Consider the following 72,089-nt stretch of genomic DNA (forward strand, 5'->3'; position numbering starts at 1 on the left):
TTTCTATCTCTACCTACATTTAATTGCATAGGAAACAGAGCCACAAAAAAAGAAAATCGTGTCAGACCACTCAGGATTATGGTGGGCATATCCCAGCAAGGGAGCATTCAAGAACCTGCTCCATATCAGAGACTGAAATTTGAAAATGGGTCTCTGACCTTACAGACACGTCTCCTGAAGTCTCCTGCTTAGCCATTTTTGTGGAAGTCTGGAACAATTTACCACAGGATTAGCACTGGTTGTTGCCTGATTTGAGAGAGCAGCATTATTTATTTTTTTTTTTAATTTTTTTTTGTTAATGCAATACTGCAATATCAAGTAGAAAATCAAAAGTATATTATTAAGTAAAGATGTTTAAAAGCAACAGAAAGATGGTCTAGCTTTTGTTTCTTCTTTCTGTTTTTAATTAAAAGCCTAGCTCTTATAATTTAGCAGATTTGCTAAATATATGCTTATATGTAGTAGAATCTTTCTCACCGGCCTTCTTACTTGGTGTTGTAGTTCTTCCTTAACCTAATTAAACACACTTGGGGGTCCTGTCTGTTATTTCTATTAGGAAAACAAATTGATGATGAAGTAAAATATCTTTCATTCAGTCCTTTGTTTATTTACAGTGACTGTTGGAATTCTGTCTCCTCAAACCCAGAAAGGCTCAAACATCAGAAGATACTCTTCTCATCAAAACTGACAGCATTTTAGCCAAAGTTTATGTTACAATTCTTCCCTTCTAGGATTTTCTTGGTACCATATTCTCAGTGCTCACTCAGCATGTACCTGATGCCCCCTTATTGATTTATTTATTGTTTTATTGTTATTTTATTGTTATTTTTATTGCTATTTTTATTGTTATTTTTATTGTTATTTTTATTGTTATTTTTATTTTTTTTTTAATGTTTCTGGTGCAGCTATTCAGGAAACAGTTATTCAATCAGTCTGCATATACCCTGTCTGCATGTGCCTTTGGGCAGGGAGTATGGTTAGTTTTCATTTCAGGAGGTGTAAATGGTGCCTGACTATTACAACAATTTTAAATTACAGGTGGTAGCTATACCCTCAATGTTAAGAGGTTTAAACCAATCCAGAATAATGCAAATGGAGCAAATGGTCTCCCCCAAGTGGATTAAGACATCAGATTCAGGCAATCATATTTATTATGTGCATATACACAAAATTAGTGGATAGGTTAAAATCTCATTTACCAAAGTCACAACACTTTAATGTGGTCACAAACCATAGTGCCATAAACTAAACATAAAGGTCATAATCACAGAATGTAAAACAGAATGTAAATGGTTTATTCAGTGACTAATAAATTATCTGATCCAAAAAAAATATATAAAATAATAATATATCAGTTTCAATGAGACCCTTTTTTAAAAAAAAAAAAAAAAAATTAGTACTTATTTAATTCATTCTAAAACCTGCATTATGATATAATGATAAGATCCTCAATCTGACAAGGAACAAATATGATCACGTACTTTCTAAAAAGTGTTATGAATACTCAGAATGAAAGACAGAAGATGATGTTTGAGGTATATTCTATAACAGGTTCAGCAGATGGCCAGTGTTGATGTACAGGGGCAGCTACTGCACTTCCCAGCAATTGATGGGAACCCCATAAATATCCTCAATCCCTTATATATATATTTAATTCAGTTTCTTGGATGTGATAATATGTAACCACAATCAGATACAAACATAAACTTTTTCTGCTGCTTTCTAATTAAATAACACTTGTACTGGTACAAAGAATAAATAACGTAATAGGGTACATATTCTTTAATAAATGTTGGTAGTGAAATCGTGCCCCAATGGTATAGAGGCCTCCAGAGGCCTCTTGGCCTCCAGAGGTCTAAGTAACTACAACAAAGAAGACAAATAAGATGTTAAATATTAAAAAAAAAAAAAAAATCAGATTTGTTTTGTAGACTTTATCAAGTTCTTTTAATTTTTGGTTTCCATTATCTTTCAAACTTTTTTTGGATGAACAGACTGTAATAACTCTCATTCTTCTGTACCAAAAATGACAGATGTTCACAGAATCATAGAATATCTTGAATTGGATGGGACTCACAAAGATTATCAAGTCCAACTCCTAGGTCTACAAAGAACCATCCTAAAATCAATATTTCTGAGACTGTTGTCCAAACACTTCTTGAACTCCATCAGGCTCGCTGCTGTGACTATGGTCCTAGGGAGCCTGTCCCAGTGCCTGACCATCCTCTGGGTGAAGAACCTTTTCCCAACACCCAGCATGACCCTCCCCTGTCCCAGATCCATGATGTTCCCTCAGGTCCTGTCGTTGCCCCTGGGAGGCAGAGCTCAGTGCCTGCCCCTCTGCTCCCCTCATGAGGAAGCCACAGGTTACCAGGAGGCCTCCCCTCAGTCTCCTCTGCTCTGAGATGAACAAACCAAGGGACCTCAGCTGCTCCTCATACGTCTTGCCCCTAGACGTAATTTTCATTGCCTTCCTTTGGACACTCTCTGATAGTTTTATGTTCTCCTTAAAGTGCATCAACCAAAACTGCACACAGTGCTTGAGCTGAGGCCTCACCAGCAGAGTGGGACAATCCCTTCCCTTGACCAGCCAGCAATATTAAGGACTCCTGGTGCATAAACCCTTAAAAACCTTTGTGTATTCAGCTGTGTGGTGGCATTTTACCTCGGGCAGCTTTGCTAGGAAAAAGTTCAGCTCCTGATACTCTGGTGGAGATGTGCACCTCAACATTAAAAAAAACAATCATAAAGAGCAAACAATACGAAATATAATGATATTGTATATCATTTAAATTTATATATATATATATAGCATCTTGCAACACAGGTTACATTCAAACTTTTAAGGGAAATTAAAACTGAGAAAGAAAGAGTACAGTACGAAGCAGTGTGTTACTTGCACAGCATTGTTTCTCTTGGGCCCATGAATTTTGGAAGCATTTATAGAGAGTCTGAAGCCAGCTGGATTCTGATGAATTTTAACCTCAGCCTCTCAATTGCTGAAAATGAAAATACAGAAAACTTTTGCAAGCTGGTACAGCAGCCCTGTGAAGATTAGAAGGGGATCAATCCCACTGTTAGCAAAATGCAACAGGTTATACTACACAAATGAAACATTGTCCCTAGTAACTTGAAAAAAAAAAAATATATATATATATATAAAAAAATCAGGATATAAGACTTTCATAAATACAGTGCAAAAATGCACCTCTGATGCCTAGTCTTGCTGGGAACAGAAATGAGTGGTTACAAGCTTTTGAGTTCTACTTCATAAAGAGAAGCCTCATGCAGCTGGTCTGAGTCCACAGCAGAATTTGTGGCCCGAAACCTCTTGCCACAGTCACACGATCCGGAGCTCGTGCGAGCATCCAGCTTTTCCTCCATGCTTTGCTTCAGCAGGAGCGAGGAGGCTCAGCATCCTCTCGCCAGCCGCCGACGGATGGAGGCGGCAGGGGCCGGGGAGGGAGGGGGCCCTCCCGACCTTTTCTGGGCGACAGCTTTGGCGGGACGGAGGCCAGTTCCTGGCGAGAGGCAGAGCTCCCGGCCGCCCAGGTGAGGCCGGCTGCGGGTGCGGGAGCCGGGGCCGGGCGCGGAGCCCGGGGCGCAGAGCGCGGCCCGCCCCGCGGGGTGCCGGGGAGGGGTGACCGCCGCGCGTCACCGCCGCCCGCGATAAATGCCCGGCGGGCCGGGAGCCGGGAGGAAGCGGCGCGGAGCTCCTGGGGGAGGCCGGCGGAGAGGGAGCAGAGGCGTGAGAGCGCTCGGCGGTACCGAGCAGTCCCCAGCCGTGCCCAGAGCGGTCTCCCCAGCTGGCCCCCCGGCCCCTACGTGGGCCCGGCGAGGAGGTGGGCGGCGGAGCGAGGAGGCGGCCGCCGCCGGAGGGGTAAGGGCGGTGGTGGCGGGGGGCGTCCGGGGGCTCCCGCAGCGCCTACCATGGGGGCGCGGGGCCGGGGCGGCGGCAGGGAAGGAGAGCCCCGCGCTGCCCCCTCGTCTCTTTTTTGTTTTCTGCCCAGCGGAATTCTCGCTTTTAAAAATCCTTTTATTATTATTATTATTATTTTATTATTATTTTTTTTCACCCTGCGTGAGGAAGGCACCGTGGCTTTCCGACCCGAATCGCGCGGTCACGTAACAGGCGGCGCTGGCATATTGCGTTCTTGGTTGTAGTGCTGCTTTTTTTTTTTTTTTTCTTTTCAAAATGTTGTCCGCGCTTTTTCTTTGTTCGGTGAATAGAATAACCCCAGCGCCCCCCACATTTCCTTGGCAGAGTTGAATGACTCCAGTTATATTGGGTACTGCAAAATCATAAAATGAAAGCCGTAATCACAGTCATATTTTGAAATGCACCAAGAGGGGATATTTTATATCAACTTAATTGTGTTTTCATTTCGCATTTTGGCATGGAATGCAAGCCTTTTAGCATTTTTGTTTATAAATTCCAATACTGCATGGCTGCTTATCTACTGTCTAATCTTCATTGAAGTCTGGCTTCTTTTAAGTAGATAGGAAAAGCATGCTTTTTTTGTATGCAGACATTGAAATGTGCATGCCAGTGTGGTATACAAAAGCTCTTGAACAAACTGAAGTCCATATACGTGAAGATAAGTTATCTAAGCAAACAGCAGTGTGTACTGATGACTGTAAATGACATGTGGAGTTCTGGTTTCTTCCTTTAAAACAACAGTGGCAAGCTCTGTACAAGCTACAGTTTGACTTTTGTTGCTTAATAAATTCATACAGGCCAGTGCTTCAACCTCCAAATTCCATTACTCTCTCTTCTGCATTTGCAGCCAACAGACCTGGAAGAAAGACTTTGTCTTGGAGCTAACTCCTGAGCATTCTGAGATCATTCATCATGAAGTATGTAGTACAGGAATGGCTCAGAGTAACTACCTTACTATTCATAGCTCAAGCAATTTCTGCAATGGTTCTTCCCAATGCCACGCTCTTAGAGGAACTTTTGGAAAAGTACATGGATGAAGATGGTGAGTGGTGGATCGCCAAGCAGAGAGGGAAAAGGGCTATCACAGACAGTGATATGCAAAGTATCTTGGATCTTCATAATAAATTACGGGGTCAGGTGTATCCACCAGCTTCCAATATGGAATATATGGTAAGAAAAAAATGATAGTGACATGCAGAAAGAAATGTTCATAGAATAGTTACTGTCATTTTATAAAGCAACAAACTTTCAGTCTTAGCTTGCTTCATTGCTCCTATAAAGTGCTTGATCCTTTTTTTGTCTTTTTGTTTATTGTACAGGGGTGCACTGTAAGAAAAATGGCTGTTTGTGGATCCTGTCATATTCTACTGATATCAGTGGGTTTAAACTATCCTAGCTCTCCTGAATTTAACTATCAATTCTTCAGCATAAGGGACTAATTTCTAAAATTGCTTTATTCAAAATAATTGATGATGAGGTTGCCATCTGAGAAAAGTACTGAACTATGAAGCTTCTAAATAACATGGATTCTCTCCCATGCTTCTAGGTTGGATGGAATTTCTGAGCAAAAAGAGGCTCCTGTAAACAATAAAATCCTCTATTTGAGTTGGCATGTGGTACTAGACTGGAGTCCCATATGTTCCTATATTTAGTAGATTAATAATGTAATACAGAATTTCTATTTTTTTTTCCATGTTTTGTTTTGTTACTTGTAGACTTAAATCTCCCACGTTTTTGAACTTTGATTTTATGCTATGGTTTAAGACTAACTATATCTCCTTGCTAATTAGATCAAAACAGGTCATTAGAGCTTTTAAGAAGTCCAAAGTTGTGACAAGAATAGGTGTCTTTTCTTGTTTCTGCAGGAAAAACTCAAATCTTCGTGTGTCCACAGCATGTATTTGTTTCTCTCTCCATGCATAAGAAAAATAGCATGACTATAGGCAAGGTTTTTAACACCAAGGTTTCCTAGAACTTGTAATTATAAGATCATGACAGGGGATCATATTAACACACTTCAAGATTTAAATGTCTTTCCCAGCTTGAAGCAATGTCTCTCTCAACTTGGAGATGTGAGAATGTATATGTCCTGGAGAAAACATGCTTGCTTAAATCATCAATAAAGGTAGTTTAACTGGATTTTACCTATATGAATATTATTATATTAGGCTAGAAGTTAGTACATATTATCTCCAAACAAAGGAAGGATAATATCTTAAAATCTGTTAACACTTTCAGTTACAATTGACTACACATCCTTAAACTTTATTTTTTTGTTGCGACTTTCAGACCTTTCTATAATGTGGGTTATATTTTTGTTCCCAAAAACACAGGTTGATTTGTTTCTGATTAACTTACAAAAAAGCTCTTCAGCCTCTTTGTAAAATGAGAATAGAAGACTGTTCTGTTTTCCCATGTTAAAATATTTCCTGAGATTATAAAAAAGGGTAGTTTTAATTTATTTTTATTTTTTAGTTAATCATCTTTTCCCATTCCTAATGCCATTGTATATTTGACTGTGATATATATGTCTTAAAAAGAAGAATGTGGATGTGCTCATTGGAGTTAGATTTTATTTATTTATTAGTGGCTGTATTCTTGAAAGATTCCTTCTGCACTGCACAAAGTTTGTCCTAAATTTTGTGTTAGGGCTGTATCTGGAGCAAGCTTTTTCTTTCCATGCTCCCCAATGACTCCTGACCCAGAGTAAAAGGAAAGAGAAAATATTACCTGACTTTAATGTAGAGATATTCTTGTGGAGAAAGGGTGGAGGAATGGGGAAGCAGCAGAAGAACAGGGCAGCCACTTTCGAGAATTGGAGTCAATTGTAGCACAATTTCTGAGACAATCTGTGATTATGATAGGCAGGACTTTGGGATTTGTGAAGACAAAAGGTCTGTGACTGGCTGGCCAAAGGGATGGAGATGTGTTCAGGGGCTAAGAACACACTGCTCAAGCTATGAGAAGAACCTGGAAGCAGGCTGAGAGTCTCCTCAAAATGTTGAGGAGTCAGTAGTATGGATAGTTTGATGAACTGTTGTAGCTGGGGAAGAACTGGGACTCTTGGGACAGTGAAAAATTGGGAGTAGTAGTTTGTGGAGGGATTTTTAGAGCACAGAAATTTGGTAAGAGACCAAATTTGGTAAAGATTAAGGCTGGGAGGGAGTGGGAATGGGGGTTATTCCTGGAGGAAGCCAGCATTGTGAGCCATGAGGATGGCTGAAGACACTCAAGCTCTGCTGCTTGAACAGAATGGTTGTTTGCACATCTACTTTATGATACAGTTTGTGATTGCATGGTCGTCTACCTTCTTTTCTAAATTAGATGTAATAAAGGAATCAGGGCTGTTTTATTGTTTAATAACTCAAAATTTCAAGTACAAAATTATAAACGGTGTGAAGTCAAAGACTAAATAACAAAGAAGCAGCAATAAGTGATAGTTCACTGAGGAAGCTTGATCTGTTTTTGTGCATTCAATTAAAAATTACCTGGAAGAGCTCATATCTGGTCGTTATCATAGTACATATATTCAAGAAATAAGCTACAAAGTCCATTTGGTCATTTCAGAACTTCTGATTCTGGCATTGAAGCTGTACAATTATTAGTGCTATTTTTGTCCATAACTGAATGTAGATAAATGCATGTCGTGACATTTAATAGAAACTTTATTTTTTATAGACATATGCTAATGTATGTACAAAGGCCACCCTTCTAGATAGAAATAAACACTCTTACATGTGATTTTACAAGGTTCTATGCCCTCTAAGTCAGTTTCATGGATGACAGAAAGACCAAACAAGCAAGTGTTAATGGAATTAAAACTATTGAGCTGCATTTTTTTTTTTTTAATAAAGGATGGACATTATTTGGTATCTTTATTTTTTATTATATTAAAAAAAAAAAAAAGGTTTAAGTATACTTGTACGACTTTATATTTTTTTTTTCAGTTTTATTAGGATACGTCAGATCTTATCAAATCAACTTCCAGTGTCCCAGAATAAGGAAAAAAAAATCCCTCTAAATCCCTATGTTTATTAAGCTAGATAAGTACAGTTGAAACACTTTCATCTACTTTTGGGGTGCTTTATAGTATAGAAATCCTGGCCAAAAAAAATAATCCTAGTATGGGCACAGCCCCATCATTATAAGCAGCCTTTTGTACTCATACAGCCTCTCCTTGTAAACAGAGCTAGCACTGCTTGTAGAAATTTTAGCAGTTTTATGAATCCAAGGAGGTGATCAAGGATCAAGGTTCACATGCTACGCCTGAATCTTATCTCTCTACAAGTCTCCCATATAATTTAAAATCTTCCAGTGTGCTTGGAGCTGTGAGATGGTGGGAGCTGTGTGCTCTCCTTGTACTGTTTGTTTGTTGCAACTAAGCTAACCTAACAAGCAGTTCTGGCTGAAAATGCCTCAGTCCCACTCCTTCCACTGGTCAGGTATCTGAGTTGATTATGAGATTGATTCAACTATGTGAAGAATCAGAAAACTTTTTTCCTTTTTTTTTTTTCCCTCTTTTGTGGTGTTAATTTTCTGCCAATGTGAGTTATGGGACTTGCACCCTATATGGCTGAATCAGATGAGTACAAGTACTGATAAAAGAAGAGGGTGGGAGTATACAGTGGATTGAGAGTGTTGAAGAGCCACACTTTTGAGTAGAACCTACTGGTCATATGCTTTGCTTGCAAAATCTGGCCATACCTTTGAGAGAACTGCAGGGCTAACACCACGTTTTGGTTTAAGTTGTGTAGAGGAGAAAAACTTTTTACACCCTATATTTTCTAACATACTTCTGCACAATATATTCAGTGAGTAGATGATACAGAGTAGAAACTGAAAAGTATGCTTCAATATGCTATTCCAAATACGTTATTTACTATGTTATATCACATACATGTTATCACATGTATGTACAGATGGCTCTCCTGTCCTCATGGTTTCACATGCATTGACATTGAGTATTATCTACTATTTGTCTTCCTATCACTTAGTATTAATGATTCTAATCACTACTACTTTAAATCACTTAGTGATCATCTCCATCTTTTACTTTCCAATCTCCCTCTTTTTTAAACTACCATAAGTATTTAATACCATCTTGCACTTCCATGTCTTGGGCTGTAATGGAAAATGTATGTGGCAGAGGAATAACGATACATCTTTCAGGAATTTTACAAAGTGATCGCTTATTCTTCAATTTGTTTTCTGTCTTTTTATTACATTCTTCATCTCATTATAGCTTTTTTTTTTTTTTTTAAAGAACTTAGTGAGGAACTTCATAAAAAGGCTTAACTATACTTAGCCCGTTTTTACTTCCTGTTGACACCTTCAAAGAAGTCCAATAGATTTGAAAGGAATTCACATTATCCATTTATTTATTTTCTTTATAACTTGTCCTATCAAGTCATCCCAGTAGAAGCCAGTTTCTGGTCTGCAGTTTCTCAGGATCCATTGGAAGCCTTTTAAAATATGAACACCCATATAATGGCTTTTGTTAGTGTGGTACTGAGACCATTTTAAAAAAAGAGGTTGTATGCCACACAGTAATTGAGCGATTTCATAATCAAGTTCTTCCAAATTCTTGAATGATATTGCCAGTCCTGGTGACTTGATAATGTTAATGTTATAAATTTCATTTTAACATTATTTTCTGTTAGATCATTCTTTCCTAGAACTCTTCCTTCAATGCTGTTTTTGAATTGTCAACGTTACAACTTAAATGGGAAAAAAAAATCTTGAGGTTATGATCATCAGCTTGTTACGAGAATGTATGGCAGGTCCATGCTGTACTGATGTTTATCCTGCTCTGTGCAGTTAACAAGTGCTCCTTTGTAAAGAAAGGAGTACGGAACATTGTTCTACATGGTGTGCACAAGGATTAACAGCACTTCAGAGGGAGCAGAGAGGGATGATATTTCCCTTGTGATGTTCCAGGGCACACGAGTAAAATTATACCATGCTTTTAATATTTCCCATCCCAGGCCATTGACCCAGCATGGCCTTCACTTCAGTCTCTTGGATAACTCTGGAAAAAAAGTTTGTACTAGCACTGAGAACTGAAACAAACTGCTGATGACTCATTAGTCTGACCAGAGCAATGTGCTATTGATGCTCTTCTGCTCTGAGGCTGATCTGGTGTCCCTGGCAATTTCTGTACTGTGCTTGGTCTGTCTGCTACTTCCTGGCCTCCCCTGGCAAAGACCTGAACTTTAAGGCAAAAATGGGAAATGTCATGATTTGTTGTACGCTTGCCAATAATTTTGGAGTATATAAAGCAGTACATTTTTTCTGTGGTTAAAATCCTTCCTTGGTAAATTGATTTTAGACAGTGTTCTGCACTCTCCTGCCATCAGTCCCACCCTTACATAAATATCATAGAAGAGAGTGTTACCAAATTAGGAAATCAGTATCGTTTGTCCTTTCAAACTGTGTCGACATGGAAGGCCTTATTCTACCTTAATCAGTTAGACTAGGTTTTATTTCATTGTTAATAAATTATTACTGATTTGTGAAGTGTTAATACAACTTGAAATACTTACTTTAGACACTGTCATTATATAATTTCCTGACCACTTGGTCTTTCTAACTATACTTCTGTAAGTAGTATTTGTATATCATGGTCTAAATTTACAAAACCTTTATTTTATTTTATTTTATTTTATTTTATTTTATTTTATTTTATTTTATTTTATTTTATTTTGGAAATTTCAGTGGTGAGATTATGCCTTTAATAAATTTAAACATATTCATGAAAACTGCATTTTTTTCCATGGTTATGGTCAACACTTTAAAAATAGTCATCATTGGTTGGATAAAGTAAGTTGTTTGTTCCTTTTATTTTCATCAGCTGTACTCTGCAAACTAGGACCCACCAAGAGTAAAATTTATAAAAGCACTTTTGGTTAATGAATTTATAACACATTCTATTTTAAACCATTCTTTTGGTGTTCAGTCCTTAATTTCATATAAATATACATATTTTCCCAAACAAATGAAAAAGTTGAATAGCTCATGCAAAATCCTCATTTCATGCATATGCCTTTGCTGTACTGAAAAATGTTTAGGTTTCCAGATTGGTAGGCAGTATATTTCAACCTGGCACTTCTTGGCACCTAGCCACACTTTTAATTTTGTAATTACTGTAATTGAAGAACATCAAGCAAGGAAATTTTTCCTTATTTCATTATTTTTTAGTCGTCTTTTAACAAGGTCCTGCCAATACATGCTAGAGATGTCATTGATCATAGGAACACGCTGGCCCATCGAACTCTTGTGTGGGTATTAGATAAATATCATTCATACCATAGTGGCTGATTTCAATCCCTGTTTCAATAGGGATTGAAATTTCAGCTATTTTATGCTGCATTTAAATCATGATTTGCATAAGTCTGGATTTAGCAGTTTCTCTGCATGTATCTATCAGCTCTCAGCTGACATTTCCTGTCTATAACATACTTAGCTACAGGACTGAAATTTTCTCTGGAGTCAGTCTCGGTGCTTCAGTGCATGGAGAATTGAAATAGTATTAGGAAACCTAGAGGCCTTGTAATGAACATACAGATTTTGATGAATTTTTATGTGCTTAATGATAGTACCCTGTTAAAATTCCTGGGCATTTCTGATGAAGCCCTTACATGTCTCTGTCTAGTTTGTCTTGTCCATTTTGCCAAAAACCCTGCAGGGATGCTTGGTTAAAAACAATTCATATTCCTCTTGAGCAGAAAACCTTGGTTTGTGGAATCCTGTAAGTGGCCAGAGAACACTTCGGGTGCCAAAAACAGAGCAGCCCTTTTCAGTGTGAACCTGTCTTCTTTCCCTCTGGTTTTCCACTTTCCTCTTCCACTTCAAAGGCTGGTGGAAGTGCTTCAGCCTCTTTGCCTATGCTCAGAGTCTACTGACACTGCATCAAAGAGCACAGTGACGTTGACTTACCGTTTTATTCTCTCTGGCAATTTTAGCAAAAGATTGTGCAATGTGAAGAGGCCAAGAAAGCAAGTTGGTAAGTCCATGCTATAAATTTTATTGATGTAATGCCAACAACAACTAAGCAACTCCAAGTGAAGAAACTGAAAGTGGAAAGTACAGAAAGGCTTACTGTCTCAAAGTTTATAGGAACCTTCCCATAATAAAAATAATTAGCAACACAGAATAGATACTGTTCATCCTTTATTTTACTGTTAGAGAACTTATTCACCTCCTTTATCAAAAAAGATTATTAAATATTAATCAGTAGTAACAGAATCAGAGCTTAAATATAAAATCTAGACTGAATACAGAAAGAATCAATGAGATTATGAAAGTAACTCCATGTAGCCCTGCCATCTTCATGACCGCTGTCTGGGCATCTGCTTTAACTTAAGATTGTTTAATTGGGAAAAAAAAAAGAAGATAAGAAGATATTATTCCTTACATTATGTTATTGAAAAGCTAGACATGAATTTAGCACATTATCTATTAGAAATAGTTGTCAACCTTAGATTTGACATGAACTAGAGTGACTTTAATAGAAAAGCATGACTCATTAAGACTATCTTCTGTCTGGACAACTTTTACTTTATTATGATGGCTTTTTTATGACGGAAGATAGCATTAGATCCGGAATTTTGGCTGGGTTTCAAGAAAGAATGATGCCTAATACATATTGCAGTATAGGTGAATTCCATGTTGGCTTTCTGAATGGTTAGGTACTTTTCTATAAGACATTTTTTAACTCCCTTCTGTTAGATTTTATTTAAACATTTCTAACGGTAGGGCCAAGTCATATATGATCACTGTGTGATCTCTGACAGTAAGTTCCATTCACTTCTGCTCTACTAATGTCAAATCATGGTGGTCACCTTTTAAAAGCCAACATTAATTGTGACATATTTGACATACTGCGGCTAATTTTTGTTCAAAGTCCAGGAAATTCTGTAGCATCACTAAAACTGCTGCATGAAAGCAATCAGTTACAGCTAGTTTATGGTGGTAATGAGTACTAGGATTTGAGGTAAGGAGCTGTGCTGTGGTCAATTTATAATTAGCTATACATATTTATGAATACTACTTGTAATGAATATGTGTAATTCATATGTTGACAATGGACAAAACGCAGAAGTCAAGATCAGTTTGCACATTGCTATTGCTTCTTTTCCATTCATGTCAGAATATAGAAGTGAATAGATGATTTTTAGTCATCTTCTAATAGAAAGTCTTTATGTACTGCATTTAAAAAGTAGCCAAGTAAATGCAGTGTGTCAGAACACCCTGGAAACCTGAATATTCCAGCAAGTTTTTTTTTAACGCACTTAAGAGTACACACAGAATTAAATGTGATTAGTCATGTCTGCTCATTCCTATTCCTGGTTTTTACTTTTTGAACACAAAAAGCTCAAACACATGAAACTGTAGTAGAGATACTTCTAAATATTAGTGTAATTTATTCAGCATTCAGGAACAATATTTTGGGCCTCATACTGCTTTCCTGTTTCCAGGCAAAAGCCGCAGTTTTCCTGCTTTTTACTCTTTTCCAAAAGAGTAGCTGAAACCTCAAGGTCTATTCAGGGATCTCTGCCCAGTTTAAAGCTCTATAAACTCTAGTCAACCACATGGTAGAATGTCAGGTTCTTACCATTTTATTTCTAGATACTCTATCTTCCTATAACAGAAAATGGATGCCTTTCTTTCTAGTGGGAAGTTTAATTTACTTATCCCTTTCCTTGTGTTTAGGGGAACTTGCTAGAATGGTTGTTTTTGTATTTTCAAGGAGAATTGTCAATACTCTTGAGCTTTTGTGCTCACTCTGTGTACTGTAAGCTAACATGGAGTTTGGTATTTTCAAACTCAAATGACTGAAGGTGAGCATCTCAGTTGTGTGCTAGTAAGTGACTTTTCAGATGTGTTGAAAAGTCATTAGTTTCTACAGACTCCCCTCAGAAGCCTAAGTATGGATGAAAATGCCTCACCTAAGCTTAACTGAAAGTGAAGCTAAAGAACTGCCAATGCCTGCCAAGAAGAGATCATATCAAATCAAATATCAAGTGTTTTTTTTTGACCCAGTAATTAATGAGCGTAGTGTACTGGGGGAAGTAGTAGGTGTCATATTTTTGACTCTGGAATGGTTTTAACACCCTCCACCTGGTATTTTAATGAGTTGAAAGTTACAGAAGCTCACAGTTAAACTGGCAGAGGATCAAAAGCTTTAAGCCTATCCTCTTTCTGTTAAGCACGTAGGTTATGACTTGGACGAGCAAATAATACATTAATCAGGGCATGCGTTGGAGTTGGTGTAGAGAGCACAATCAAACTGTAAGAACTTGATAAGCAATGGTAATGGCCTAGAATTAACATGATAAAGTGCAGTAAATTTAACTGCAAGATATAGAGTAAGTAGGAAATTGAACAGGTGGAATACAAAGAGTAATATGTAGAGGTAACACTACAGTAAAAAGATGCATGAGTTGCTCTTAGTTACAAAATATTATGAAGCAAGAACTTGTGAAAGAAGGTGACTTCTTTGCGTGAAACTGGTGAGACCTTGTCTGAGGTGTGGTGCCCACTTTTGGTCATTTTTTTTAGGAATGGTCTAGTCACTCCAGAGTGAAAGAAAGAGATTAATGGGACTGATTATAAACTCATGTGTGATTCATGATGAGGACTGAGGGAGTGAAATAGCTGAATTTGTTTAATCTGGGAACTAAATAAAGGTTGATACAGGAAAGTGATTTTTTTTTTTTTAAATCATCTAGCATTGCAAGGAAGGAGGTTTACATTGCATACCAAGAAAATTGTCTTTACTCTCACAGTCATAAAACTCCAGAAGAAGAATAAAATAAAAATTATTCTGAAACTACCATTATTACTTCTAATAATAATAATAAAAGTGGATAATATGCATATATTATACTCTGGCTCAGTGGAAGAGCAGTTAACATCAGTCTCTTGAAGTCATTTTCAGATGTAGCTTTTTGTTATTCTGTGCTGGTACCATGCAGCTGATTTCTAGTTCTTAACTGTATTTCTGGTTTGTTTGCTCATGGTATTTCTTAATCAATATTTCATCTTTCTTTTTTTTTTTTTTTTTTTAATTTTTTTTCTTTCCCTTCTCACTAGTCTTAAAGAATACAGTGCATTCTATCTTCTATCAAAAAATAAATAAATACCCATACTGTACTGTGGTATTTACTTTAGTACTCTCTCCCTATATTTAGAGTGTATATAGCAATGAGGTATTTATACTATGCCATGGTAAATGTTTACTTTCAGTGGTGCCCACTGTACTTACTTTTCCATCTTTACTAAGCTTAAATTTTAGCTCTTTTTTTCTTTCCATACAGTCCCATTCTATATGATTTCCCCCCCCCCCGTTTTCCTATATCCATGAATATCTCTCCAATTAAAATGTTACTTTTTATTATTTTTATTAGTTTATATTATATGTATATATGTTATTATTATTAATATTAGTTTTTATTGTCTGGTGTAGATGTCTGCATCTGAGATGGTCTCCTTTGTCAAGGGTACTAGTCAAGGGAAATGAGAATTTCCAACACACAACTCATCTCAATTAAAGGTGTGTAGCTAAAGCTATCTGCCTCTGTAGATGCTTACTTGTTTATGTAACTGCAAAGGTAACTTAGGTAATTAGCTCCGATGTAGGTATCAGCTTTGAGGCCGTTTAAATTCAAGAGAGGTTAATCCCAGCCGATGTGATTAGTTTGGCTGTTGATAAATTGTACTTTAAGCTGTGATATCCTTCCTCACTGAAATAGCTTTTCCACAAGCAGAGCATTGGTTTCAGTTTACATGCTACGTGGACACCGTGTTGACACAGGTTGAATAACACAATTTGTAGTCCAATCTGTAAAGTTAATCCGTCAGTTGTGGTTTATTTTAAGGTGATATGTTGTAAACCAGGAGAATTCAGAAAATCTGTATTTGCATGCAACATGCCTGCTGCAAAGCCTTTAACTTTCTGGGGAAGGAGAGTCAGCAGCTGGAGTCACTAACTGCTGTCATCATTTAGTTTAATCTACCACCCTGGTTTTACCCTCAGTTAGCCTAGCATAAGTTTTGTGAAGCTCTGGTAGTGCTATTGATACTGTAGGTTTTAACAAGATGCTGACAAAAGCAAGGCTTGTGTTAGTGGGTCTTGTGGTACAATATGAGCAGGAATGCAGAGCAAGAGAATTGGTGCTGAGTACCATTTATGTTCTCTGCATTTCAGGGGTCATTTTGAGATAGGTCTTACCTGTTTGTATGGACTGAACTCCCATTAACAACTGCAAAGCATTAGATGTGCTCTTGGAACATAACTCCTGGCATTTTGTCTAGAAGGAAACCAATTTGTACTTTAGCAGTGCTTTGTGATATACAGTAAGTGTAAATGTCATGTACAATAATAGTTTTGCATCAAATCTCTTTCCTGATCTAGATTAAAATGCTGCTGTAGAAAAACCCTAAGTCAGACTGAGCTCTGTCATGGTGTATGTGATGGTATGGCAGTCTAAAAAAACAGTGTAATTTCCTGACGTAATGGAAGGGAATATTTTAGGTAGCAAATCTATGTGAATGCTAAGAGATGCAGCAGAAATTGTATAAATAATCATGATGCTCAGATGATACATAAGTTGTCTTCCAAAGCTGAAACAGGAAGACAGTAAAATAAACAAGCCAACTGAGATCGTGGGACCGAAGTATGTAGAGCTAAGTGTTTTTTCCTCTTACTTGAAAAGTTGACTCTTGCCAATGCCTCTGCTGTCCATACTAGCTCACATATGTTTGCAATAGCAGTTTTAATGTATGAGTACACTGATTTGGATAGCAGAAGCATCTGAGCAATAGACCATGCCATCTTGTCAGTGGTAGACTATTCGGAATAGATAATGAAATCAAGTCTAGAGTACCAATGAACTTTCAGCTCAGGGTTTTTGTATGTGGATGAATTATACTGTGAGAGGACTATGCTTCACAGGAGTGATACCTGAAAAGTTAATATAGACCTTCTCTGTCACACAGGAGGATACAAGAGTAAAAGGGAAGTAGTTATGCTGGTAACTTTCTGCAGAGAAACATGTTCTTTTGGATGACTAAAAGCTATTTTCCAGCATTTGAAATCTCCTGAGTGTGTGTATCTAATTAGAAGAAAAAAAATTATTGTAAGGAGGTGAATTACTTGTGAACTTAATCATGTCGGTATGACTAGGGGGTTTTAGGAAGAGTAAATTTGGCAAGGTTAAAAGCTAAAAGATAGTATTTTGATTAAGTTTCAAACAAGCACTTGCTTGAATAGCAGCAAACTCTACTATGCCTGTTTTGTTGTTGTTATTTTTCTCATATACTTCTGAATTTTGCACTTTCTTCTATCAACAACTGAAGCACACTGAATACATCTAACATTATGATCAGCATCACTGTCCAACCACTCAGAACACTGCCAAATACTTCAGTTTATTCAGTGAAACGCAGACATGCTGTCATGAACAACCTAAACTTAATCAATCTACTATGCCACCAAAAAAAAAAAAAAAAGATAAAAATAGCATGATTTGTTTCTGTAGAGGAAGTGCTAGATTCATGGATGTGTTCATCACTTGGATCTAGATCAATAGGCAGTAATTTTTTGTCCAAAATGGGAGGAAGAATGAGGAAGGAACATCATCCTTTGCCTTCATAAGAAATGGCATGTCCGATGTTGGTTGTAACTGCAGTCCTCAGGAATACGTGTACTGAGTATTCCAGCATAACAGTACACAAGACCCTTTGGCTGTTAACTCTATGTTCACAGAGCAAATGTAGATTTGTGGTAGTACCATCATCTCAAGATGAATTTAAATAGTATTTCTTTAATGATATAGTTCATCCTAAAATAGATGTGGGCAAAAATGGAAGAAAAAATTCAAAGAGATGAAACATTAGATACAGCCTGTAATATAAGATTAATATTTATCTAGTTTAGGTTGTAAACTTGTGAGGTTGTGAACTTGCAAAACTGATACATGACTTGTAAAAGACATGTACGTGACTTGCTAAAATTGATGAAGTCTAAGTCTGCAGGACTGTAACATGTTAATTTGTTAGATTCAGATAGTTTTCTGTGAAAGTTCTAATTAAGAACGATTCAATGCCTACATATACTACAACAATGGGGTAAGATAATGGGATCTAGTTTTCACAGACTGAATTTTCATGTGTCAAAAAATGATCACTTATTATATCCTGGAGTTCTGGTGCACAATACTTATGTATGCAGAATGCTAGAAAGCACTAGAAAAAAAAAACACAAACGTGCCATCTTGAAAATTGTAATTTTCAAAATTTTTATCCTGAGAAAAATGTAGTTTATGGGCCAGAATACTGTATTTGTTGTGATAACCCTAGATTCAATAACATCATAAAAGGAGCTATGTCACTGATGAGACTGTACCACAAAATGGCACAGCATAAGCTGTTGTCTTGGACTTTAATATGTATTGTTTTACATCTTGTCCTCGTAAGTATAAGGCAGATAAATGCAACATACATTTCTAAAGTTAGATGTTCCTACAGAGAGTCAGCACGCAGCACTTGCAGGGCAAGCAGGCGATCAGGCCCAGTCAGCATGGGTTTATGAAAGGCAGATCCTGCTTGATGAACCTGATCTCCTTCTATGACAAAGTGACGTGCTGGGTGGATGAGGGAAAGGCTGTGGATGTGGTCTACTTTGACTTCAGCAAGGCTTTTGACACCGTCTCCCACAGCATTCTCCTCAAGAAACTGGCTGCTCTTGGCTTGGACTAGTGCACGCTTCGTTGGGTTAGAAACTGGCTAGATAGCCGGGCCCAAAGAGTCGTGGTGAATGGAGCCAAGTCCAGTTGGAGGCCAGTCACTAGTGGCATCCCCCAGGGCTCGGTGCTGGGGCCGGTCCTCTTTAATATCTTCATCGATGATCTGGACGAGGGCATTGAGTGCACCCTCAGTAAGTTTGTAGATGACACAAAGCTATGTGTGTGTGTCGATCTGCTTGAGGGTAGGAAGGCTCTGCAGGAGGATCTGGATAGGCTGCACCGATGGGCTGAGGTCAACTGTATGCAGTTCAACAAGGCCAAGTGCCGGGTCCTGCACCTGGGATGCAATAACCCCAAGCAGAGCTACAGGCTGGGAGAGGAATGGTTGGAGAGCTGCCAGGCAGAGAAGGACCTGGGAGTGATGGTGGATAGTCAGCTGAATATGAGCCAACAGTGTGCTCAGGTGGCCAAGAAGGCCAACGGCATCCTGGCTTGTGTCAGGAACAGTGTGACCAGCAGGGCTAGGGAGGTGATCATCCCCCTGTACTCAGCTCTGGTGAGGCCGCACCTCGAGTACTGTGTTCAGTTTTGGGCCCCTCACTACAAGAAGGACATGGAGATGCTTGAGCGGGTCCAGAGAAGGGCGACGAAGCTGGTGAGGGGCCTGGAGAACAAGTCCTACGAGGAGCGGCTGAGGGAGCCGGGCTTGTTCAGCCTGGAGAAGAGGAGGCTCAGGGGCGACCTTATCGCTCTCTATGGGTACCTCAAGGGAGGCTGTAGCGAGGTGGGGGTTGGTCTGTTCTCCCACGTGCCTGGTGACAGGACGAGGGGGAATGGGCTTAAGTTGAGCCAGGGGAGTTTTAGGTTAGATGTTAGGAAGAATTTTTTCACTGAAAGGGTTGTGAGGCATTGGAACAGGCTGCCCAGGGAAGTGGTGGAGTCACCATCCCTGGAAGTCTTCAAAAGACGTTTAGATGTAGAGCTTAGGGATATGGTTTAGTGGGGACTGCTAGCGTTAGGTCAGAGGTTGGACTCGATGATCTTGAGGTCTCTTCCAACCTAGAAATTCTGTGATTCTGTGATGTAAACGTGATTTATACAAGAGGAAAGGAAAAAGGTACATAACTTGGTAGTTAAAGCCTCTTTGACATACTGAGTACTGATGGACGAGCAAAAAAACCTCTTTAGTTTCTCCTCATCTCTGCAGTAGTACTGTATGTTCCCATTGCTAAGGTACTATCGTTTGGTCTTTATAATTAGCATTGCTGAGTGTTCTTGTGGAATTAAAAAATACAAGAAACATTTGGAAAGTAAAGGGACATTTTTCCATTTAAGACACGTTAGCAACACATTTGTTGCTACTCCCGCAGAGTTCTGTAAAACAAAAGAAAGAACTTCAGGTAGGTTTGTGTTGATGAAGTGTTCACTGTCCACCTATTAATGTGGAAAGCTGCCCCCTCTGATGATCCCTTATCCAAAAGGTAGACTACATGTAGTCTTTCCACAACATGAAAAATATTTTTTCTTCATAAACAGGTTGAATTACATTGCATGCATTATCAAAAGAATTGCCTGTCAATATGCTTGGTAGACCTGGGAATAAGCTGCCTACTAGTTACACTTCCATCTTCATGTGCTCCTGTCAATACCCAGTACTTACCAAAGAAATTTGATGGTGCAAACTCATTGAAACTTGGTCATGTTAGAGCATGAATGAGGGAACTAGTGGATTCACATCTGATGGATTCACTCCTACATTTCAAAAAGACCCTTTTTAAAAAGACCCCATGATCACACTTTTAATGGAAAGAAACAACTTCCTGTTTTTTGTTGTTTGTTTGTTTGTTTTTAAGAATTTTTGCTTGAAGGCTTTATCCATCCTTCACTAAGCAAAAGAATTCAACCTATAGCTATGCAGAGATTTCTTTTAAAATTTTTCTGTACTAATTGATTCAAAGTTGTTCTATAAGTATATTTTGACAAATCTGTAAAATATCAGCTGACAATGCGGAGTATTCTGGAAGAATTTTTTGATATAATTTTAAAGGATCAGATCTATGCCAGATAAGAATATATTTCAGTATCCAGATTTTAATATCACTGACATTGTGGTTAAAACATTTTTCAATGCCTACTTCTGTTATGATGTAGTTTGCCTGTGCTGCCATTGCCATTCATATGTTTTTACTCTGTTCTTAGTCTGGCTTTTTTAATGCCAAGCATCTTTTTATGTAAAGATTCACTGATCACTTTACATATATCAGTTGTTTGAAGTACTTGCTTGGAATGGACCTTTTCAGGTGCTTTTAGAAACCTTTCTTCAAACACTTTATTTCCTGTTTTTTATTATTATTATTATTATTTTTCTAAACTGTTTTAAGGAGGAATGGAACACCAGGAGAATAAAAGCCATTTTAATTACATGAACCATAAAAACATGTATATACCTTTTTACATCTGAATACACTGTGGTTTTGAAACTTACTCCAGCCCAACCAATAATGATGCTTAATTAATTAAGATGAAAAAGAAATAAAGCTATACAGTTACCACATGGTAACCTACATGTATGTGGTATCCATACTGCAGACTGTGATTTATCAGACTGTGATAAATCACAGTCTCCATACTGCAGACTGTGATTTAGCATTGAGTTAGCTGAACTAGCTTTGAAATAACTGGCTTTGTTAACAATATTAATTATTGCATATTTAAACATATTTGAACTCAAACATAGTCTTGATTAAGAAGAAGCAATGTTAATTGTACGATGGGTGTCATTTATTCATGACCTCCTTCTACCCAAACAAACAAACAAACAAACAGAAAAACAATTCCTGGACCTAATTAACATTGGCTGGCAGGACAATGGACAGTGTTTTCTGACAATAAACCATGCTAGCTGTATGTGCACTATATCCATGCCAGGTAGTTTTTTTCTGTCTTCATAAATAAGGGATTTAGGTGCTAAAGGCTGAGAAACAAATGAATAAGTCCTTTCTTCTCTGGCACACAGAGAATTTCCTGAACAGCTGACTGTTCTGAAGTGACTTTGTTGTGTGGTACATACAGAGAGAAAAATAAGATGTATTGTTTGTTGTGAAACTATAATATAGATGTAGGCTTTTTGACATTTGATTCATTTCAGATCTCACAATATTTTGAAGTTGGGATTATCTGTTGATTGGTCAGCCTAGTATGTATTTGGGTATGCAGTATAATTGGGTGAATTCAATCCTAATGTAACACCAACTATTTACTGTCAGATTTCTGGTGATTTTGTCATAAGAATTCTTATCAACACTTATGAAAATGTTAGTAGTTGAAATTATTGTGTATGAAATGTATGTGGTTAAATGTTGTACTATATTCTGATAAAAAGATACGTGTCTTTTTATGTTTGTATTTAAATTTTGATATATGAGACAGTTCCCATGAGATAGTATTACAGTCATTTTACAAAGGGTACTGAAATATGAATTGTGCATGTGTTAAAACCTTTTCTTTTTCCAGTGTTGTAAAACAGTGCCAAAGCCCTGTTTCTTCATAAAAAGACCAACTAACATAAAAATGTGTATACAAATATGAAGTTACAACATTGTTGTAAACAATATTAACAATGTTAAAATAGTGCATCTAATTAGGCCAAATAATGCCTTTCTTGGTACATTTTTATCACACACAGAATCACAGAATCACAGAATTTCTAGGTTGGAAGAGACCTCAAGATCATCGAGTCCAACCTCTGACCTAACGCTAGCAGTCCCCACTAAACCATATCCCTAAGCTCTACATCTAAATGTCTTTTGAAGACTTCCAGGGATGGTGACTCCACCACTTCCCTGGGCAGCCTGTTCCAATGCCTCACAACCCTTTCAGTGAAGAAGTTCTTCCTAACATCTAACCTAAAACTCCCCTGGCTCAACTTAAGCCTATTCCCCCTCGATTTGTTTTGATGCATTAATAAATGGAGATTGTCTAGCCTGTTAGTGCTAATAAGCATACTTTTTATGTTTCTATCAGAGAATGGAAATTTGAAAAAAAAACAAAAAACAAAGTTGAAACAAAAGTTGTTTTTAATCCTCTAATTATTGGCTTTCGATGAAGGCTGGCAAAAATTGTGATTATCTCGGTTCCAACTTCTTCATTATTTCATTCTATCCTTTCCTTCTTTCACATATGTCACAAACTGAAGAGTCTGAAAGGTTCCTGTCATTAGACCTGTCATTATGATTGACATGCAAGGGCAGTGACCAGGGAAGGCTGATAAGTTACTGTCTTAGAGGAGTCCAGAGCAGAATCATAAATGAAGTTGCTCCAAGGAAAGTGCACTGTGATGAGGTATAGTAGTAAATAAAAACCTAGCTATAGTAGTAAATAAAAACCCTGGAAAGCTCCTGTGGGATAGATTTAAGATGTAAAGAAATAGGGTAATTACTTCATGATGAGCCATAAGCTAGGACCTCTTGTCCTTAGTTAATGGTGCAGATTCCTGTCTGATATAATCCTGTGCATGTATTCTTGGGAAGAGTGGAATTACTTCTTTGGCTCATATAGCAACCTTTTCTGGAGTCAGGAATGATTCTGGAAAGGACAAAAATATACCAGTGCCCTAAGGTCCTCATTGTTGATATAATCTGCACTGTGCTTCCTGCAAAGAGCTTCACTTTGAACCCATTCTTGAAAATTATTTCTTTGCTGCCTGGAAACTGTAAAGTGTGCCTCTCTTTGGCTAGGCAAGCAGAGGTATATATAATATTTTATGCTGTGGCTGAAGGCAAGAAACAGTTAACAAAAAAGAACAAAAATGTTGAGTAAACTTTTTGAAGATAATATCCAATCATAAAAGTATATGTGAGTATGGGTGTACATCTGTCAGGAGGATTAACGATGAATTTAAGTTTTTAATCAAAAGGCTCTTCTTGCAGAGTCTGGATGGCTCTGTCATGTGTAGTTACCATCAGTCTTTAAAAGATTTGTTTTTTAAAGATAGCTTGCTCACAGGCTTGAGGAATTGCTTCAAGCAACTACTATTGACTACCAAAAAATCATTATTTTAGTTAAAATAGCTGCATAAAATATTTTGAAGCTTGCGTGGAGAAAACAACAACAAACAAACAAAATAGCTAAAACAACCAACAACAAAGCAGTGCAACACCTTTATCTGTCACTGATGCTTTTAGAGTTGAAATTGTGAGAGGATGCTTTACAAGAGAATATATTTTCAAGTTCTGAGGCTCATAAAAGCTGCCAGAAAATTTAGCTGGCTTTGGAGACATGATGTTCTAGAAGTGTGCAGGTACAAACATTTTGGTCCAGCTTTTCTGTAGTTGGTAAAACCATTCTAAACAGTAATTACTTGGGATGTATGTTAGCTTTATGTTTGGACTTGTTCATATACAAGTATATATGATTCAAGATAATATAATTCATATATTATCTTGAGTAATGTAAGATTTTGAGTTGTCTTCATGTTGTACAATATAAGCAAGGACAAACTGTACTGGCATTTATTTTAAGATGTTATGGAGTCATGATTCCAGCACGAAGCCATAGTACTACAGTATATAAAAAAATAAGTCTGTATGTGGAAGAAATGTTTTAATCTTTTTTTATTTATTTATTTTTTATTTTTTTTTAACAGTGAGCACAATAGGAAAAAGAACTATTTATAATGGTGTGATGAGGAAAGGGAAAAGATTTATACAAACTGTAAACTGTCATAAAACTTTCTGACTTAAGACTGGAATTCTGTAGTTTATGACATTGAAATACTGGCCCAATAAGGTGAACAGAAATTTTATACTGTTCGCTAGAGTCAGTTGATTTTGTATCCATATATAGGCTGGAAGTTTTGTTCTGTCACTGCTACACTGTTAGAGAATTCTGTCAAAAATAAGTGTTGCATTTTAGGAGTCAAAATGTACCCAGTACATTTATTATGAATAAGAACAGACAAAAGAGAAATCATTGCATTAGTGACTTCTGAAGAAGAGTATATATCAATAAAATAGATATTCTAGGATTAATTTGAATGATATTAGTCTTTCCACAATCATGATGTTGCATAACCAAAAGCACATATTTTTAAATAAGTAACCTAATTAATAAGGTGAATACTGCCTGTCAAAATCGGTAGTAAAACAAATTATAGCACATGGAATTTCTGTTATGTTTGTGTATTCTTTGGCTCTATAGAGGAGTTTGGTTTTTTACCTTCAACATTTGCCAAAAATTTGTAGACGTGATCTACAGTGTCTGCATGGAATTTTGGTTTCGGAAATACTGAATTATTTACTTAGATAACCCAGTCTAATGCTGAGAAACTTAGTCTGAACTCATGATGCAATAGCTGCGCTTTTTTCAAGCAGTACATTTATTTTAGTTTCTTAACCTGACTATTGGTATCAGTGAATCAGATACCTGGAAACTTTGCAACTACAAAGATTTTAAATGCCAATTTGCGGTATGGCTTCTTTGCTTAACAAGAACCACTTGAGTAAACTCCAGGTTAATACATTAAACATACAAAGTATGGTTTAATTTTTGTTTTCAAGATGAGTGTATTTTAGTATGTTTTTGAAAGAGAAAAACTTGTATCTGTCTTTCAGCTACAAACCTATTCTTCCATATACCTCTAAAGAACAGAAAAGGTAAACATTTGTGATAAACAATAACATAGTATTTTTCTTTAACTTATCCTAAACATGCCTCTTGCTAACATGAATGCCTTCTTTTTTCTTTATTTTTTAACCAACCGAGCCAGAAAAACAGTGACTGATAACGTTACTCTAGTTTTTATATTTTGTTTGAACTGTGTATTATTTCAATGAAAGCTGATTACAGAAAAGGGAGAGAAAATCATTTTCATTTCAAATAAACTTGGTTTAGAGGAAATAAAGCCTTAAAATTGTGTTGGATAATACGCTTTTGGCTAAGGAAAGTGCTTGTTACTAAAAAGAAATCTCACAAGACAGAAAATGCACTTGATTTAGCTTGGAAAGTTGAACACTAAGCCTTTCTGTTTCCTATTTGTCTTTTATTCATTGCAGCATGCCTGCACATGCTTTCTGAAGGGAAAACTGTGAAGGGATTAAAGTGTTTTTTTTTTTTTTTTTTTTTTTTTTTTTTTTCCTCTTGGTGGAAACATTTCTATTTCTTATGTAACAAAAATAGGGCATACAATCCTAAAGTATTGCTTTTTTTCTTTAGTTTTGTGCTCCAGAAATAGATGCTTTGAAAATGAACAATCTTCTTTTTTTTTTTTTATTTTTTTTTAGTTTTTATTTTTAATTTGTTTGTCTTGTTCTGTTTTTAAAGTGTATTAAGTAGCCATTAAGTATTTTTAAGAAGGTGTCCCTTTCTTTTATTTCAAATTTCAGACATGGGATGTAGAATTGGAGAGATCTGCAGAGTCATGGGCTGAAACCTGCCTATGGGAGCATGGGCCTGCAAGCCTTCTTCCATCAATTGGACAGAATCTGGGGGCACACTGGGGAAGGTAGTTTAAGACACTGTTTAATAGTATATTATCTTTTTTTTTTTTGGAAATCTAGCAAAATGTGCTTGTTACTCTAAGGAAGAATGATAGACTTTACAGCTGTTCACTGATCTAATAGCTGTTCACTGATCTGCTGGCTTTCATAGGTACAGGCCTCCAACGTTTCATGTCCAAGCGTGGTATGACGAAGTGAGAGATTTCACGTATCCACATCCTCATGAATGCAACCCATATTGTCCTTACAAATGCTCTGGTCCTGTTTGTACACATTACACACAGGTATGTAGGTGGGTTTTGGTTTTGTCAGCTATGGAAAAAAGTACAGTCAAGACCTCCAGTTAGGTGACTGTATGATACAGGAAAACAGGAAAGGGGCTTGTTTTTATGAGACTCCATAGTTAAAAGCATTGGGTACTGGTGACATAGAGTAGGGTTGTCATACAGATGTTACATTTCTTCCACATAGTTATCACTTCCTTAACAGGAATGAGGAAAAATCTCACAATACTCGGTACTGAGTGTGTCTGCTCAGTGCACTTTGCATAATCTCATCTCTGTGCCGGCTGGCATGTTAGTACTCCTTTCTGGAATTTGCTGAAGAAACAGCATGTTTTTTTTTTTTTTTTTTTTTTTTTTTTTTTAAAAGTTCTCTTCATTGAATTCATCTAGTCAAACAACAGGTAAGCAGTTATAACATGTTGCTTTTACTTCAGCAGGATTTTGAAATCGCATAGGTACTAATTTATTTGGTACTTCTGAAGTTTATGTATCTAACCTGTCTGTTTGTTTGTTTGTTTGTTTTTCTGAAGGGAGCCAGTCATGTTTTCAGTGAATGGGAAATACATAATCTTCAGATTATCATAGAATTATAGAATGGCTTGGGTTGGAAGGGACCTTAAAGATCATTTAGTTCCAACCTCCCTGCCATAGGCAGGGATGCCACCCACTAGATCAGGTTTGCCAGGGCCCCATCCAGCCTGGTCTTGGTCTTATACTAAAACCCATATAAAATGGGTTATAAAACATTTGATATGTTATTAGAAAACTTCAAAATGATAGTTTTAAAAGATTTGTTTTCTGTTTACTATTATAATTTACCACTGTGTCAAATTTTAAGACAGAACTTATTCTTATTTACCATTTCTGTAAAAATAACTATAATTACACTCCTCTATCATGTGCAATACCTACAATACATAGATATACTTCTTTATGTTAGTATTTCTTCACAGTACCTATCAACTTCTAAAGTTCTGAAGGAACTACGCAGTTTACTTCTCTTGGATTAGTTTTGCATCTGTTGTATTTGTCTACTCTGAAGATCCCCACCTTTATCTTTCAGATCATTTTGAGATCTGCAATTAAAATTGTCTCAAAGGAGCACGGCCACATTAGATTGCAATGACATAAAAGCATGTTTATTTAAAATCTGTGACTTGAATCTTTTTGATGTGTGAGTTGTTTTGTGAATAGCTTTATGTCACATTCTCTCACTGCTGACAAGTGCCTATTCTGTCAGTCTAAGCAATCGAGATCCTTTTGGATTCTTAAATTTTAGTGAGAACTTTGGACACAATGAGAACACAGGAACGTGACATCTTGTAATGCAATGTTTTCTATTCTTTTTAATTCCAAGAACCATTTCTTCAGATAATGTGTTGTATCCATTTGCTGCCATTTCATTTCATTTCATTTCATTTGCCAACACATGTTTAGAGCATTTATACATATATATATGTATATATATGTATTTTAAAATGAGAGCCGTATCTCTTGTATCAATGTAAAGCTTTTCTTTCTAATAAGGATAGAACCAAGTGGACTTTTCTCTGTTTTAATTAGATTGCTAAGACTTTTATAATAGAGGACAATTAATATAGCATTGCTTCTGTTTTGAGTTCTGTATGTTGAAGTTTGGAGATAATTTTTGTTTCATGTCAATTAGTTTTGGTTTTTACATTCATTTCTCTTTCCTTTTCCATAGGTTGTTTGGGCAACAAGTAGCAGAATAGGTTGTGCAATTAATTTGTGTCATAACATGAACATCTGGGGACAGATTTGGCCAAAAGCAGTCTATCTTGTATGCAATTATTCTCCTAAGTAAGTTGGCTGACACCCATAAATATCTTGGGAGGCAGGGGGTGGTAAGGGTAATACTTTATGATGATCCAGGAAATAATATAAAAGGAAATTAGTTGAGTTTTCTATTTTTTTTTGTACTTTTTTACAAAGTAGAGCTTTGTTCCCAAGGCAGCCTTGGCTGCACAAATACTCGTGATTTTGTAGGACTTCAGTTTTGTGGCCTGTATTTTAGCATACAACATCAGAGAGATCTTCATTGTATTGTGATGATGATCTGTAAAAGAAATGTATCTCCCCATTGTGACCTTAAAGAATGTAAGTAAATGGTTAACATCCTATAGGATATTCACAGAATCACAGAATTGTCTAGGTTGGAAGAGACCTCAAGATCATCGAGTCCAACCTGTGACCTAACACTAACAAGTCCTCCACTAAACCATATTGCTAAGTTCAACATCTAAACGTCTTTTAAAGACCTCCAGGGATGGTGACTCCACCACTATCCTGGGCAGCCCATTCCAATGCTTCACAACCCTCTCAGTAAAGAAGTTCCTCCTAATTCCCAACCTAAAACACCCCTGGCACAACTTAAGCCCATTCCCCCTCGTCCTGTCACCAGGTACGTGGGAGAATAGACCAACCCCCACTTCTCTACCTCTTCCTTTAATGTACTTTTAAAGAGCGATAAGGTCGCCCCTGAGCCTCCTCTTCTCCAGGCTGAACAAGCCCAGCTCCCTCAGCTGCTCCTTGTAGGACTTGTTCTCCATACTCCTCACCAGCTCCATCGCCCTTCTCTGGACTCGCTCAAGCACCTCGATGTCCTTCTTGTAGCGAGGGGCCCAAAACTGAACACAGTACTTGACGTGCGGCCTCACCAGAGCCGAGTACAAGTGGACAATTACTTCCCTAGCCCTGCTGGCCACACTGTTTCTTATGCAAGCCAGGATGCTGTTGGCCTTCTTGGCCACCTGAGCACACTGCTGGCTCATATTCAGCCGACTATCCACCAATACTCCCAAGTCCTTCTCCACGTACATCCAAGTGCTGTAGCAGGTTGCCAACCATTTCCCAGTTTAATGATGTTTAATATTAATGCATTATTCATTATAGCATGTTTTTCTAATTATTTTTTTATTTTTATTTAAAGGGGTAACTGGTGGGGTCATGCTCCGTATAAACCTGGCCGACCCTGTTCTGCATGTCCCCCTAGTTTCGGAGGAGGTTGCAGAGAAAATCTTTGTTACAGAGGTATGTGCTATTTCAACAGTTATAATTGGAATGTAACCTTTTGCTTTCTTTCCTCATTATGCTTTAACATAGTGAAATAGATTATATTATGCGTGTACCCAAACATGGGGTAGGGACCTACTTTACTGTGATAAATGAGATCATGTACTATGTGATGTATGCGGCTGAGTGTCACAAAAGGGATTGGATTATACTGAATTCCTGCTAATTTAAGTCCTGATTGAAGTCTTTTAGTACACAAAGATATAGACTTTAGCTGTATGTTATTTATTGGTCTTTCTGTAAATTATAGTGAAAGTTATGCAGTGATTTGTTTAAAGGGAAAGAGTAGCTCAGTGACATAGCCATATGCATTACTGTAAGAAAAATCAAGAACAAGAAAAGAAGACATTAATAATTAAATGAAATGACAGCTAAGTCGATTAACTCCTCACAATTTTCAAAATGTTATTAGTATTTTAGAGCATTGAACATAAAATATTATGAAATTGCTATTTCTTTTTGTTTACTCCGTATGCATGTAACCTAGCTGTTCCTGTTAATAACTTCTGAAAGTTACTCACCTATTCATATGTAAGAAAAAGAAACCACCAGTGTTTCCAAGTACATTCCTTATATTTCTTGTTTAAGTAAGAAATGTAGGTTACTGATGAATATTTCAAAATCAATAACATTATGTATCAGTAAAAGGGCCTCATTTTCAGCTTTTTTTTTTTTTTTTTTTTACCAAATTGGATTCTTAATTGCAAGCTATCTATGAACCTGGTAGAACTCTTTCAACATCTAATAAGAATATCACCTTTAACCTATCAGTTTCCTGATGGCATAAAGAAAGATACTAAAAAAGGAGCATTAGGAGCATTTTCCTACTAGAGAAATTTCTCCTGCTAGAGAAATTCTAGCATTTTTCAGCACCAGAAAGGCAATTGAGTTGTATTATGAAGCTTGATCTCTTGTATGAAACAATGGGAAGTTTTCCTTGCTTTCCTACTTACATTCAACCGCCATTTTATGAAAACAAAGCCATGTTACCAAAACATGATAAGGGGGTTGTGTTCCACAAACACTGAGTTATTTCATCTGAGAAATCTTCTTTGATCATTTTCTGAAACAGAGGATTCAGAAAGGCCTTATTCTCCCCATGAACCAGAAGAGGAAACCAATGAGATTGAACGGCAACGATCCAAAGCCCAGGATGCAACGGCACAAAGCCGGCCAAGAACTCATTCACCTTCAGGCTCTACAGGCAGCGATGACAGTGAGAAAAATGAAGTAATAAGCACACAGCAAATGTGTAAGGAATTTACCTAATTTTCAAGTAGTTAACAAATTTTAACTATGTAGCATGAAATTCATTCTAGTGAAATGGCTTTTTGCTTGTTTTAGCTCAGATTGTTTCATGTGAAGTACGTCTAAGAGACCAGTGCAAAGGAACAACTTGCAATAGGTAAGGTAAATTTTACAATTGTCATTACGCTATAGTTTTGTTATAGATTATTATTATTATTAGGAAAGGCCCTATTTGTGTGTGACCTGGAACATTTCCCCTTTTTGTAATCCCAGGATCTAAGGCCAAATTGTGTTTTATTTTCTTAGGTATGAATGTCCTGCTGGCTGTTTGGATAGCAAAGCCAAGGTTATTGGAAGTGTACATTATGAAATGGTAAACATTTTAAAATCAGATTTTGTACAAATAGAATGTTTAATGAGATGTATTTTCCATTAGAATGTTAATTAAAATTGTATTAAGAATGGATTAAAATTGTATTAAGAATGGATGGCAGGGGGGTTGGAATTAGATGATCTTTAAGGACCCTTCCAACCCAAACCATTCTCTGATTGTTTGATTTTGAAGACCATAAACATTTGATGTAAGCTTTTATTTAAGATAACATCAAACTAAGTTTACATCTGCTATTCTGCGTGTATTGTCTATATGTACGTCATGTGCCTTATACATGCACAGAAATAAAATTTACATGTCCAGATGTTAAGGTGCAACTGAAGGACAAATACAACAATTTGTGAATACACTCATATGAATTGTTTCAGTAAGACAGTTCTACTTGTTTAAGTTTAATGCCTAGCATAATTTACCATGTAGAACTGTATAACAGTATAGGAAAAAAGCAGCTACTGTGAACAAGCATACTGTAAATGAGTGTATTTTATCTCTGAATTAAGGCAAAGGGATTTCTCTTTATTTGAAATAACACCTAAATAGTCAACATCAAACTTAATAGACTATCTACCAAGTTTTTAATGATACATTGCAATTAAAAACTGAATTTTTCATACTAAGTTACAATGGAAAATAGTGGTTTTGTCTGACATGGAACTGCTTTTCACATTGTTTTTCAGCAATCCAGTATTTGTAAAGCTGCCATACATTATGGCATCCTAGACAATGAAGGTGGTTGGGTTGATGTCACTAGGCAAGGAAGGAAAAATTACTTTATCAAATCTTATAGAAATGGTGTTCAGTCAATTGGGTAAGTTTCCTTAAAATTAAAATATATGGAAAGGATTTGCTATTTCATGCAAAATATATTGCAGTAATAATATTTTGTTCATACTTTTATCATAAAAGGACATGTGGAAATACAGGTATTGTATCCACTATTAAATTTTAGCCAGTGTTTAATGGTGTACAGAAAAGTGGCACAATAATAATTTGTTTGTAAATGATTTATTGTAAAAAAGTAGTACACACTGACGCTAAACTAGATTATTTTAAATGTTTTTACATTTACTATATTTATTATTACAAAGCTGGTAATACAACCAGTGTTGGCCCATGTACACAATAATGTATGACAGCTAACAAGGCAAAATCGCTGAAGTTTGTGTTTGGAAGTGACCCTCTTGTACTGTGCAAAGAAACAATATGAACCAAGCAAAAATACATCTCTACTTACATTTTTGATAGTTTCATTACAATTCCATAATATACTTATGATATTTTGCACAAAACTTTGCTCAATTTCTGCATTGGCCAATAATAGAATAATACTGCATGCTGTGGAAAATTAATTTGGACTTTGTACTACAGTGTTCAGGTGCTTATCCAGAGACTGGTATGTGAAAATAGATCCAAATACACACTGACATGCTGAAAGCAAAACCAGAAAAGAAGTACATAAAAGTAGAGTCTTTCAGCTTGACTGCTACCATGTATAAATATCCATTAATAACTAAAGTATGCTGGAATCTAAGATACTAATAATATCTGCAAACTACACTTCACTATATCTTAATGTATTCTGGAGAGTTGTACATTGCTGTATGTTAGTGTATGTGTAATAGTAGCGTACATGCAAGAGGGTATGAGTAATACCGTATTGAAAGAAAACAGAATTCTATTGAATGATGTATTTAGTTTCTGCTGTGTCTCCGTGTCTCTCTGTTCTGTGCAAACTGATTTCACATGCTGTAAAACCTGTCATAATTTCTCTTGTCAACAGATTTACGTAATTCAGAATAGAAGGAAACACTGGCTAGGTAGACTAAATTCAGAGGCCTAGAATTTGGTTACCTAGAAAGCACTGTTTCAGGCATTGATATTAATTGATTAAATAATTAATTAATTGTCAATTAATTAATGTGTTTCTTTGGGCCATCAGATTATTTGATTGTGGTTTAAATTACCCCTTCTTAAAATGAAGATGCAATTATCTCTTTTTAAAATCTTTTCGAGACAAAGAGATAAGCAAATAGATACTGATGGATTAGGAGTCAACTTTCTTACAAAAGTAGTGGTAATTAAACTACAGAATTTTTTCAAAGTAAAGGAATTGATTTCCCATCACTTGAAATCTGTGTATTTCTATGCCATCTGAGACAAAACCATACGAGTGTCTGTTCTACAGAGCGTGTTTCGCACTATCTTCTGAGTATCAGAACACAGGAGTGAGATATCCAAACTCATTTTTGTTTACTGTGGGCACAGATAATAATTGTATCATAGCTGAACAGTAATGTCTAATTTGGTTTTGGTTTTGTGATTGAGTTGCTAGAAAAAAATGTGTTAGAGGCCTTATGGATTAAATACATATTACATAAATACATAGTACATAATACATAAATAAAGGACCAAGCCTATACCTTCTCTTCAACGTTTCAGCAAACTTCTGCTTCTGTGTAGCACAATAGTACATAATTCTTCATTAAGAAGACATAAGTGAGGAATAAGTGAAGGAGACATTGTCTCCTTAATGAAGGAGAATTTTCTTCTATATTTACGAATAAAAAATTGACTAGCTAAAACGACATAAAAGACATAAAGCATTAAAAGATGTTATTTATTGACTATTTCTATTATTTCTCGTTTAGAAAATACCAATCTGCCAATTCCTTCACAGTCTCTAAAGTAACAGGTTAGTATTTATTTCTTATAAACTCAGTTACTTCGAATTACAGTTTTCTAAATAGCACACATTAATTGGTTTCTGTTTTACTTTATTCAGTTCAAGCTATCACATGTGAAACAACAGTAGAACAATTGTGTCCTTTTCAAAAACCAGCCTCACACTGTCCAAGGTAAAATTCTTTGAATCTTTTATTATTACAAAGTGCTCCCATATTTTCTGTCCGATAATAATTATCTGTAATTGTCATTGACAAAGGTGACAGTAGAAGCTGTAAAAGTGAAGTCATAAATGTTTTACTAATATATTTGTCTTTGGTGTAAATAGAAGGCCAGGTAAGTGAAAGATAATCTGCAGGCTCTTTTCACAAGGAGAAGCTCCTGATCTTTTTTTGCTCTCTTGTTATATCTTAGTGAAGATTTTGTTAGTCTAAACACTGTGAGGAAAGATCCATTTTTCCTTTTAATTTTCCACTATTAAATCTAGGCACCTAGAGCAAAATACATGTTATTTCAATTTATTCACCCGTAAAACAGATACAATAAAAGGAACTGATAAAAATATTTGTCATAGAAGTTATCAAATTGTTTGGGAATTTTGGAGTGAGCAAATATATTTGCAAAATGATTGAAGTATATGTTGTTAAGGTCAGGTATGGTCTGCAAGTCAGTTAACTGCTTTCAGTCAAAGAAATGTGCCATTTCTTTGAAGCTTATGTTTTCACTTATTGAAAGAAGCCTATGCCTCAATATTTTGAGGAAGTAGATCTGTAACAGTTCTGAAAACCATAGATGAGTCAAAGGTAAATACTCTGTAGCATGATTTACCGCAAGCTAAGCTGGAGGTATCCACAGGAGTACTTTCATAGCAATCCTACCGCCAATACAGGAAGCAAGCACAAAGCCAGAACTGCTAGGAAAACATTGCTTCATGTAGCACTTGGGTCCGTGGACTTGTTTGGTGTTTGGCTGTGACTCCTAGCTTTCTAGCTGGAAGATGTGGAGAAGCAAGAAAAGGAGTGGAATGCAGGAATGGATGGATAAAATCTCATACTTCTCCCTTCTTTATTTTTTTCTTAATTGAAAAATAAATATAATAAATAAATAAAATAAATAAATGAAATAAGCTTTATTAGGAGAAAAATACAGTCTGTCTTTAAGAAAAAAGAAAAATAAAAATAGCATTAAAATGACCGATTAATTCTGATAACATCAGTTTAAGAACCTTCTGAACAGCAATGATCCATTCAAGATTCTGTGCATGTCCTTAACATAATTCTGAAAATGTAGTCTCAGGAACTACAAGCGCTAATCATCAGCGCTAATCGTGGCACTGATTGTAGAAGCTACTTTTTCCTTCTTATGCCTTAACCATAAATCATCAAGTCTTCTAAAGCTTCTTTCTTGCTTCCTTCAGAGAAAAACTCTCCCTTCCAGCTGCAACAGCTAGTTTCAATGACCCATCTGATAAGACCCAAGGGCTGTGACGTGCCAGATATTGACTAGAGTGTGGATAGTATCCCAGCGAAGGATGATTTCCTAGTGCTGCCCCAAGAAGGAAGGCTTAAGAGCCATAAAGTCATGACCCAATTTTAATGAAACACCCTCTCAGAGTAGATCTGAGGTTTACTATATCCTTGTAGCATATTATAATTTTCAAACACAATGCTTGCTACCTTCTATACTACACTATACTATCTTTCCACATAGTTGTCCTGTATATATTGGAGCTATAGGATTCATGAAACACAGAAAGTTTTTTCTTAAAGATTAACAAAATGCAGATGAATAAGGCAGACTGTGTTTTAGTAGCATTCTGATCCCCTAAAATCTCATTACTTTCCAAGTTTCTCCATTTTATTCATAGATGTTAAGTGCTCACCCTCACGATAAGTTGCTAAATTTCTTTAATCGCCAGCTCATCAGCACCATACCAGGTCTTCATTCATGTATGCATCTCCTGAGAAAGTATTCAGCTATACTGTTTGGATAGAATGCTGTCGAAACAGATAATGATACGCTGGCTTTTCTACTGTCCTCACATATGTTAAATGAAGAAATGACCTGCTTATCTAAAAGGAGGAAGAAGACCAGACCTGTTGAAGAATGTTTTCAAGCACTTTATTGTGAACCACAAGTTACATTAGCAATGCTTTTCAGTCAATAGTAACCAAAGCTCAAAAACTGATAGCCTTTTAGCGTCAGTATGTATGTCTGTATGCATCATCAAATAGATTGATACTCAATAATGCTGATGTTGAATATGTTACATAGTAATACTCTAATATCATTCTTCCTGAGTGTGCTTTATTTTCCATATTTCAGGGTGTATTGTCCTCGCAACTGTATGCAGGCAAATCCACACTATGCTCGAGTAATTGGAACACGAATTTATTCTGATGTAAGTGATGTGATTTTCATTGCATTATATAATGAAATATAAAGTCCTATGACAAGCTATAGTGTAAAGATAATACTATCCTGTAAATATCAATTTTTCCTCCACATGCAGGTTTTTTTAGACCTACTATCAGAAAAAAGATGTGCTATAACAGTATTTTCTGAAGTGTTTTGTCGGAGACTTCCATTTAAGTACTCAGCTGCTGATGATATGGAATTTTTATTAAAAACTCATTCTAGACTTTAGCAATTTCTGGATATGTGTTTTCAATTTTTGATCGAAATTCCCATTGATTTGCTCAGTATTGGCAATGTATACTCATCAGCCATCTAATACAATGATCAGCGGGCTGGAACACCTCTCCCATGAAGAAAGGCTGAGAGAGCTGGAGATGTTAAGCCTGGAGAAGGCTCCAGGGAGACCTTGTTGCAGCCTTTCAATACTTAAATGGGTCTTATGAAAAGGATGAAGAGGGACTCTTTACTGGGGTAGATAATGATAGGACAAGAGGGAGTAGTCTTAAAGTAAAAGAGGGTAGATTTAGATTAGAGATTAGGAGGAAATTCTTCACTGTAAGGGTAGTGAGGCACTGGAACCGATTGCCAAGAGAATGTGGATGCCCCACCCCTGGAGGTGTTCAAGGCCAGGCTGGATGGGGCCTTGGCCAACCTGATTTGGTGAGTGGCATCCCTGCCTATGGCAGGGGGGGTTGGAACTGGATGATCATTAAAGTCCCTTCCAACGCAAGCCATTCCATGATTTAAACCCTTGCCTTTTAGACCCTAATGTAAACAAAGCTTCTTTCCAATTAACCAAAAATTATTCTGAAAATACATGTCAACACTCTCATTGTTTTGGATATTTCTTATCATTGTAGATCATTTTAGATAGCTAAATATTTGAAGAAGGATTTCGATATATTTGAGTAAAATATCTCACAGTTATATTATTGTGAAAGACTAATACTGCATTTTTTTGCCTTTTTTTTTTTTTTTTTTTTCTCTGCTTTGTCGTCTCCCTTTGGAGAAGCCACTATGTAGTGGCAGAGAGAGCAGTTCAAATTTTTACCAATAAGCTGCATGTTGGAACTCTGTCTGTCGTACAGAGTAGTATGGTGCCCAGCTGGGTAGGATGTTTTTCAGTATTTTCCACCTCTTCGAAATATGTGAAAATAATATGCAAACAATTGTTCATCATTATTTTGCAACTAACTAGTGTTCAGTAGATTGCTTGTATAATTTGTGTTCCTGTCCTCTGTGCATGAGAAGCTCTTGCAGTTCAGCAAGCAACACTAATCTATGCCTGTGCAACTGGGTCCTTAATGTGCATAAGAGGGGAGTGAAAATAGTTTCAATGATAGTTAATTTTATCAAACACAGTTTTCTTCCAGTTCTGAGGTTGCAGTGAATGGTAACAGCCACATTTTCCCTGGGAGACAGAAGAGATTATGTTGTGGGAGAAAGAAGACCTATTTCTGTTTAATTTATACAGGAGAAAATCTCATATTTGCTTTGGCTAGAAAAGTCCCAGCTTACTTTAATTAGTATTGGAGAATTGTGCTTTAAAATTATTGTAGATATACTGTCTCATTATTCATATCCATTGTATAGAAATGTGTGCAGTCATACTGCTTTTAGGAAAAAATGGACGTAAATACAGGTAAGAAAACAGGGATGGGAGTCTTCCTATTAACTTCAGATGTTGAGAGAGTTTCCACAATGAAACTGGACATCTGTGTTATGTTTATAGCAGTTTGTAGTAGTAGTGGTAAAAGAGATGAATAGGCAAAGCAGAATTCATTTGACCTTTTATGAGTGTTTCCTTCAGTATGGGATGAATAGCCTACTAGATCTGTCAATTTCTTTCCGTTTCCTACAGAAGGGTCCTAGGGCACCTAGCTAAGATTTAGACAGACACATCCTATTTATATGTTCCCATTGCTGCTATTGCCTTTACGTGATTTTCTACAGTTTCTTTGTTTCTATCATTTAAATTATTTTAAAGATAAGATACTTTTTATTGGAAATTTCACTAAGCAATATGACTATATTTTGTTCATTCTAACTTATAACTGAACTAGTTTCAGGATTATAGAGAATATTTAACAAATAAATCCTCTTTTTCAGCTTTTCATGTATTAATAGATTTGTCTGCAGATACAGGGAATTCATTTACCCACTTGTCATAGCAAGCATATTGCAAATTGCAAATCTATGGTGGATTTTTTGTGATGTTATTTCATTAAAAAACAAACAAACAAGCAAACAAAAAACAACACTTATATGTATGTATGTACAAATAACATGCACATGGCTATTTATTTGCACTAATACTTAGGCCACTTGCATTCAGTAAATGTACAACAATATTTATTAATTAAAAACAAATAACAACAGATGTCACATCAAAAACATATGTTTACAAAACCATTTCTGCAGTATTCATGAGAATCTAGTTAAGCATTTCTGTATCTAGCTTTGGTCTGATCAGTCATTTGTTCTTATATTCATTAATATTTTACTGCTACTCCTTTATCTGTTCTCTGATTTGTAGATAGTGCCCCATAGAACTTTTACCCTATTGGTTCTCCCATCCTTTTCTTTTAGCTTTGAGATTGCAGTGATTGTTTGTATAAGATTTATATTGTATGTATTTATCATGCTGTTTTCATAGGAGGCAGCATTTTCCCGAAGACAACCACTTTCTAGTAGCAGTAGCTCTACAAAAATTATAGAGTTTTATCAGCTCATACCATCTGAGGATTTTGAAGTTTTTTTTCAATAACCATATACGGAAATATTTCCCTAACTCTTGTGCGAAAACTTTCATAGCTCTCTGCTGTAGTGAAATATGATATAAAACTACTATTAAGTAGTTGTGTAGTTCTGCAAGGCTGAGGGAGAAAGGCTTGTGGTTTGCAGAGTACTGCTATGGTGTGGTAGATATTTGGTATTTTGCTGAGTAGCTGAAGAAGGAAAATAATTAAGCAGCTTGGTATTCAGATTCTATGACCTGTTAAATACTAATGAATGTCAGAGGGTTCACAGCACAGCAATAAAGCAGGGTCGTATAATGTTGCATGACATGTTTATGTTACCTTAAAATACTGCCTTATATATCCTTCAGGGTGAGTTCACAAAAATTAAACAAACAGACCCAAATCTCTGAGAACACTTGCAGAAAGTGTTATGAGGCTGCTAATGTAAAATTATCAATAATATACTGAATTCTGTGATAGACAGAGATTTGAAATCCTATTCAGTTTAAATTAAGAGGAATTTTACCCTAACAGTTCTGGGAAGTGTGATCAGGGTGATGAAACATTATTGAGTAGTAAATGTTATGGCATCAATATTGGGATCTGATTTGATTTAGATGAAGCCAATGAAAAGTTCCTGAAAGCTCAAAGCAGATAAAACTTCCTCAAAAAAAATGTGATAAAACTATATGGATTTATTCATCGGTATACATATAACTCATATTTATGAATTTGTACTCATTTAATTGTTCATATATTCATAAGGTATGCACATTTGTGGATACCTTATGAGCAGATGAGCCAGGCTCCAGGCTCATCTGTAAAGCAGCATTAGAATATCAATTTATTTTTCATCTGATAATCATCTCTTGATTTGACCTCTTCAACCCCATTTTTCTGACCTCATCTTTTTCACATATCCCATGTAAGCATCTTGCCTTTAGGTTTAAAATGTTTTACATTAGCCTAACCATCCAGTAATCAATTGTGGTATCAACTCTAGCAATGACTCCATCCTATACTGGAAATAGTTTCTAATAAGAAGTCGGCCTCTTTTGTCATTCTACCTCCATTGTTTTATCTTTACTTTCTTATGCATTTGATCAGAAACTTCCAAATAGCATTAAAGAAATCATTATTTTAGCCACCCTCAAAAGTAATTATGAAGGTATTGTCCTTTCTAGTGATATACAACAAGTGCAGTGTTACATGTAGTATTATAGAGGTGACAAACTGTGATTTTTATTTTACTCTATTGTACGTCTAGCTTGCTTTATATCTCCAACGTGAATTGAAAACTAAATTGCTACAATATTATAGTACTAGCAATTAGAGTTCTTCTAGTTCTTCAGTGTAGTTAATTGCTTGTAAATCTTGTCTTTTTTTTTCCTTAGACTGTAATCCTGTATTTGTAGGGACTATTTATATCCCTGTTTATTAGACATTGTACACAAGCAATATTATCTTTAGGTACTCCCATAATATGAGTACATAAAGGATGCTGTAATCCTAAAAATAAGGTGACTACTACTGTTCAGGATACAATGAAGGTCTGGCAGATTAGGGAGGAAGAGTTAAAGTACAAAGGAGCATAAATGGTATCCCTTCTGGCATGTTCAAAAGCAGCTTGCCAGCAGGGTGAAGAGAAAAACTCTAAAGTGTCTTTGCTAAACATTCTTTGCATAAACAGGTTCAAATCATTATTCTCAGAAATATTGTATCATTAAAAGACAAACTATATAACATCAAAACTAGCAGCTTCTGTGGTTGAAATAGGAGTAGGAAAACCATTGCTATTTTAAGTTCCTGATTTTATATAGCATTGAGATTACAAAATAGCTACAGGAACAGATATGAATTATTCCAGTTATAACTGGAAGAAATGCAACTCTTGTTTAAATAGTCGTCTGTGTAACCAGCTATTGATATTTGTATTGGCTTAGTTTTTAAGGTTGATTGAGGAGAGGAGAGACCTATTCCAGTGAAGGCTTTTCTTTTTTTCCACAGAACAACTTGGTTTTAAGTGGACATTCACTGTAGCTGGAGCTATGTTTTGTAGTGCTGGGTATTGAAGTAGATTGGGACATACATTCTACGCTAAGAAGTTTCATACTTCTGGCAATTGTTTTTTTGCATGCTTAAAGAGTAGTGGAGCTCTACAAGTTTAAATCAATTATTTTAATCAACATTCTCAAGATTATCATTGAACTATCCTTCTATAAATATTATTTATGCTACACACTTTCATGACAAGACATTAGATTTTAGGTTTCACATAGATGAAACTGCTGTTAATTTCACAGAGAGTTTTGCCTGAGTAAAACTAAGGAATAATAGCTTAGGATTGTTTTAGATCTCTTTGTTTTGTTTGATGCTTATATTACAATTTCAATATAATAATTTAAATATAATTAGCTTTTAATATTGGCCCACGTCAATGTAAGAAATTCTAATGTTCCCTTGAACATTTCACTGCTGTTTGAGATTCTTGAGCTGGAGATAGAATTATTACAGTCAATTTTTAGGGAGGACATCTCTTCCTAGAAACATACAACTGCAGTGTGCTTTTGCTGTTCTGCTGTTCCAGTACTTGACTCTGGCTGGAGATTAAACTGAATCTCCTGATCTATAATAATTTTGGTTTGTTTTTTACTACCTCTCTGCTGTTGAAGTGATGGTGGATAAAGCCTTTCATTTTGAAAAGCTCAAGAATGTGAACAGGTCCTTGAACTGAAATAGGCTGAAATAAATGATTTTTGAATCACACCGTGGAAGATCATTGAATAGGCAGTGGTATATTCCTATAAACTGGCATATGAATCTGATTTAAGTACTGTAAAGATTAATAAAATCAGTCATGTGATGAGTGTAATTATTTTACATTTCCTATAATTTAGTTTAGGCATCTTTATTTGTTTTCTTCTAAACAATTTTGAAATAAGAGAATGAATGAAAACTAAACTTACCCTCTTTCTTTCTTAGATATCCAGTATCTGCCGAGCAGCTGTACATGCTGGTGTAGTCCGCAACCAAGGTGGTTACGTTGATGTTATGCCTGTAGACAAAAGAAAGGTGTACATTGCTTCCTTTCAAAATGGGATATTTTCAGAAAGGTACAGAGCCCATTTTCAAAGATTACTGTTTACCCTTCACCTCAATAAGGTTTACAAAGTATTGTATTACGTATCTTTGTACCTGGGGCAGTGCTAGAAACCCAACAAATAGGCCAACTTGGGTTATTTACAGAGCTTGTGTAACAGCTTCAGTGACTTTGGAGAAGCTGTGGTACAAGAACTGCTTGCCTCTTCTAAGCTTGTAAATCTTTACTCTAAAAAGCTTCTTATAAAAACAAACAAACAAACAAAAAATCCTCTTGTTTATTCTTTTGCTTAAGTTGCAACTAACACAATATTTGATAAGAAAATCACTTATGGTTTCTTTGGCAAAACACCAAAGAATGTTTACATTAACGTCAGTGATCTATTCTGTCTGAGAGGATCTGCAATAAACAGATCATTACAAATTTACATAGAATCAAATCAGTGAACCTGGTTCATAAATGATATTCACAAAACATTAAACACTTTTTTTTATTATTTTCTATTTTTAATGGTTTTACTGTATTCAGTATAATCAATATCAGTATTCAATATCAGCATTTTTCTGAAAGACATGGAAGTGGTGTGAAAGTTCATTTACTTATACTCAGTGTATTAGCATCCTCTATGATGATAACACATGGCTACATGTTGCAGTTCAAATGTAATTATTTAAAGAACGCTACAGTTTCTATAGGAAGAAAAATAAATGGCCTTAAAAAAAGCCCTTGTGCCACTCTTTCTGTCTTGCAAAGCTAGGAATGTTACCTCTAAAACCAATAAGTTTGTGTGGGAAAAATCTAAAAGAGTATCTTTAGAGAACTTGGATGTAGGAGAAAAAGGATTTTTTCTTATTTTTATTTTATTATTTTTTTTGGGGGGGACATGCCCCTTTACTTCATAAACCTTTATGTAAAGTTAGAAACTTTTAAAATACATCTTTCATTTGCTTCATGAATAACCCCATTTTCCCTATTAATGTCCATTTCCTTCAGAAAGAGTGGTTCCTTACTGACACTTATGTTCTCCACCTAAATCTCCTCACTGAGAAGAAAAGGAATTGAAAAAAAAAATGTTGCAAATTTAATCATTATTTGTACTTTACCATCCCAGTGAAGCCAAAGTCAATGGTTAGGAGAGCAGTTCCATGCAAGTTTTCTGTGAAGCTGAAAAATTGTAATGAAGATTGCAATGCCAGTGCAGACACCATATTCTTCTTTATTTTTGTTCTGTTTTCCTTTCTTAAATAGGTCTCATATATTTTGCAAAATAGAAAATCATGATACCATTAAATATGAAATGTTATATTTTTGTTGTATAAAATAAACCATACTCTACCAAATTTCTCCTTTTTTTTTATTTCTTTTAAAGCCATTTAGCCATTCAGAAGGCTATCAATATTTTAAATATATTTCCTTTGATTTGCAAAATATAAATTCTCTTTAGAAATACGTGCAACCAGTGAACAAGTAATCTCCAGGGTCTAAAAATTATATCAGAATATAGTTATTATATAGAATTATATAGAATAGCCAACATAAGATGCATGCTTTCTCTTTTCCCCCCAAACTTTTTTTAAGAGTTTTGCTTTATTATTTAAAGCTTAATTCTTTTAATTAGAATCAACTTAGGATTTATTGAAATTTTTGTGTTACAATTTGCTCTCAATAATTTTCTTTGAAGAAAAAATAATATGAAAGTTTGGTAATTCAAAAAAAAAAAAAAAAGGTAGTAAAAGTTATGAGTAGTAGACACAGGAAATGTTGCAGGACCCTAGAACTGTATTTAACAATTCAAAAAGAAAAGTCATTGGAGTGTCAGTCTTAAAAATAACTCCAGGAATGTTTTTTGTGTTTCAGTTTACAGAATCCTCCAGGAAGCAAGGCATTCAGAGTATTTGCTGTTGTTTGAGTCTAGCGAGAAAAATGTAAAACAGGCAAGTGAAAACAGAGCACTTGGAAGAGAATAATAGAAGCCATTTCTTGTAATTTCTATAATTTGTATAAAGCTGTAACATTCTTGTACAGAATATATATACTGCTTTCCACCAAAAAAAGTTTAAATTACGTATATATCTTGATGAAAATATCTGTAAAAGTAAACATGGGAGAAAAATTCAGTTGAAAATGTATATTGATATATAACAATATTTTGAATCCTGTGTTAATTATTGCTATATTTTCTTAGCAGTTACTCTTATACAGTTAATTCAAAGCTCATAAATGTTCTGTTTTCTTTATGATATTATTATGGTATTTCAATATGATATTGTATGGTGCTTTATATATGCCACTAACAGTAACCTTAAAACTATACCATAGGGAGGCCTGAGTTTTTATTTCCAATGTACATAAAAGAAGCCATCCTAATAATTCAGTATAATAAATCGTGCCTTAAAGTGAAATAAATATCTATATAACTTTTTGATGATTTACAGTAGCATTAGCCATGCAAGCCTAAATGAAGAGCTAGACTGTTTTCAATTTCACACTAATTGTAACAAGTACAAATACCTATTTTAAAATAAAATAGAAAACATGGAGAAGTCCTGGGTCGTATTAGTATGTTTTTATCTCAAGAAGTATTTCAATGAGAGTGGTCCATTCATGTTTGTTAATTCTTAAATATTTTAAATAAAACATTTATTGGATGCTGGTGAGCTCTTTAGTTCAAGTACCCAATTCATTTATGACCCAGTCCTTCACATGTATTCACCTACCTTGACATGGGAGATTGAGTGAGACGTGTATAACCTTGGAGGATCTGAGTCTAAAAGAAAATTTTCATATTGAGGAATCAAGTAACCTGAAATTAAGGAATTTCATCAGATATACAGTGCAGTTCTGCACACATATGTGCTTTACTTCTACCATGTGACTCATTCAATTTACCAAAATTGGGTTTCAGTAAAACCATAAATTTGTACACATATATAACGATTTGTAAGCTTGAGGGGTTAAGATGTACATGGTATCTGTATACTATACAAAATTGTGAGGGTAAATGTTTAAGAAAATGAAAATGGTAACAAAGGCTAACCTTGCTCCTTATGACCTGGCAAATACTCCTGCAGGCCAGGAAGTATAGTGGTATGGAGCCCATTGACAATACTGTCATTTGTTGCTTCACCATTTAAAAAAATTCATTTATGGTGAACAGCCTTGTGCATTAATTTTACCATATTATGGTATATGAAGAACATGTAATGGTGATACTATGTTTCTTTCTATGAAAAGTGTGTTGTGCTTTAAGACTGAAAAGCTGTTAAACTTTATTTTTGTTATTTTTTTATTTCTGTTGTTGAATTTATTTCCTTTCAACTTGTAAACTGATTCATATTCTTCATATTTCAAAATATTATATTCTGCCTTCTGTTTTGCTACATGTACTACCTCATGTAGTTAGGCAAGCTCTGTTAGTTTTTTAATCTGTTTTGAATAAAATTAATTTACATAATAAGAGTATATTTGACAGACATTATTGTTTAATTGTTTACCCTGCCTCAAGAATTAGAAATAGCAAACACAAGGTTTTCTTTTTTTTCTGAATTAAATGTTGCAAGTGGTAGGACCAAGCAGCAGACATAATCTGAAGTTTTGAAAGCTGTAGAGACAGCATAGGTACACAACTTCTATTAATTACATTAGGAGTTTTATGAAGTCTTCCAGTCATTTTTCAAGTTCTGGCCAGGGTATCTGGGAGCAGATTGCTTTCTCATTTTAATGGGCAATTCTGTCAGAAAGTGACTGTAAAAAAGCAAACAAACAAACAAAAAATGCCACCTTTTTCCAGTTCTATACAGCTCTTTCCTCTTCTGGTAAATGTTGATAGTGTGAAATGTTTCTAGTTACATTTGTTGGAAGCAAGCACTTTAAAGCTCATTCCTACTTTGCCTCATAAGGCTAATGGTCAATTTGGAAGTTCTGGTTGGGATATATGTCTAATTGGTGAGCGAGACAAAAAGTCTTTGTGTAAACCCTTTTTTTTTTTTTTTTTTTAAGGTGGTGACAGGGAAGAGAGCCACTGTAAGAAGTTTTATATACATTGAGCAGTACTATCATTAACCACTGTTCAGAAATGAAAACGTAGCACAAGTAGACTATGACTGTGTTAGAATTCCAAGTCACTCAAAATCTTGAGATAGACTTGCAATACCATGAGTTAAAAACAGAAAAATAATAACACTGTTGCTGTTACCAGAACATAAAGTGGAATAAGGCCACTTCTGAAATCAAGAGGCAGCATCTGAGAAAGACATCTGAAACAAAATAATCTGAAAACACTCATCCTTTGTTTTCCTCAAAAAACCTTTCTTCACAGGCAGGACACTTTCTTGGCTTGGCTTTGCAGGCCAGCAGCTCCTGCTGGTGGGGTCCATGGTGCCCACCATTTGCCTTAGGATGCTTTGGGAAGTCTGTTGGGTGCTTCAGAGTCTTTGTGGTAAGCAAGCTCCCCGCTCTCTGATCAGGCAAATAAGATGCTTCTCTTTCTTTGAACAGAGCAGAGCCTGGTGCTGGGGAAAGACAACAGTCACATATTCACTCATTACCAAACCTTTGTCCCTTTCGGTATATGGATGAAGGGGGTCCTAGGTGGAAACATGGCTACCAGACCAAATTTCTGCCTTTTTTTCTGCCCATTTGTTTTCCTGGACTTTTTTGTTCTTCATGTCTTTTTTATTCTTCTGCATGTCTTTGCTATTTGTCCTCTCTCTCATCTTCAAAGTCTAACCTACATTTGCTGGGAATTTCTTTGCAAGGGGGACAGGAGTGGACCCTTGACACCAAAACAACAAAGTCAGCACATGGTGAATTGGGGGCTACCTCTAGTGTATGTAAGTGGTTGCTGTGAGCAGCTCTGCTAACAAACACAGTCACAAGAAGAAAGGGAGGTGAGTAACTCTTTCTCCTCACATCTGTTGCACAAACTTGGGAGCCCTGTTGCTTTTCCACATGCAATGATTCTAACATATCCAAATATAAATCCGCAGATAACTCTAGCTTCTTAAGAAATTCTCTACTAAATGAACTATCTATGGGTCAAGAAGTAGATATTCTAAAGCAGTTGTATCGTGAGTGAGAGCTACACAATATTTTTGTCTGTACCAAAGCAACTACATGCCAGATGGTCACAACTAATTCACAGAAAGCTCAGATGAGTAACTAGCAGTGTTAAAGAACACATTATAGCATAATGAAAAAAATATAGAAGAAAGTAAACTTCTAAATGCTGAAGAATTGATTGGTTAATCAGAAACTTAGAAAATGATGCTATCAAAATTTAAAAAGGGCATAATCTATAAGAAAGTAGTGCTTAATTCATGCTATTAATAGTTTTTAGCTTGCCTCCCAGAAAAGACCAGTAAGTAGCCAACAGGAATAATTACAATGGATTCAAAACAATCCTCCACCACTAAGTGAGTACATAAATAAGAAACTGTTTTAGTACATTGATATCTGCCGTTTATGATTTTGAAAGAGCTAAAATATTAAGAAATATAAACTTGCTAAGTGTCTGATGACCTTCTCTGTAAGCATCAATTGAGACATTTCTCTGCTATGCTACATCGCTTCTGGATGTAGTAGCTCATTTAATAACTAAACAACAGTTAGTATGAAAGCACGGCGGTATGAAAAACACAAACAGGTAATTCTTTAAAATTATTTAAGAGTGTTATCTTTCTGATAGATGTATGAGGATAGTCCAGTTTAAGGGAAGTTGGAACCCATACTCATACCAACAGACAGCTCATGTACTAGCTGGACATAAACTAAGGAAACTAAGAAACATTTCTTAAACGTTATGGAGAGTGAAGAATTTTAGAGAGTTTACAGACTTCCCTGTGTCCTATTTCTGTGCAGGGGACAGTCAGAAGGTTTTTTTGGGAATTAAGCCTGAAACACAGGTTAGGATAATTTGTTATCTAAGTTTGTGCTTTCTTAACTGAAGAAGTTTCAAATTTTATGTCAATGCTAGACTGAGAGCTGCTTATGGATTATCAGCTGATTTAAAAGAAGAAAAAATAACATCTGCTTTTTTTGCCTGTGTTGGCGCATATGCTCAGCAAAATGCATGACACACTATTTCCTGTAGCAGATATGTAACATAGTTACTCACATAAACAAGGTCTTCTGTGTGGTAATTGCATTTGAAGTATGTTTTGAATTTGACTTAAAACTCAGATAAGCCACCTTCCTGTTCATACACAAGGGAAAGCTTATTTCCTGCAATTTCTGTAGGCATATAAAGGGTCAGATTTAGAAATGTAAATATTTGGAAGTTATAAGGATTATTCATACAGTGCAATATTCTGCTTGTAAATTTATATAAATACTGTATGAAATACTGTACTGTCATGCTTTCTGTCTTAAGGCTTTTCATAGCATCTGTGGAACTCCAGGGAATTAAACAAAGAATGAAAAGCCTGGAGAGTTTCATTTCATTCACTGTATAATATGCATCTTACAAGGCTTTAGATATACAGATGAATCTTTAGTGTTTAGAAAATTGCATTTTTTTTATATGTATCACCATTCTATGATGATTTTATAAAGACATACATTGTGCATATAGGAAAAGTAATCATTATACTGTCAGCCTTAGGTTTAGCCTGTCTTTGCACTCAGGAATAAATTATAAGTATTTTAAATATGGTCACTATATTTCTATATTATATATATTATTTATATATATATATATTTATTTATTTATTTATACTACTTTTATTAAATGACAAGTCCTTGCTATGGGACTGTGAAAATAAAATCAATTGTGATTCCTGCTCTATCTTAACACATGATGATAATGTGACACCTGAAAGTTAAGATCAATTGTTCAATGATACATCTTAAATGTTTTGTTCATCTTACCCTTGTTGCTGGGAGACAGATGTCCACATAATAAAACCATTATAGCATTTTTCAAAAAGTAGTAGTAATGAGTTTTAAATTTTCAGAAGCTAGCAGTACCCAAAAGCACCCAGTCAGACCAGCCTGTTACAATAAGTCAGAGGAAAATACGAGAGATCTAAGGAGGAAAGTAAAGAGCATGTGAACAAAGTGGCCCATCATGATGCTCCTTGTCTTACTATTCACATTGATTTCTGCAATAATTACTCTAGTTACTCAATTCAGTATTTGCCCCCAGTGCTCTATCAAACATTGTTTTTGTCTTCACTAACAATGGTGTGAATGTCTGAAGGCTTGCAATGAAATAGTTGGTAAAGAACTGAGATATGTTTGCCAAACAACATGAATAAATTTGCAATATCGTATTATTTTACACAAAAAATACTTTAGTTGCCAATGCTAATAACTCTTGGGCTTTTAAATTCACTAATTTCGTTTAAAGTGTAAGCACTGTAATGAAATAAAAATGTCAGCACATGCTGACTGAAATTCATCTGTTCAAAAAAAAATAAAAATCAGTTATTTCATCTGAACAGAAATTGCTGTAACTAAATCTAGTATTATTAGCAATAATATTCTTGAAATTTCATTGAATATAAGACTGCTTATGCAGTCTGGATTGGCTTTTAGAAGACATTCACCAAACTTTATTTGGTGTATTTAATTCATTTCTGAATGAATGTTGTTTATGAAGACAATATCCTTATTAGGAATATAATCTTAGAATAAATGCAAGAACTTGCATTAGGTTTGCTTGTGTATCTTTTTGGAATTACTTCCAAAACTCCACAGTATGTGTAGTGATGCTAATCATTCTTAGTATTCTCAAGAAAAAAGAAGTGCTAAGAGGTATCATGTCTTCTAAACTTAGCCTACAGTTTGAAAAACAAGTACTTCAGTTGCCTAATTATTCACTTAGGCTTGTTTATATGCAATGTAAATAGCAAGTTGGCTTTGACTTGTCATAAATTGCTGCTACTGTAGATCCCAAACACAAATTGGAAACAGTTGCTAAATAAATCTCCCTATAGTCAATTCAATCTTCATTCCTTATTTATCTGTTAAAATCCATCTGTTTCTTGTTGGTGGTGGGTGGTTTTTTACATACTGAAAGATCATGTCTTCTGAATAAGCATTTCTTTTATTGTGTCAGAGTGACTCCCAAGATTGTTGGGATGCAGGCAGCACTAAACACAGAATCAGAGCAATCGTTTTATGCAAAAGAACTTAGTCTCAGATTTTGGATTTAGTCCAGTTCTGTACACAAAGAAGTACATTGTATGAGTTGATTTAGTGCTTGCTGCAGTGGAGATGATAGTCCTACTCTGGCATGGCTATAACTGAACTAAGGAATAGTTTTGTGAAATGCTCTGAGCCTTTCTTTCTTATCCAGGAGGAATTATGTGGTAAATTAGATCAGTTTGCATTTTTAAAATAAAGGAATAGCTAAACAGAAGGCTTTGGTGGTTTACTGGTAAAGACTTGCCCTTCTGCTGCTGGTTGAGTGTTTAAGCATGTTGTATCAAACATATCCAGTGATGTGTAGATTGTGCTAATGCAATGATTTTTTGATTGGCAGTAATGTTAAATGAATTCATACTGGGAAGCTTCTCTTCCAGCAGCTTCAAAGCCCACATCATTTCAAATCAGGTTTCCATGAGTTACAAGTCAATTATTTTGTATGTAATTTGTAATTATTTTGCAGTATGTACAAGTTTGTCCTAGGAATTAAGAAGTCACATGTGGAAGGAGATTTGTTGTTGCATCTACTACAACATAAACATATGCTAATGCTTCAGTTCAACTTGTAATTTTTATTACAATCCCTACAATCCCTGGAAAAGTGCTGTCCAATCAAAACAACTAAAATAGTTGGAAGTAAGGAAATAAGGAAAACCAATATTTCTACCATGGTCTCTCAGAAGACATTCGGCTATTAACTTTCTTACATCAAAACAGAATAACTCAGAACCACTCCTATAAAAATTGCAATCTACGACTCCCTAGAAGGCTGTTTCTAACCTAGCATCTTGCTGAGCACTGGTCAACAGGATGGACAAAGTACTTAATGTCTCTTGTAATATACTAAATAACTTAATATCCATAATCTGACACAAAATTAGACTTTAACAAGAAAGACAAGACTGGTTTACAGCTAAAGGCTAGAAGACCTGAGGCCTCAGAGTACATGTGAAATGCCTCTTAAAGAAAAGGAGGACAATGTGGTATATTAGAAGACAAACTTCCATATCTGTATCTAACACATGATCCATGAGTAGAGCTGGTAGATATGCTACAAAAGTACAAAGAATTAGTCTAAATAAAGATTGATTTCAGTACTTCAAAACTTTTGTGTAGTTACCATCTCCAACCAAATAACATTCAAATAAAATTTCAGAGCTAATTGTTTTTTCTTAGATGTGTGAAAATAGGCAAATACCAAGGATAGTGAGGCCAGGAGGAGAACTTGTCTGTAGTTTGACTGGTAGGTGGTAGGATCTTGCTTAGGTATACTATTATATGAATGCTAATCTGATGCTAATCTATTTGATGAAGGTTCACTCATGTGCCCCAAACTCCCTGCAGACAGTTTTCCAGTAAGCTTTGTTCTTTGTGCAAACAAATCAGTTAAATGAGCGTCTGTGTGAGTTACAATTAATTACCTGTTTCGTAGGATTGGCAGATGAAACTGATTTGCACTGACTTTTTGCAAATATGGCTCTAAAGTTATTTAGTGACAATTGCAAGGTGAAATAAGAAATATTCATCGATGGTTCAGGGTGTTCTTGCCTCTTTGTGTTTCAGAAGTACATCTTAAAACTGCTCATAAAACAGCTATACCTTTCAGAATACTCTAATGAAATTAAAACTACTGGGGAATAGAACTACTTTAAGCAGGTTAAATTCTTCAGAAAACAGAACAAAGTGTCCAGTAAGGAGAGGACAGGATGGAGGGTGGTTTGTTTTATAATATTGCCATAGAAGGATTCCCAAATTGCTTAGGTTAGTTAGCAAGTACTTATGAGGTCTTCTAAATGGAACAGTCATCAAGTTTCTCTTAATTTCTAGAACTAAATAGTTTATTATTTAAGTTTGAATATATAAAGATGCCAACCCATCATTTTATTTTGAATTAATTAGGAAGGACTTAAAAATTAACTTAAATTCCTGTAGTCTAATCAACTGAAAACTCTTACCTTTGCTTTATCTCTTCCAGTTACTTCATTGATCCATGAAACCATGTGGTACTCTCCAGACACACAAATTCTCAGACACCGATGTGTTGGGAATGAAAATCCAGAGAATATTAATTGGTAAAGAGTTATAAAGGATGTAATAATGTGGAGGTTAGCCTCACAGTGCAAGGAATGCAGTTTGTGTCCCCAGCAAAGCAAGTTTAAAGGACATAGCTTATTTCTTTCAACCTACCAACAAAATGGTATTGTGTTAGGTGTTATAATGCTGGAAGACTCATTATGCAGTACAACTTCTGGTTTTGACCCTGAAGTTACTAAAAGTATTTGCACAGTTAAAGTTGCTACCCAACTCTCACTCTCGTAACTCATGCCTAGTGACAGAAGTGACTGTAAAATAGAAGTAGTGTCTCTCCTCCCACCTAACCCAGATGCTTTGAGTCTCAGCAAGAGCATAAATGCCTCTTTTTCCTTCCTAGTCAAAGGTGGGAGTTACAAAGAAAGAGAAAATCTTGAGAGGATGTTTCTAGTGATGCTGCATTGCACAGCGGGACAAGAGGAATAGCAGACTCCTTGCAGGGCTCTGTCACTAGAAATGTTCATGTGAGACATGAACAGAGAGGAGAGGAGAGGGAGGGAGGGATAAAAGGAGGGAGATAGAGTACCATGAGCATGTTCAAGCTTGCTAACAAAGGAAGGCTTCTTCAGCACAGTAACAATACTGACAACTGAGAGTTTTTGTTCACATGCAGTTTAGCAAACCATATTATGTAGCAGTCAAGCTGTTTATTATTAGAAAAAAGGCTGAAAATTTGATAAATGAAAGATTGGGTTACCTTCTCAGTTAAATCAGTAAATCAGTTAACAAAATAATCCCAACACCTGTGATACTCCTCAAAAACTGGGATAAGAAGAGCTCTGCTTTTCCAAATTATAAGAATATTTCTGAAAGAAGCAATATGTTCACTAGATTATTGCATCATCATAAATTTTTAGTTATGTCAGTATTTCAAGTGTTTCTAAGCCTGCTCTAAGGAACTTTTGTTTCTAAGCCAGGATTTCAACCTGCTCTAAGGAACCTGCTTTGGCAGGGGGGTTGGACCTGATGGTCTTTCAAGGTCCCTTCCAACCCCTTCAGTTCTGTGATTCTGTAATGAAAGAAGGATCAGCATTGCCTATTCTGAATAATTTCTTACATCAGTACTAGATGTTTTAATAAGGAAACACCTTTATAACAATGTAGCAATGTCATTGGGACAGTCAAGTCTAGGATGATCACAGAATCATGCGATGGTTGAGTTTGGAAGGGACCTCTGGAAGGCCATCTGCTCTAAATCCTCTGCTCAAGGAGGGACACACAGAACAGGCTGTCCAGGACCAAGGCAAGGTGGCTTTAAAAGAGCTCCAAAGAAGGAGATCCCACAACCTCTCTGGGCAACCTGTGCTGGTACTCAGTCACCCACACTATAAAGAAGTGTTTCCTGATGTTCAGAAGGAACATGCTATGTTTTAATTTGTGCCTCTTGTCACCAATGAACAGAGGCTGAATTTACTGAAGGTTCAATCAGCTCACTTTTGCAGACTGTTCAGGTACCTCTGGATGGTTGCACAACTATCTTGTGTATCAACCATCCCTCACAGTTTTCTGAGGCTGTGCAGGGACAGCCAAAAAGAAAGGCCAAAGCTCATCTGGAGCTCAAACTGGCTGCTGCTGTTAAAGATAACAAAAAATGTTTTTATAAATAAATCAACACAAAAAGGAGGACTAAGGAGAATCTCCATCCTTTACTGGATGCGGGGGGAAACTTAGATACAAAAGATGACAAAAAGGCTGAGGTGCTTAATGCCTTCTTTGCCTCAGCCTTTAGCGGCAAGAGCAGTTGTTCTCTGTCACCCAGCACCCTGAGCTGGTGGAAGGGGATGGGGAGGAGAATGTGGCCCTCATAATCAACCAGGAAATGTTTGGTGACCTGCTACAGCACTTGGATGCATGCAAGTCAACAGGGCTGTATGGGATCCACCCAAGGGTACTGAGAGAACTGGCAGAGGAGCTGGGCAAGCCGCTTTCCATCATTTATCAGCAGTCCTGGCTATCAGGGGAGGTCCCAGTCGACTGGCAGCTAGCAAACATGACACCCATCTACAGGAAGGGCTGTAGGGTAGACCCAGGGAACTATAGGCCTGTTAGCTTGACCTCAGTACCAGGGAAGCTCATGGAGCAGATTATCTTGAGTGTTATCACGTGGCATTTGCAGGGCAACCAGGCAATCAGGCCCAGTCAGCATGGGTTTATGAAAGGCAGGTCCTGCTTGACGCACCTGATCTCCTTCTATGATAAAGTGACACACTGGGTGGATGAGGGAAAGGCTGTGCATGTGGTCTCTTCCAACCTAGAAATTCTATGATTCTGTGATTCTGTGTTTACAGAGAATAGGTCACCTGCCTCTCCATTCCCCCTCACGAGGAAGTTGTAGACTGCAATGAGGTCCCCCCTCAGCCTCCTATTCTCCAGGCTGAATAGGCCCAGTGCCCTCAGCTGCTCCTCATACATCTTCCCCATATGGGTCTGCACCACGGGGTCCATCTCTCAGGAGCAAACTGCTCCAACCTGGGTCCCCCACGGGCAGCAGCTCCTGCCAGGTCACCTGCTCCTGCATGGTCTCCTCTCCACAGTCTACAAGTCCAGCCTGGAATCTGCTCCTGCAGGGGTCTTCTATAGGCCGCAGCCTCTGTTGGTGCAGGTCCACCTGCTCCACCGTGGTCTCCTCCACCAGCTGCAGCGTGGAACCCTGCTCCACTGTGGTACTCCGTGGACTGCAACGGGACAGCCTGCTTTTCCGTGGTCCTCACCACAGGCCATAGGGGACTTCTGTTCCAGCACCTGGAGTACCTCTCCCTGTCCTTCTTCACTGACCTTGGCACCTGCAAGGCTGTTCCTCACTCCTCTCACTCTCCCAGCTGCTGTGTGGTGCAGCAGTTTTTTCCCCCCTGACTTAAATATGCTCTCAGAGCAGCACAAAACAACATCATTTATTGGCTCAGCTCTGGTCAGCAGTGGGGCTCTTACCAAACATGGGGCAGCTTCTAGATCCTTCTCACGGAAGCCACCCCTATGGCCCCCTGCTACCAAAACCTTGCCATGTAAACCCACTACAATTGACAAACAACATTCTTTATATTATTCTACAATCATATTTCTATATTATTCTGCATAAATAAAACTTTAAGTCTCATCATATGACTCTTCTAACTGGGTATATGCCTGTGACCTTCATGTAGCTCTAAAGAGTGTCTTCAATTTCCACTGACCAAAAACCCCACTTGAGAACATGTCCTTTACAAAACGGTACAGTCTGTTGACCTTTTTTTTAATTATTTATTTTATTGTTTTTATTTTTTTTTCAAATGGGTGTCATTCAGCCTTGTAATTACTGGCAGATCTCTTCAGACCCGAAGTGTTCTACCAGTCTATTCATACCAATTTACATCAGCCGAAGGCTCAACTCCTATTTAATGTAAAATTGTGAAGCCACTTGCAATAAAATGAGATAATATGCTGCAAAAAGTAAATATTTTCTACATTAGCTCCACAAACAAGTCAGACAGATTTGAATGTGATGAACGAACTGATGTAAGAAAATATTCTTTCTCTGATTTCCCTGGAAATGTTCTGTGTGGAACAGAGGAAGTGAAGCATTCAGGGTTAGAAATGTTGTAGGAAGTGGCATGAATTATAGAACATTCAAAACAATGGGAGATTATTTCAGAGAAAAAAATATAATTAACAAAGGATATACAGATAATTCAAAATACTTCTGTTGGAGGCAGATTATTTACTTCTGTATAACATAAGAATGACTGGCTCTCATTTTGCTTTGAACAGACCAAGCAGGACTGTTCACAATCCTTTGAATCCTATGACTTAGTCTTCTCAGATCTTGCTCGATTTCCTGCACTATACACTTTTTATTGATAGTCTTATCCCCACACTGTTTTCTGAGGGTTTCTGTGCTATAATCCAGTAGTGTATTGCCCTCTGGATGCCATTTTTTTTACATAGCAAGCTGACTAATCTTGGTACCTCCTACTTCTTTGAATAGCATTAATACATGAAGACAACAGAACATCTTCCAAACAATGGTGAATTTACTTTGCCCAAAGGAACAGAGCAGACAGGGGAATGAATTCACTGTCTCTCTGCCCAAGATATTTCCTGGACCTGGTATTTCCTGCCTTCCCTTCTGTGGGCTGTTCTCAATCTTGGTATGGCCAAATCTTTTGCGTGTGGAGTTACCATCTATGGCTTTAAGTCAGTCTCTATGCTTGATAGAGTTGATAATGCTCTTGACCTCCTTCCTCAAGGGCAGAAATGTCCTGGTAAAATGATCAGGGTTTCTTGGTTTCAGCCTTTATTAAAAACAAAATCTGCTAATTTTACTGTCAAGTAGGGAAGCAACTCCATGGCCCGTTGTCCCATCTGTTTTCAAGATGCATAGCTGAGACATTTCTGTCTCGATCTTGCTTCATTTTCCACTTTGGTAAATGTATTACTCAAGAAAAATAACATCAACATTTAAACATAATGATTTTAAAAAGCTCAAGCCAGATTTTCAGCTGGTGTTAATCAGGACAACTCTTGACTTCAAGGGATGTTTGCTAATTTATACAAGCTGATGGTGTAGTCTACAGTCTTCAAAAATAAACAGAAAATAAACATTGGCAAAGCTTCTTAAAAGGACATTTAATTTGGATTCATAGTCTGTCACCTCCATAAACTTATACACCAGAACATGCTTGGCTTCCTGTTCCCAGGCTCATTTCCTGGCCAACAACACAAAATGGTAACACAGGAAGCAAACAAGACTCTTTTTAAATTCATGGTATTTTAAAAGATTTACTACTAATGAAATAACCATTTGATATCACCTGATTATACAATAGAGCATATCACTTCAAGGATGGGGATTTCAGGAAACAAAGCAAGACAGAATTCGATTTGCTGCATGGATGGGATAGAAATTCTAGCCTGCACCATGAAGCAATTTTACTGTCCTTACTTTTCTTTGCTTGTGAGAGAGGAGCTCTTTTGGAAACCCCTGCAGAGCCCCAAGCACACAGGCTATTTATGTGGGCTGAATGCAGAACCAGAATTTAACCAAAGCACAGTAAAAATAATGGATAACACCAGCTGCTTAGAGCAGTCTCACACAAAGTAATAGGTACTTGTTTTTAAAGGCGTAAGGGACTCATGTTGAGTCAGTTCTCAGTAATATTTTGCCTGGCCCCAAAAGCATCTCAGATCCCATAGGAGTTCTCTTATTTTTCATGTGCATCTAGTAAATATTTATGGAGACTGAACAAGGACTTCTTTAAATTAGTTGTGTGGATTTAGTCTCTGCTATTATTAGGTGAAATGCAGATTACATCCTATGATTATGTATGAAACTGCAAAATCTAAACCTCTCATCTATAGCACAGCTTCAGAAATACTCAGAGGGCAAGATATACACACATTGTTTCCCATTAGTCAGGACAAAGTCCAGTGATGCAAATGATCCAAAAGTAACATTCAGCCAACAGTGGTGGGGTTTTTGTTTGGTTGGTTTGGTTTTAAATATATACTTATATGTATGTCTTAGTTTATCATGTTCTCTACATTTAGGGACAGATTTTTTAAAAAGTCTAATTTTTGGATTACATGTTTTTAAAGTGCAGGTGATGACAATAATATCAGAATGAAAGAACACCTAATATACCTACAATCCATCTGTCATTCATGAAATAGATGTGATCACAGTTATTTTGAAAACCTAGTCATTATAAATGCATCCCCTTGGGTAGAAAATAGCTACACCCAATCATGCACACATTTAAATTGCAGTAGTGAAACTAACAATGTGATAGTCATATTCTTTTCTGTTCATTTTAATCAGCCTTTATCGACAATATAATTTTTATTGGTAATAGCAAACCACTATATATATCTACATATATAAATATATATATATGCATATTGAATAATAATAATAATAATAATAATAATAATAATAATAATAATAATAATAATAATAATAATAATAATAATAATAATAATATACAATAATATATGCATAATAATAATATAATACATAATATTACATAAATATATATATTTAAGCAGAGAACGCTTAGGGGCACATAAGAGAAAAAGAAAAAATGAAAATCTATCTTTTATATACTGGCAGGATTATTTCTGTATTAAAATGTGCAACAAATGTTGCACTTTCTATTTTAGTGAATTAACCACAAACTCATGATTTTCTGTTACTGTGGTTGTTCCTGTCAGGAATTCTCCCAGTATTTTGTAAACAAATTTTGGTCTTCCTATTATTTACAAAACTTCACTGTATTTTTATTCTATAACTAACTTTCATATGAGACAACAGAAAAGGAGAATAATGATAATGAGTCCTGAATACTGATGTACCTATGTGAATGACCTTCACAGCAGATTGACCTGATACTTGAGATGAACTTTCATTCCTTAAAGTTACAAGGCTCAGGAAAATGCAGCATTGCAATGAAACTCAGACTAACACTTGTCATCAGGAGTTGTCTCACACTGCATTGTAATACTTGGCATGTGTGTCTTAGAAGATGACAGCACTCCACAACTCTCTAAGTAATGGTATATGGACCAGGGCTGGGGAGCCAGTAGGCCAGTTTTATAGGTCCCTCCTCAGCCAGGAGCAGCATCTCTGAGGTTACGCCAGTGAACCCTAACACCAGGCACAATTGAAGGTACAAGAAAATATGCATGCTACAATACAAAGATGAACAAAGTAGTTGACAGATTTAGAGACAGATATGCAAAAATGGGGCTGGGGATAGGGAGAGTGGTGGTAGTGATGGTGGAATTATGGCTCTTTATACTTTTGATCTGTTCCAGAAGGCAGTCCATTAATTTCATGAAGCTGAAAGGCTGTTAGCCTTTTCCTGTGGCTCTCACAGATGGGTTTTACACAAAATTTTACCTCTGAGCATTGCTTTTCCTGAGTGCCACCTGCAGCTGGGAATCTGTATCCCCTTTGCCTTTGGCTTTTTATTTTCATTTTATTCTTATTCCTTGCTTCAGTCCCAAAGATTCCTTGTGATTCGTGCAACATAATACTTGAGGTAGCTTAACACTTCTCTTGAGAATTAATGGTTTTCCTTACCTGACTCAGAAATGCTGCTGTTCCTTGGGAAGCAGAACCATTTTCTAAGCAGACAGTAAATAAAAGATAACAATCAGCCTAACATTAATTTAGTTGAAATAAACCATTTGCCCACTGTTGAAAACTATACTATCATATACTGAAGTGTTTTTCGAATCTCAGTAATAAGTTAGTACACGCAATATTATAATTTATATAAGCACTATTAACCATTGCATTTCACAGAATCACAGAACAGTGAAGGTTGGAGGGAACCTCAGGAGGTCATCTGTTCTTGGTTGCCCGGGACCATGTCCATATGGCTTCTGAAAATATTCATAGCCTCTCTGGGCAACCTGTGCTGGTGCACAGTCACTTAATGCAAACATATGGAAAAAAATGTATGCAAGACAATACTGTCTTTGTTCCAGTGACAAAAACATTACAGTAACTAAAACACTCTGAGGTGCTAGTGGGTTTCTAATGGACCACCCCAAAACCTAGGTTTGAAGGATACTGTGACACTTACATAAATGTAGAAATAGATTAAATACAATGACAAATATTTTTAAGATAATTAAGTTGCTACATAGCTTAGGTCTGAATAAGTATTTTAAAGTACAGCTTTACTGCAATTTTTAAAAATTCCAATTCACTTATCTCTATATTTTTTTTATCTTCCAAGCAATGAAAAAAAAGAAATTACAAGATCTTTCCTTTTTTTTCCTTACCATTACAAAATAAAATGCATCATCAAACCAAGGCTGTCACACAGCTGGCACAAATCAAATTAAAAACAAAACAAGAGTTTCAAACCTGAGGGCAAAACAAATAAGATATTTATGACACTTTTACCCAATTTATGACTCACTTTTTATATATTTGAGGTGTGGTTAAAATTTGGACTTTTTTTTTTTTTTAACTTGAAAAATAATCCCGTATTTTTTCATAATGTCCTTTGTTATTAACATAATTTTACTCTCCCCCATTCTTTAATATTTTTGTTTCTTATTTAATTTATTGTTTGAACTTTCCCAGTGTTCCCATAATGAGATGAAAGACCTTCTTTAATACCAAAAATATAAATACACATTAACCAGTGAACTTTCCTGACTCTACTGGTGGTAACATTTCCAAAAAATTCTGTTATGTTAATTAGCTATGGCCTACCACCCTTAACAAACTTTTCATTAAACTGGTTTGGATTTCTTTTCTTTTTACTTTTGGGCTTTTTTGTTTGTTTGGTTTGTTTATTTTGTCTTGTTTTTCCCTCAGATGCTTTCCATCGCATCATTTTAAGTAATTCCCGGAATTCTTCCTTCCAAAGTTTAGTAAACTATATAGTTTCAATTTCCTGTGAATTGATTTGCTGTGGCTAAAGTCTCTCAGTGGACATATGATGCAGGATATCATGTTTTCTTTTTCTGACTTTCTTTACTGGATTTGAAAAATTGAACTTGGTGGAGTGAATCAAAGCAGTTTTCTTGAAAGGACTACAGTGTTTTGAGTCAGATGATGGAGTTAGTGAGACTGAATTTTATTTCAACTTGCTAGGAATGTAAGGGAGAATATCTGATGTTACAGATACACTATATATCATGTGGCTGTGCTGTACAAGGCTTGCGATCAAATGTGCTGGTTGTCTGTACTGTTTTCCTCTATAGGAACCCTTTTAAAACAGCTTTCAAAAGTATTTCCTTGGACAAAACTCAGCTGGAATCTAGAGATTTGAATTCACTTCAGGGTATCTCTGAATGCTCTGGCTGGTCTGTCCTCCCCCTGTATCTCATCTCATTTTTGTTCTATTATCATAGGAATAATATTAGCCAGACAAAATAGCCTGAGTAAAGGAAAGGAGTTATTCTTGTATTTCTGCCTTCTGTGACATTGCCTGCCCCTACAGTATGACCTGGAAAGATGGATGGGATTTTTCGGGAGCCTGAGCTTAGACTGTGGACTGCCAGAAGGACAATTTGGTTGTAAATACAGTGCAGACATAGCCTACTGATGCCTGTTAGGGTGTATCCACATATCCACATATCCACACTAAGGGTCTCATTTCCTTGTGGGAAGGCTGAAGCTTGTTGACTTATAATACGGTATATAGTCACAATATTATTTCAGATTAGAAGTTTTGTTAAGTTCACAATGGTGATCCTATCAAGAAATACTTGAAATTAGTAGTTTTCATTTGCCAGTTCTTGCAAATTTTATATATTGACTTTTAAAACATGGCATGATGCTTAGCATTTGGTTTCCTACAGTCATGTGAATTTGAAAAATCCAGAATTGTTTTAAAGAAAAAAAAAAAAAAAAAAAGCTGCAACAGAAAGAAACTGCAATATCCTTTCTGGATAAGTATAAATAATAAAAATCTGTCACATATCAAAAATCAACCTGCCTATTGAGTGCCTAATTTTGCTTCCTTTTACACTTTTCCATGGAGTTGTGATTTTTACAGGAGTGAACAGAGTAAATTAGGTCCTAAAAATTCAATTAGAGATTCCTCCTTTATTACAAATGCTTACCTCATTACTCAGTATATGAATATTGGTTTTATTTATCGGGCTACCCTCACTTTTTGTATTGTTGATGAAAGTAAGTACAGAGGTGGAAAAAGAAAACAAACAAACAAACAACAACAACAAAACACGTTTCGCTTTAGTGAGAGAACCCCTAGAGGACCTTAGAGGGAGTAGGGCTACTGCATTTTGAGAAAAAAAGACAAGTCATAGAAAGCTCACTATCTAGGATTTAGAAACAGTTTCCTTATAAAGACAGAAATAGATATGGAGCTTCTTATTACATCCTTTTCAAGAATCCATTTCAATTTGCATTTAATGGAGAACCATACAAGGATTTCCAATGTTTTCATGAAGGTATATATTAGTATAATTTTGCATCGCTTAAAGACAAAAGTTGTCCTGCTTGAGAAAAAACTAGTTCATGATCAATTTTGGAAAACAATCTACTTTTTATAATAATAATAACAATAATAATAATGACAACAACAACAACAACAACAAAACAATAACAATAATAATATCAATTTATTTCAATAAATTTTATTTATTATTATTATTTATTATTATTGTTTATTATAAAACTTCAATAAATTTTAGTATTATTTCAATTTATTTCAGTTATTTCAATTACTACCTATATTCCCATGACATTTATTTTTTTCTAAAAAAAATCATCACCCCCAAAGTTTTTGTACACATCATTTATCACCCTCACTATTTAAAAATAGCTTGCAGAAATGCAGATTAATTAGTAAAAACACAAGGAGAATATTAGGTGGAAAGCTAAATATGAAATTAAAGTGTATATGCTTTAACCTGATGCTTACATGTTTATATCTATTATCCCACCTTAATCCCCTCTTCTTTGGAAGCTGCATTTTTTCTTTCTTTCCACTGAGAATACAATACTTACGTCCACTGATAGCTCGTCTAAGCAAAGTTTAATTGGTTACAACAATACTTTTCTATTAAACTGCTACTATCTCAATATAATTCTTACCCTTATACCAGAAAGGGATGTGTGATTTTGGTATAATCCAAATTACATTCAATAAATTTAAGAGTAATACCTCAAAAGATGTTTGGACTGGAAAAATTGTGCCCATTAGGAATCTGAGCTAGTAACATTTGAAGACACACATTCTCTTACATGATCATATTAAGCTTCCAGTTAAAAAAGACATCCTGCAGTGCTAGTGATGGCAGCCTATCCTGTTCCACCATTCCAGCCAGGAGCCAGGCAGCTGAGGGGCACCAGTGGTCCCAGCCCTTGGCATTGGGCACCTCTTGGGGAATGGGGCTGGGCCAAGGCCACGACAGGGCCCTTGTGTAGGTCTGACTCAGTGGTGCCCATGGCTGGCAGGCTTGGGCTGTTGGGTACTCAGATCGGCAGATTGTGGTTTCACTGGGGAAGTAGTTCTGGAGGCTGAAATGGGGTCTTGGACCCAGAGCAGGTTGGGGGACTGTAGTGAGTTTTGTGGCAAGGTTTTGATAGGGGTGAAGGTGGGGAGCGGGGCAGGTAGAGGGGATTCTTCTCTGAAAATAATCCATAAACTGCCCCATGTTAGATAAAGGTCAATTCAGCTGGCTCCAAAGGGACCCGCTGCTGGCCAGAGCCAAGCCAGTAAGTGATACTGTTTGTGTCTCTATGAGAGCAGATCTAAGAAAAGGGGAAAAAAAATGCTGCTTGACAGCAGCTGGGAGAATGAGAATTGAGAGACAGCCTTGCAGATCCCCAGGCAGGAGGTGCTCCAGGAACACAGCAGTTGTTCTCCTGCAGCCTGTGAGCCCCTGTTGGAGCAGACCAGGGACTGACCGCAGCCCCAATCCCTGTGCTCCCCTGGGGGAGGAGGTGGAAGAGGGTGGATAGGGGAAGGTGTTTTTAATTTTGTTTAGTTTTGTTTGTCACTGCTCTAGCTTAATAGGCAATGAATTTTGCCTATTCCCTGTGCTGAGTCTGTTTTACCTGTGATAATAATTGTTCAGTGATCTCCCTGTCCTTATCTCAACCCTTGAGCCCTTTTCTCCTCTTTTTCTTTGAGAAGGGCAAGTGAGAGAGTGGTTGTGGTGGAGCTCAGCTGCCCAGCTGAGTAAAACCACTACAGGCACCCCAGGGGATGGGCAGGGGGAAATCTCACTATAAGCTGCAATACAGAAGTCTTCTCATTGTTGCTACACTAGATCTATTATGCCTCGCTCCTCATCAAACATTATCAGGTTGGGCATGGTGACAGTGTAGCTGCAGAGCTTCTTGTCCCATGACAGCTTTTATCCCATCAGATCAGAACACAGGCATGGTGCTCTCAAGCCTGTTTCTGAAAAATCACATAGCTATGTGATGGTTCACTAAAGGCTATGGGATGATGAAGGACCAAGAAAAGGCAACGAGCTGATGGGCAGCTGCAGCAGTTTCAATGTGCATCAACATTAAAGAGGAAGTAACATTTTTTTTTTTTTCTATGCCAAAAGAAGGATACTCAGTAAAAATGAAAAAAAAAAAAAAAAAAAAAAAAAGCATACTTTTCAACAAAATCACATACAAATCAGAGGTGCAGTGTCTTTGGAGGCTGACTTTTCTAGTCTATGACATGGTTTCTGCAGAACAGCATTTTACAATGAGGATGTCCATTGAGAAGTCTTGTTTCTGAAGCTCAAATTAGTATTTTGTTAAGAGGCATATATACTTCATGTAGGACTAAGAAAATAGTTATATATATAAATCTATACTTCTTTCCTTCCTATTCCTCTTGTTGTAGAGTCATAGAATGGTTTGGGTTGGAAGGGACCTCAAAGATCACCTAGTTCCAACTTTTCTGCCATGGGCAGGGACATCTCCCACCTTCCACCAGACCAAGTTGCTCAAAACCCATCCAACCTGGCCTTGAGTACTTCCAGGGAAAGGGCATCCACAGCTTCTCTGGGCTGTTCACTGTTCCAGTGCCTCACCACCCTCAGAGTAAAGAAATCTTCATTCCATCTTCACTCCAGCCTCATTTAAGTTATGATAAGTAGGATGCCTATCAGGACAAAAATCTGTAGTCCTGTTTTGCTGTATGTATTATGCCATGAGAGATGCAATTATTTATTTGAATGCAAAAATATTAGGTAGTACAGCAGGTTGTTCTTCAGGAGGGCCAGTTAGTGTCAATGTCATGTTCAGCTATCAGAAGAGATTTCTTAAATGCTCTTTGACTCTTCCCTCAATGTAAAGTTTTTCTACTGAGTAAAGTTACCCCAAAATTATTTTACCTTTTATATTTTGGTCTATAAAACATAAAAGCCCTCTCTAATTCTAATGAAACTTCCATAATAAGAGACGTATATTACCAGTATTTACATTACAATGTAAATACTTTACAATGTAAAGTATTTACATTACCAGTAATGTAAACAGAAGACAAATTAAACACTTAACTAATAGTTGTTCTTTTTCCCCTTGTTGGTACTTTATTTTTAATGTTTATAAATATTTATACCATATAAATATCTAAGGATGGAGAATAATGTCCATTAAGCAGACATCTACCTGTGTTCAGCTCCATTGCTCTGCCCTTCCTAACAAGCCAACTACTGAAAAATCATTGATATTCCTTTTCAGATCCATAGACCTCTACAGACATGGTCCTGTACACCAAACATTTAACATGATCTTCAGGAAAGAAGGGTAAATAATATTGTCACGTACATTTATTTTGTTGTAGTAGGCTTGGCTCTCATCCATTAAACACATAATTAAGAACCATTTTTCATTAGTGTATCTCCTTGCAGTCTAGCATATAAGAAGTATACTTACTGATTACTGTGTTGAGTGACTGTTTCAGAGAACTTTTATAGAGTAATGCTGAGCATGCAATATCTGTTAGTAAGTCCTGTTTGTGATAACAGATGATCAGAAAAAATATTTAACTCTTCTTATTTAATGGCAAGGTCTTTGGAAGTTAGTCAGTAATACAGCAGTTACTGCATTTTGTTCAAATCATTTTTGAATGGTCCAAGGTATCAGTCATGTTACTAAATTGGTCCTTTAGACAGTGATGTGAATACTTGGGGTGGAAGTCATTGTGGAGCATTTCAGCCTGAGAGGTTTTAGTTGTGAGTTACTGCTAGTTAATGGAGATGCACCATCTGAGAAGCTGATATCTGCTTTTAATACAGGCACTTAAGACATAAATTTAAAATCTCATGGGTAGATAAGAGAAACTTAAGTTTTCTAATATGAATGTCAAAAATAAGGAATTTAAAACAATACTTGGGCAACTGAATGGTTATCTCAACATTCACAATTGTTGCGCACTGGCTATTCTTTGTGAATTTTAATAAGAAAATAAATAAAGTATAAGCAAATCTGCATAATCTTTTAATTTTATTTTACTTTTGTATTGGTGTTTTATATTGAAAAAATACCTAATAGGTTCTGGTCACCCAAGTAGTAGGCCCTGCATTAAAATTTCATAAAAAAAAAAAAAATCCTACCTAAGCAACATCAGAACTTGTTCAGAATAGATATCTTCTCTATTCACAAGAAGAGCACAAATTTCTATTCTTATTTTCTCAGATTTCTTTGTCGTACTTGATTATTCAGTTGATTATAGGAGAATGCTGTCTGTCCAGAATAAGTTATTCAGACAATGTGTCATGATAGTTTAAATTTTTATAAAAGTAATGTCACACAGGGCACATCTATGCTAATGATAAGTTAGTGCAGAGATAAGTTATTTTTTGGTGTGAATTTGCCTTGGGGTCTTTCTGTGCATAGGGCATTAGTGGTGCTCAGAAAGTGCACCCTCTGATGGAACCAAGGTTGAAGTGTATCTAGAATGTTGCAAGTATCTAGAATGTTCTGATTGCAATGTGTACTTATTTATTTATTTATTTATTTATTTATTTATTTATTTATTTATTTATTTTCAGCAATTTTCTTACTATCAAAATATGTGTGTGAACTAGAGCTGGCAATTAACACACATTTCATTGCTGGTAAATGTATGATGCAGAGATTTGGTCCTGAAGCTACAGTTGACTATACTAAACCAAACCAGTTGTCTTGCACCATTTGGAAAGGTAGACATACACAAAGATTATCAATGGGGAATATATCTTCTGTGATTCTTCACTTCATATGTGCATCTATTTTTTCCCTTGAAGACCTTTCAATAAGTTTATCTGGACAATAGTTTAATTGATCATGCACTGCTGATGCAAAGCACAGTTGGACTCATCCTCCATCATACTGGATTGTTATACTACAATCAAATGGCCATTTGGAAAGATAAAGTCAATTCCTGGATGAAATTAGCAACCAATACTGACCCAAGCAAGGCAAAAGTAAAGTTCATGATCAAAGGACATTCCATTAGAATGGGCAGTTCTTTTTTAACCTGGTAAAAGAAGACTAGGCCTAAGTTTTCCATTTCTTCATTTTACAGAATCACAGAATTTCTAGGTTGGAAGAGACCTCAAGATCATCGAGTCCAACCTCTGACCTAACGCGAACAGTCCCCACTAAACCATATCCCTAAGCTCTACATCTAAACGTCTTTTGAAGACTTCCAGGGATGGTGACTCCACCACTTCCCTGGGCAGCCTGTTCCAATGCCTCACAACCCTTTCAGTGAAAAAGTTCTTCCTAACATCTAACCTAAAACTCCCCTGGCTCAACTTAAGCCCATTCCCCCTCGTCCTGTCACCAGGCACGTGGGAGAACAGACCAACCCCCACCTCGCTACAGCCTCCCTTGAGGTACCCATAGAGAGCGATAAGGTCGCCCCTGAGCCTCCTCTTCTCCAGGCTGAACAAGCCCAGCTCCCTCAGCCGCTCCTCGTAGGACTTGTTCTCCAGGCCCCTCACCAGCTTCGTCGCCCTTCTCTGGACCCGCTCAAGCATCTCCATGTCCTTCTTGTAGTGAGGGGCCCAAAACTGAACACAGTACTCAAGGTGCGGCCTCACCAGAGCTGAGTACAGGGGGACGATCACCTCCCTAGCCCTGCTGGTCACACTGTTCCTGATACAAGCCAGGATGCCGTTGGCCTTCTTGGCCACCTGAGCACACTGCTGGCTCATATTCAGCCGACTATCCACCATCACTCCCAGGTCCTTCTCTGCCTGGCAGCTCTCCAACCATTCCTCTCCCAGCCTGTAGCTCTGCTTGGGGTTATTGCGCCCCAGGTGCAGGACCCGGCACTTGGCCTTGTTGAACTGCATACAGTTGGCCTCAGCCCGTCGGCGCAGCCTATCCAGATCTTCCTGCAGAGCTTTCCTACCCTCAAGCAGATCGACACACGCACCTAACTTGGTGTCATGTGCAAACTTACTGAGGGTGCACTCAATGCCCTCGTCCAGATCATCAATGAAGATATTAAAGAGGACCGGCCCCAGCACCGAGCCCTGGGGGATGCCACTAGTGACTGGCCTCCAACTGGACTTGGCTCCATTCACCACGACTCTTTGGGCCCGGCTATCCAGCCAGTTTCTAACCCAACGAAGCATGCGCCAGTCCAAGCCAAGAGCAGCCAGTTTCTTGAGGAGAATGCTGTGGGAGACGGTGTCAAAAGCCTTGCTGAAGTCAAGGTAGACCACATCCACAGCCTTTCCCTCGTCCACCCAGCACGTCACTTTGTCATAGAAGGAGATCAGGTTCGTCAAGCAGGATCTGCCTTTCATAAACCCATGCTGACTGGGCCTGATCGCCTGCTTGCCCTGCAAGTGCTGCATGATGACTCTCAGGAGGATCTGCTCCATGAGCTTCCCTGGCACTGAGGTCAAACTGACAGGCCTGTAGTTTCCCGGGTCTGCCCTCCAGCCCTTCTTGTAGATGGGCGTCACGTTTGCTAGCCGCCAGTCAACTGAGACCTCCCCCGATAGCCAGGACTGCTGATAAATGATGGACAGTGGCTTGGCCAGTTCCTCTGCCAGTTCTCTCAGTACCCTTGGGTGGATCCCATCCGGCCCCATCGACTTGTGCACATCCAAGTGCCGTAGCAGGTCACCAAACAGTTCTTCATGGATAGTGAGGGCCACATCCTGCACCCCATCCCCTTCCACCAGCTCAGGGTACTGAGTATCCAGAGAACAACCAGTATTGCCGCTAAAGACTGAGGCAAAGAAGGCATTGAGCATCTCCAACTTTTTCTCATCTCTTGTAACTAAGTTTCCCCCCGCATCCAGTAAAGGATGGAGATTCTCCTTAGTCCTCCTTTTTGTGTTGATGTATTTATAGAAACGTTTTTTGTTATCTTTAACGGCAGTAGCCAGATTGAGCTCCAGATGAGCTTTGGCCTTCCTAATTTCCTGCACAGCCTCGCTACATCCTTAAAGTCCTCCCTAGTGGCCTGCCCACTTTTCCAAAGATTATAAACCCTCTTTTTTCTCCTAAGATCAAGCCACAATTCTCTGTTGAGCCAGGCTGGTCTTCTTCCCTGCCAGCTCATCTTTGGGCACGTGGGGACAGACCGTTCCTGCGCCATTAAGATTTCCCTCTTGAAGAGCGCCCAGCCTTCCTGGACCCCTCTGCCTTTCAGAACCGCCTCCCAAGGGACTCCACCAACCAGTGTCCTGAGCAGCTCAAAGTCAGCCCTCCGAAAGTCCAATACTTGTAAATGTCCAATTTTGTAAATGATTACAGAAATCCAGGAAAATCAACATTAAGCGTAAAGCCTTTAGCATTTGAAAAACTCCATATAATTGTGAATGCTACATGTAAATCAATGACAAATACAGAAAGAACATTGTACTTATACTCTGCTCTCTACATTGACTGCAGTATTTTAAAACAGGTTTATGGAAATTCATTTGTACCTATACTTACTTACCTATATTTGTTACTTATAAATGCAAGACAATTTCCCACTAGAAGGGCATCTCTACAGCACAACAACAACAAAATGCTACTGTAACAAAGGAGTACTTCTCTCTGAAAGAACAAACAACAAAAAACAGATATTAATCACAGCTATTGCTGATCATATCATTAATGCACAACTGGAACATGCTTGGATACAAGGGGGAGGGCATCAGTATAGGACCTGTTTGAAAAAGAACAGAAATAAAAGAATTAATCATGTAGAATTCACATTTCTTAGGTGCACACTGAAGATAACTGAAAAATTTGATTTTTCTGTGATTTTTTTGTGCAATTTTGCTCAGAAGTCACATTCAAACACTAACCATAACTGTTTATGACTTATACTTTGCTATATAATAGCCTCTGCTCTTGTTTTATCAACAGCTTCATTTAGTAGCTGCCTCATTACTTTTCAAATTATAAGAGAAAGTAATTCAATTTAGTGAAAGCTACTAGCACTTTGAAGTCAATATTGATGTAAAGCTGCAGGGGAAAAGTAACTAAATTTAATAAAAGCAGCAGTTCCTAAATTAAGCTCTGTGACATCTATGCTTTTAAATTGTGTTATGCTTATTGTAGATGTAAAATCAAAGATATTTTTCAAGTACACACCTGGATGTTACCTCTGAAATAGAAAAATTCTGAACAAGGCACAGCAGTGCTGTTTTTTCTGGGTTAAGTTTCTAGATGGGATTTAGTTCATCTGTGAAACTCATATTTTATAGTAACATAATTGCTAATACAAAAGGCCAGACAAAGTTGCCTCCAGGAGAAATTCACCCCTGTTTAGACACCGAGCATAAAGACTGTATTGCTTGCACTACTGGGCTTAAAAAGCAATACAATGATCTGTACTCCTTTTATTGTCCTTTGAACAAAGGTGAGCAACGTTAGCAGAATTCACTTCATTATAGTTAAAGGACATTGTAGATTGGAGAGGACAATCAAACTGTAAAACTTTGCCTTTGCCATTTGACCTTTTTATAATCATGAAATATATGTTAACCATCACTGAGATCTTATTCATTCCATAAGAGGAATGAAAGAAATCTTATATAGAACTTTCTTCATGAAGTTCCTTCACATACTGCCAGTATTTACAATTTTACAAAGGCAATCTTCCACAGCTTTTTATGCATTTCTTTGTGAGCAAACACATTCTAGGGAGAGAAAGAAAAGTTATAAGAAATAAATTTAAAAAAATATATATATATATGTATATTTATTTAAATACCCTCTGTGAGACTTCCTTATATTACTCTGCATATATCTCAACATAAAAATTTACCTAGTTACTTCCATGCTTGTTTATATATTTTTATATAAAATAAAAATTCTAAAACCAGTTTTTTGCATCAAAACATTTTTTTTTTTTTCTTATTTGAGAAATAGGAAGGAATTTTGGTTTTTGTTTTTATTTCTTCTGTTTCTGATATTTTTGTACTACCTGTGCCTTGGAAGAGTGCCTTTACTCATTTTGTACATCTGGTAAAGACTGATAAGTTCACTTCTTAAACCAGTTGGTTTTGGTATTCTCCTATGAGGATTTGCTGTATATTTTAAATGTGTGTGTTGCAAAAGCACATGTACATTCAGCTTTGTTTAATAAATTCATCCTTATCTACCAGGATATGAGAGTCCAGAGCTATTACATTATGTTATCAGTTGCACTTAAGTGCTTCTTTGGCCTTGAACTAATTCCCTTGGCACAGTGTTGATGAATGTCAATGTATTTATAAGAAATCTAAGCATTTAATATGGATGTTATTTTGATATTAATACTGCCTCTGTATACATGTAATGGTGATATGATTCACATAACTGTAATTCATTTTAAACATTTTTTTTACAAGTTCTGGCTTCTCTTTTGACTACCTTGAAATAGCTTTTGATTATTTGGGGATTAAAATATTTCAAAAAGTATCAAGATATACATTTCAGGTTATGTTTGGAAACATGCTCCTTAACACCAGTGCAAGAAATGTTTATTGTATATGTTAAGATTTTGGAAATCATTTAACAAAATGGTAAAGTATATATCAATATGTAGATGGCCTGAGATTGGTATTTACTGGATTTAGCATTACAATTCCTATGGTCTGCGCTTTCCATTGTCTGTTGCATTAGATGATACCCCTGTATTTCTTTAGATCCTCAGAACATCAATATTTTTGCAGGGGAAACAAAATAAAACAAAACAAAACCAGACAAAATAAAGATACTTTGACAAATAGTATAATTTCTTGCAACCACTTGAACAAGTAAATGAGTACCTACTGCATGTGCACTTTCTTAGACCACCTGTA

General features: G+C 36.5%; 1 protein-coding gene across 5 annotated transcripts; it reads left to right on the plus strand.

Annotated features, from left to right (window-relative positions):
* The first annotated feature begins 3,498 nt into the window (after window positions 1-3,498).
* On the plus strand, window positions 3,499-45,398 carry CRISPLD1 (cysteine rich secretory protein LCCL domain containing 1). 5 transcript variants are annotated; one of them, XM_032182896.1, is made up of 15 exons: window positions 3,499-3,552; window positions 4,788-4,857; window positions 26,070-26,188; window positions 26,335-26,467; window positions 28,173-28,288; window positions 29,418-29,518; window positions 30,633-30,812; window positions 30,905-30,965; window positions 31,115-31,181; window positions 31,880-32,010; window positions 33,851-33,894; window positions 33,985-34,057; window positions 36,210-36,285; window positions 42,026-42,156; window positions 44,001-45,398. In XM_032182896.1, the coding sequence occupies exons 5-15, from the start codon at window positions 28,227-28,229 to the stop codon at window positions 44,050-44,052; spliced, it is 978 nt and encodes a 325-aa protein (XP_032038787.1). In that variant the 5' UTR covers window positions 3,499-3,552; window positions 4,788-4,857; window positions 26,070-26,188; window positions 26,335-26,467; window positions 28,173-28,226; the 3' UTR covers window positions 44,053-45,398. The 5 variants fall into 5 exon arrangements, with proteins under 5 accessions (XP_032038787.1, XP_032038784.1, XP_032038785.1 ...); XM_032182893.1 differs by lacking the exon at window positions 3,499-3,552 and adding an exon at window positions 3,709-3,842; XM_032182894.1 differs by lacking the exon at window positions 3,499-3,552 and adding an exon at window positions 3,779-3,880.
* The last annotated feature ends 26,691 nt before the right edge of the window (window positions 45,399-72,089 follow it).

The sequence above is a fragment of the Aythya fuligula genome, chromosome 2 (genome assembly GCF_009819795.1).
Source record: "Aythya fuligula isolate bAytFul2 chromosome 2, bAytFul2.pri, whole genome shotgun sequence".
Classification (NCBI taxonomy): Eukaryota; Metazoa; Chordata; class Aves; order Anseriformes; family Anatidae; genus Aythya; species Aythya fuligula.

Excerpts from the sequence above, each read along its gene's own strand:
- CRISPLD1 (XM_032182891.1), top strand. The coding sequence starts at position 4,853 with ATGAAGTATGTAGTACAGGAATGGCTCAGAGTAACTACCTTACTATTC. Across the intron at positions 32,011-33,850 it reads AATGGTGTTCAGTCAATTGG|AAAATACCAATCTGCCAATT; the intron begins GTAAGTTTCCTT and ends TTTCTCGTTTAG. Across the intron at positions 42,157-44,000 it reads AATGGGATATTTTCAGAAAG|TTTACAGAATCCTCCAGGAA; the intron begins GTACAGAGCCCA and ends TTTGTGTTTCAG.